This window comes from Elaeis guineensis, chromosome 12 (genome assembly GCF_000442705.2).
Source record: "Elaeis guineensis isolate ETL-2024a chromosome 12, EG11, whole genome shotgun sequence".
NCBI lineage: Eukaryota > Viridiplantae > Streptophyta > Magnoliopsida > Arecales > Arecaceae > Elaeis > Elaeis guineensis.
The window spans coordinates 3,781,548-3,853,636 of NC_026004.2; the positions used below are offsets into that span (position 1 = coordinate 3,781,548).

At 37.4% G+C, this 72,089-nt stretch overlaps 2 protein-coding genes and 1 pseudogene across 4 annotated transcripts; 2 read left to right on the plus strand and 1 right to left on the minus strand.

Annotated features, from left to right (window-relative positions):
* Nucleotides 1-2,066: 2,066 nt before the first annotated feature.
* Nucleotides 2,067-9,420, plus strand: LOC105055569 (cell division cycle protein 48 homolog). Its single transcript, XM_010937415.4, has 9 exons — nucleotides 2,067-2,225; nucleotides 2,338-2,503; nucleotides 3,272-3,500; nucleotides 5,993-6,759; nucleotides 6,844-7,065; nucleotides 7,175-7,246; nucleotides 7,348-7,629; nucleotides 7,767-8,126; nucleotides 8,829-9,420. Exons 1-9 carry the CDS (start codon nucleotides 2,191-2,193, stop codon nucleotides 9,126-9,128), a joined length of 2,433 nt encoding a protein of 810 aa, XP_010935717.1. The 5' UTR covers nucleotides 2,067-2,190; the 3' UTR covers nucleotides 9,129-9,420.
* Nucleotides 9,421-36,390: 26,970 nt separating this feature from the next.
* On the minus strand, nucleotides 36,391-38,575 carry LOC140852793 (uncharacterized; annotated as a pseudogene).
* Nucleotides 38,576-55,994: 17,419 nt separating this feature from the next.
* On the plus strand, nucleotides 55,995-60,378 carry LOC105055570 (probable protein S-acyltransferase 15). 3 transcript variants are annotated; one of them, XR_002165785.2, is made up of 7 exons: nucleotides 55,995-56,444; nucleotides 58,290-58,385; nucleotides 58,490-58,591; nucleotides 58,742-58,810; nucleotides 59,545-59,643; nucleotides 59,725-59,831; nucleotides 59,945-60,378. XR_002165785.2 is itself a non-coding variant. In XM_010937416.4 (7 exons), the coding sequence occupies exons 1-7, from the start codon at nucleotides 56,187-56,189 to the stop codon at nucleotides 60,032-60,034; spliced, it is 810 nt and encodes a 269-aa protein (XP_010935718.1). In that variant the 5' UTR covers nucleotides 56,001-56,186; the 3' UTR covers nucleotides 60,035-60,378. The 3 variants fall into 3 exon arrangements, 2 of the variants coding, with proteins under 2 accessions (XP_010935718.1, XP_010935719.1); XM_010937416.4 differs by having other exon boundaries at nucleotides 56,001-56,444; nucleotides 59,736-59,831; XM_010937417.4 differs by having other exon boundaries at nucleotides 56,006-56,444; nucleotides 58,293-58,385; nucleotides 59,736-59,831.
* The last annotated feature ends 11,711 nt before the right edge of the window (nucleotides 60,379-72,089 follow it).

The window sequence follows — 72,089 nt, forward strand, 5'->3', positions numbered from 1 at the left end:
AAGATTTTATTTGACTTAATCATCGAAGGATTTTAAATCGGATAGTACCTCATCACTTTTGAGATTCTTTTTGAAAAAATTATTATGGATTTCGTTGGCTCCAGCCAATAAGCAGTTCAGATTGATCTACAACCGATCTCACGTATTGTCAGCTGAAGTCTTGCAACAACATGGCTCACCATCCTTAAAAAAAAAAAAAAAAGGTTGCTGAGCTTGAATAGATGTTGGTCCAGGCACTCAAAAACAATAAATGTTGGTTCACATAGCAGTTTTGAACGCAAGCTCCGCTCCATTATCCGTTCACTTTAAAGTTGTTTTTGAGATTGATCTAAAGCTGTACAGTGGAGCTTATTTTGAACTTGAGCCATGCTTGATTGTTCTGTTGATGTGACCAAGCCCATTCCAAAGCTTAACTCGTTCGAGTCAGCTCATTCTATGGCCGAGTTCATACGTTTGTTGTAACCGAGTTCCATGGGATAGGGTTAAAACCATCATTGCTCATGCAATGCGGTTAGAACCAGTAATTTCAATCACAAGCAAAGGCCATGCGATTACCTCCGATGCGCTAAAACTTGCTCGCAATTGTAATGCTTGTTTGTTAAGTTCGTTTGCTCTTGTAATAAGTTTGTATGGTAGTTATCTCATAGTATGAAGTGTATGCGACAACAACAATCCTTCATCTTGTGTGCAACATGTACATATTTATCCAAAGTATCATGCTTCTCAAAAAAACATCACAAGCACAAGACTTGCGTTAATTATAAATGACATTTTTTTATTTGTTACTTTATCTTTATTTATTTATTTATTTTTCTAGATGATTTTTTTTAGATCAAGATTTTTTTTCCACAATGTTACTAATAGTCTACGTGAAAAAAGTTGGTTGGTACGCATTTCTTAATATATACTCTAGGCATTGGATTTTGCATTTTTTCTTTTTTTGGCTTGGATTAATGTCAGATTTATTATTCTTGTGCATGAAAATTGGTGACATCTCATGCATTAGTAATAATAGTTGGTATGGAGAAGAAAAAAAAAATAGAGACTTTATTAACCCACCTAGCCCTCTAACCTCATTAATTTCAAAATTATCAACATCCGATAATGATGATTCTTTACACGATGTCTCCATGGATCATGAGGACTTCACTAGGAGAAATTATTAGATAGATCCATTTTATTGTAAATAAAATTTTTTATAGATTTTGATTGATCTCTTTTTCACCTCACAATTAATTATAACCAATCAAACTTAGCAATTAATAAAGAATCAACTGTTGTATAAATTTTTTATTAGTTTTACCTACAATAGAATGCATTTATCTAATAATTTCTCCGCCTTGCAACAAATAAATGCCGGGTTGCATGGTGCAGTCCAAGGTAGTTATATGCATGACTCGTGGTATGCATATGAAAGTTTGATCCAGCTTCTTTTCTTTTCTTGATATATAAAGGGGCAGTGCTCTTATCAAAAAAAAAAAAAAAAAAAGAAAAAAAGGGCAGTGCGATAGAAGCAAGAACAAAACAGACCTGTACTCTCTTGTACATAACAGACCATACATCAACAACTGGAATGAGCACTAGTTGATCATCTACCATCCATTTATGATAATGATAGAGGCATACGTCAGGCAGGCAATGAAAATTATACATGGATAGGATAGACAGATGCCTACATGTAATACAAGAAGCATAACGGGTTACTGTTGGAGACGATGAACGTTTAGAAATATTACCAAATAGTTGGCATCAACTTGTCATGCTCATGCTAAACTAGCTGTTGAGTCATAGCTTGGTCAAGCCCTTTTGCATCAGCCCATTGAAAATTATTAGAAGAATAACAACATAAGTTGCAAGTTATCACCCAAATTCACAATGGCCTATCGACTTGTTGATTTGGAGGAGGTATGCTAACATCATGCGGCTATTATAGCATGGCAAAACAAAATCCACCGTAGGGGGCTCACCTGGGGAAGAGGAGAGGTCACGGAGATCTCATGATTGCACACTCATCCAACGGCCCAGATTCTTTCTTCGAGAGGAAGCAGAGTCCAATTCCAGTCTAGTCCTGGAAGAGAAGTATCCCAGATTCCAGATAGGAGTCGGCCTTCGGCTCCTATAAATACCCCAGAGAGCTCATCACTTCCCTTTATCACATTATCCCTCTGTACTTTTCAATCGTGAAAAAAAATGGCGAATCAGGGCGAGGCATCTTCTTCCGATCCGTAAGATCTTTGATTTCCTTTTTTTTTTTTTTTTGGTCCCTTTCGGCATGGATCTGAGGCTAGGTTTTGATTCATAAGTTCTAATGGATATTTTTTTTGGAATTAATTGCAGCAAGGGCACGAAGAGGGATTTCAGTACTGCGATTCTTGAGAGGAAAAAGGCGCCGAATCGATTGATCGTGGACGAGGCTGTCAATGACGACAATTCGGTGGTCTCGTTGCACCCGGAGACGATGGAGAAGCTGCAGCTTTTCCGTGGCGATACGATCCTGCTGAAGGTAACGGTGCCATCCTTTGTGGTTAATAGTGTTTTTAAAATCATGTTAAGGTGGGGTTTTTTGGGTACTGGAAAGATAGGGTTTCGTAACGGGAATTGGCGTGATGGAATTACGTAGGGCTTGAGCTTTAGCGTATTATTACTGGGAGTAAGATCTTTGTGGGTAGAAGTTCGAATCTGTGGGAAGGATTTTCGAAAGGTTTTTTTCTTGAAAAAATATTAACTTCTTATTGATGCCTTTGTAGTAGTTGAGCTGTTGATCTGCCAATATAATGCCTTCATCATTAGTGAATAAGTTTTATCAAATCCTTGTTTTGGGATAGCCCAAGGAAGATTGGTTTTCTTACGGATCTTGAGTTTTGAGTTATAAGATAACTTTTTAGAAAGTTCACGTCTTTTCTTTTATATCTTCTGGGAATTAGGGTTCTGTTCTTGAATCTTTATCGTCGATTAATTTTCCTGTAGTGAAAACTTCCAGCATCTGTGGTATGAGACGTGTTGTGGTTCTTTGTTTTGATGTATTTGTTTCTGATTTTTGCTTTTGTGGCACAACTGTCTAAATTTTACTTGTTAATTGACTAATTATCTCCCGGAATTAGGATTTTGTTCGTGTATCTTTATTGTCGATTAATTTCCCAATATTCAAAAGTTACCGTATCTGTGGTATGAGACGTTGGGGTTCCTTTTTTTTTTTTTTGATGTGTTTAGTGCTGATTTTTGCTTTGGTGGTACAACTGTCTAAATTTTACTTGTTAACTGAATAATTTAGGGCAAGAAAAGGAGAGATACCATCTGTATTGCACTTGCTGATGATACTTGTGAAGAGCCTAAGATAAGGATGAACAAGGTTGTCAGATCAAACCTGAGGGTGAGGCTCGGTGATGTTGTTTCTGTGCATCAGTGCCAGGATGTGAAGTATGGGAAGCGTGTCCATATACTTCCCATAGATGATACCATTGAAGGTGTTACGGGAAACTTGTTTGATGCATATTTGAAGCGTAAGTTTAATTTTCCCTTTCATGTTCATCTATTAAATATTCTTTATTCTTTTCTTTTTCTTTTTTTGTAAATACTTGCTTGATGATTTTGACTTAAGGTTGTTTTTATTTTTGGATTGTTATGAGTTTATTTTATTAGCTCAATGGTATTGGGGATGCTGCTGCATCAATGCATGATGTGCAATTTTCTTTTGACTTATATATGTTGATACTATGATCTGTAAATTTTTATAATGCTGCTATCTAAACATTTATAATACTGCTAATATCTAGTAATTATTTAGCATTTTGAAGGTGCAGTGCCTTTTACTCTTGCAAAGGGGAATCTGTATAGTTACTCTCAATGCTTGTTATAACTTGAATCAAAAGATGCTGCACTTTATGCTATTATGCATGCCTTTCAGAGTGGTGAACATCCTCTCCTACCATAAAATATTTGGTGGATCCGAATAGTTTGATCAGCACTCCATTAGGTGATCACCAACACAGGGAGCTAAGTTGAAGGTGACTTTAGGGGGATGTTGTACCCAATTGTTGATTGTGATGTCTTGCATAAAAAGCTTGCTAAAATGCTATTAAAAGAAGAAATCTTTCCACTACATGGCACATGAAAGCCATTGAACATCAAATATGATATCCTACATACCATTATAACTCGCTGATTGTAGTTCATGTTGCATTAAATTTCTCAAGCTTTATCCTAGCTCATTGATTGCATGGGAGGGAGGAATACTTGGCTATAGTAATATTTGTTGGTGGGAGAGCTAGCATGTCTAGTAAATTTTCTAATACTCATTTGGCTGTTTATGATAGCATTCATTTTAGTGGGATCAACTTCTAAGCTAGGCATATATTTTTATTTTTACAAAGAAAAAATAATCTTGCTACCTAAAAGAATTTGTGAATAAGTTATTTTTTTATTTTCATACAGAGAAGTCACCTTGCTACCTAAATAATTTTCAAATGTAAGTCATAGTGATTATATTCGGTTTTGATATCTATACAAAACTAAGTGAAGATGATTATTAATTTATTGACTTAATGCAGATAGAGAGGTGGAGATTTTTCAGTAGATTAAAATGCTGAGTGAGTGGTGATGACAATCTTTGAGCTTAAACCGATGGTAATAAAGATGCTTAGGTATATTTGTGGTAACAACCAGAAAGAAACTTGAGTTATTAATGAGTTTGAAATAGTGAGTGAAAACTGTTATAAATGGTTCAGGGGGGAGAGGATTTATTCTACCCTGAAGTGAGAGATATGTTGGTGGAGGTAGGATCAAGGACAAATGGACAATCTTTACGGATATGTCTTGTGGTTGAGTTCAGATGTTGAATAAATGATATTCATAAACCTATCCTACAATCAGAGAGATGCTATTATAGGAGTCTTGAGATCCTATACGTCAATTGTAACTTGTCATGATATCACCTGGTGCATCATGACTATTAAATTGTTGTTTTGTAATTTTTGACCTTCTAATTGAGATAAAATTAGAAGTGGTAGGATTAAATCTTTGTTTTGCATTTGATGTTTGCAATTCTTGGCAAAAGGAAAACTTGATGATGCTACTGCGTTTGCATGTGCATGGAAAGCCATGTCTTTCAGAGGAGCTTAGACTAGTGCTTCCCTTTATGTTCTATAATGTCAAATGACTTTTTACTCAACTTTGAATCTAGAAGAAGAGTTGAAGGATATAGATGGTACGTCCTGTTGGTTCCTTTTCCTTGGGAAGCTAGCAGTGATCAAACCTTATATGAGATTGTTTGTTGAGGGATCATCGAGAGTTTAAAATTTCTCTTTCCACTGGAGTTAAAAATTTTCACACTATGTAATATTTCATGGACAAAGCATTATGCTCATTGCCTGTCCGATGAATAACTTTCTCGAGCTTAATTTTGAACTTGTTTCTTTCACTATTGGTACACTCATAGGGATCAAGGGATATGGGAGTTCTTGTGAGAAACCAGTAGAGCGAGTTCGTTTTCTTGTCTGATCAAGGAGAATTGCAGTTTTAGTTAGAATTTAGAACCTTATGCGAGATTAGTTCTTTTCTATGTCCCCCCCTTTACACACACCAGAAAAAGAAACTTCTAAAAATTCTGAAGAAGTTTTCTTGTCAGGAATGTGATGGATGTGGTTTGACTTTGATTTGCAAGGCATTGTTTATCTAAATGAGTGTTATTTAGCTCTTTTTTTTTTTTTTTTTTGATATCTGGACGGAGCATTGGTTGCTACCATCTGCCTTTTATGTGGCTTTAACCAGTCTTGAGTTAATGTGATTCTGCGTTATGTATCTTCCTCTTTTTAAAGGTAACATATAGCATATAAACATATGTGACATTTGTTTGATGGTTCACAGTCCTGCTGGATGGAGTGAGCATTCACTAGTTAATACTCCTTGTTGATGAAGTTATTCCGGTAGCATTCATGGGCTTTTTGTACTTGCCAGAGGTTTTTATTGTGACCTTTTGTTTCCATATATTTTGCAGCATATTTCCTGGAGGCATATCGTCCTGTAAGGAAAGGGGATCTTTTCCTTGTCAGAGGTGGAATGCGAAGCGTTGAATTTAAGGTTATAGAAACCGACCCACCAGAATATTGTGTTGTTGCTCCAGACACGGAGATCTTTTGTGAGGGGGAGCCTGTGAAAAGAGAGGATGAAGAAAGACTTAATGAGGTAGGATATGATGATGTCGGTGGTGTGCGAAAGCAGATGGCTCAGATTCGAGAATTAGTTGAGCTTCCGCTGCGGCACCCTCAACTGTTCAAGTCTATCGGTGTAAAACCACCAAAAGGCATCTTGCTGTATGGACCCCCTGGTTCCGGGAAGACACTCATAGCCAGAGCAGTTGCAAATGAGACTGGTGCATTTTTCTTCTGCATCAATGGCCCTGAAATTATGTCAAAACTAGCTGGGGAAAGCGAAAGCAATCTTAGGAAGGCTTTTGAAGAGGCTGAAAAAAATGCACCATCAATTATTTTCATAGATGAAATTGACTCTATTGCTCCTAAGAGGGAGAAAACTCATGGAGAAGTTGAGAGACGTATTGTCTCTCAACTCTTGACATTGATGGATGGCTTGAAAACTCGTTCACATGTAATTGTCATAGGTGCTACAAATCGGCCCAACAGTGTTGACCCAGCTCTCAGAAGATTTGGGAGGTTTGATAGGGAAATTGACATTGGTGTGCCAGATGAAATTGGACGTCTGGAAGTTCTTCGTATTCATACAAAGAACATGAAGCTTGCTGAAGATGTAATACCATTGATTATTCCTTGATGTTTCAGAGCCCCACACTTTCATTTCTAGAGTAGTGTTTGATGTTATTTGTATTTGCAGGTTGATTTGGAAAGAATTGCCAAAGACACACATGGGTATGTTGGGGCTGATCTAGCAGCTCTCTGCACAGAAGCTGCTCTTCAGTGCATACGGGAGAAAATGGACATCATTGACCTAGAGGATGAAACCATAGATGCTGAGATACTGAACTCTATGGCTGTTACAAATGAACATTTCAAAACTGCTCTTGGAACCAGTAATCCCTCTGCACTCCGTGAAACAGTAAGTGTCTTGCCTTTCCATTTTTTTGGCAGCATCTGCAATAAGTCAGTACTAGTGTATTTGAAATGCAATCTTTTGCCTAATTAAACTTCAAATTTTTGATGAACAGGTTGTTGAAGTGCCCAATGTCAGCTGGGATGATATTGGTGGTCTTGAGAATGTCAAGAGGGAACTACAAGAGGTATATTGAGAAAATGGTCTTCGTATGGTTCTAGCAATTCTGCTATAGTTCCTCACTGATGTTTCATTTTTCCCTTCTTTTTCTTTCTTCCTTTTAAACAGACTGTCCAATACCCGGTTGAGCATCCCGAGAAGTTTGAAAAATTTGGAATGTCACCTTCAAAAGGAGTCCTGTTCTATGGGCCTCCTGGTTGTGGGAAAACTTTGTTAGCAAAGGCAATTGCTAATGAATGCCAGGCAAACTTTATCAGTGTCAAGGGTCCTGAACTTTTGACCATGTGGTTTGGTGAGAGTGAAGCAAATGTTCGAGAAATCTTTGACAAGGCTCGCCAATCTGCTCCATGCGTCCTCTTCTTTGATGAGCTCGACTCCATTGCGACTCAGGTTTGCTTTGATATGTATATATATATATCAATTAATTGGTTTCAGACCTTTTTTGTTCTTTTTTTGTTTTTTAATTATATATATATATATATATATATATATATATATTTTATTTATTTATTTTTGGGGTATTGCAGAGAGGGAGCAGTGTTGGAGATGCAGGAGGTGCTGCTGATAGGGTTCTGAATCAGCTCTTGACAGAGATGGACGGCATGACAGCCAAGAAAACTGTTTTTATCATAGGGGCGACCAACAGGCCTGACATCATAGATCCAGCATTGCTTAGGCCAGGCCGTCTTGACCAGTTAATTTATATTCCCCTGCCAGATGAGGCCTCTCGTTATCAGATATTTAAAGCTTGCCTAAGGAAGTCCCCTGTTGCAAAAGATGTGGACCTTTGGGCTCTTGCTAAGTACACTCAAGGCTTTAGTGGAGCAGATATTACAGAGATTTGCCAACGTGCTTGCAAGTATGCAATCAGAGAAAACATTGAGAAGGTATGTCTCAGTCTTGGTTGTACTTAGAGCACCATTCATATGTGCTTTGCAAGGACTACTGCACATTATTGAGCTCAATTAAAGTTGCATTTTTCTGTTTTCTGTTTTCCTTTTAGGTTATTGTGCATGATGCATCTGATACTAAGTGTTCTGACTATGTTATGTTGACTTAAAAGCAAGGTTCGCCGTCTCGATACCGGACCCCATACCAGTAAAAATCTACTGTAATATCGATACATGGTTCAGTACGGTATGGTTGTATCAGTATGCTCGGAGACGACGTACCGGTATGAGATTAGTATGGTATGGTATGCCCTATACCGGCGGCATGGGGCGGTACAGTATTCCATGTTTAAAAGCATGTCTTGTCCCATTAATTTTCTACCTATGTTGTCATTCATTTCCTCCTACGCCAAGGCCCATGAAATCCTGCAATTAGTTTACACCATGCCAATCTAATTCTCCCTTTTTTATCCTAGTATTTCTTTCAAACTATTCAAATTTTTCTCATGAGGAATATAACATTCCCTGACCTTCTAAATTTTCAAGCTAATAACTTGGTTTACTGACTTGTTTGTCATATATGCAAGGACGTTATGCATGTTTTTAGTTTGTAGATTAGTTGTTCGAACCATCATCTGATGCATAAAACTTGGAAGCTATCAATGGGGAGCTCACATATTTATTTTTTGAATGCTGCAGGATATCGAGAGGGAGAGGAGGAGGAGCGAAAATCCAGAGGCTATGGAGGAAGATGATGCTGATGAAGTTGCAGAGATCAAAGCTGTTCACTTTGAAGAGTCAATGAAGTTTGCCCGGAGGAGCGTCAGTGATGCTGATATCCGGAAATACCAGGCTTTTGCACAAACCTTGCAGCAATCAAGGGGCTTTGGAAGTGAATTCCGCTTTGCAACTCAGTCAGGCAGTGGAGCTGGGACTACTGGATCTGATCCATTTGCTTCGTCAGGTGCTGGAGCCGATGATGATGACCTATACAGTTGAATCAGGAATACGTCTTCATGTACTATGCTAGTATGTATGTTTTTGTCACGTGGATAAATTGTTAAGCTACTTGTTAGATTATTATATGTAGGATGGCTTTTAGGGCAATGGATGTGGGACTTAATGGCCCAATTTACAACTAAGAGTTTTCAGAAATACTACGGTTTAAGATGCGGACCTTTGGGGCCTCCAAAGTCAATGTCTGAGTTTCAGATTTTAGTCTCTTAAAATGTTTTTGTTGTTTGGCATGTATGTATGAAGTCAAAACTATGGCACTGTACGTTCTTCTGTAGTTTTATGCCTTGTTTGATGCTTCTCTGCTTTAAATGCACGCTGTAAAATGCGCACAGATTTTGGCAACCGTCTGATATTAGAAGTGATATGGTGAACTTGTGGTGGAAGGTGCGTGCTGTTCATCCGTTTTTGAAATTCTGGAGAATTTCTCGAATTCTGGGTTTGATTTACCTCGTTTTTCATGCTGTTTGCTTAACTGAGGAGAAATGAGGACTTGGGACAGGTTGACTGAATGCTTTATCAGCTTTTATGGTTAACTTATATAATATAGTGTATTAAGGTGCAACCATGAAGAGAAGAGGTGACAACCCAAAATTTGTCCGGTGTGAGTGGGATGAGAGCTTTTACAGAATTATTTCATCAACCCGATTGGAGGGAGGAGGAGACGTTGATTCTAGAAAGCTAAGGTCAGTCTATTTTGATTTAATGAACATGTACACCTCTTTATCTCTCACTCATGGATGTCTTTACGTTGGTGAAATTCGCTCTACATGGCTCAAGTTGTAATCAACACAAAACTAAACCAGCCTTCCATGTCAAGCCTTGTTCTCCATGACTGCATAAAATAATATGCAAGGCATGTCTTAGTAGCATTTAGAACAGGAGCAATAATATCAGAGTCATCGCCATCCTTCCCCACACCTAATAATATTAAACATCGAGTTATTTAGGGATGGCATCATAACGAGCTATCTCTTTTTTTAAGTGTCACTAAGGTACATTTCAAAAAGTTTATAACCACCAAAAATTGTCTAATTATGAGCCACACAACTACCTCCAACCAAGTGGAAAATATCCTTCAAGGCGTCAATGAAAATGTATTAGAACTCCAAATGAAAGAAATAGAACTGGAATTCCTGTTCCATCACATGGGAGGGAGGCCGGCCGGCCTGAACTCGAGGCAATAATATCTGTTATTCCAATGCCACTGAGAAACAATTCTAATACAATACTAGCAGTAATGTAGAATTCCATTGGCCCTGGGAATATGTAGCCAACTTGTATTTCGGATTCAACAAAGTCCATCTTTCAACAAGGTGCTGTAATGGTGCTGTAATATTCTTCTTGCTGAATTTATGTAACGTTGACTATGATAGACAAATATCTGTCTAGCCTTGAAATATATAGAAAAACCCATAAATGACTAAATAATACTACCATGTGTACCGCCAACCGCAAGAAAACCAACACCGCAATCCGCTAAGACCAAATTAGTATGAATGACATCAGCTAATAAGACTTCCTATTGGGGTCAACAGTACCGACAGAGTGCTGCATTCATGGATCAAATTTGTCCCAGTGCGGAACATAGGTAAACATGCGGTCATCTTCTCTGGACTGGTGTGCAGAGCACAACTGTCACATACTTTGAACGGAAGCGTTGGGTTGTACCCGAGGGCGACAACCGACCTTGGACCCCCTCTGTTCTCGATATAGAGGTGGCATGCGGAGGCACTGGGAGACTGATTGAATCATCTTGGCTGGCTGGGAAACTCAGCAAGGTATTCTGCAGGTGAGGAGGGAGGCTTGGTGGTTCCCGTGCTTCATCATCACATGGTAAGAAGGGATTGTTGTAGCTCGATTCAGGCGAACTTGGAACTTCAAATCCCACAACACTAACTCCATCCTGCATCAACAAAGTTCTTCTCAGAGCATGGATAAGGCTGAGTAATACCTGCAAGCATCACCCTTGGAATCAACTTGCTTACTTGATCTTCTCCATTTGCGCGATCCATGATATCAAGTCAAATAAGCTATCAATCAGTCAGCTACCAGGATTGCAGTAAGCCTGAAGAAAAGAAAATAGCCTCTTACTTTTATCCAGTCCAATTATATGGCACAAGGAACAATCAAATGCAAAAAGTGCAAACGTAGTGCAGGAACTTGGCATACATAATCTATATTTAGAAAACTTTATTGGTGGTTCAGGAGCAAAGGTTTTGGTTTCTTATTTTCTAGCGCCTGCCCTACCAAAGAATAGCTGTACATTGCTCACCATGCTTGTTATGTCAGTAGAACATCTAACTCGTCCTCTGCTATTGTGCAAAGATAATGCCTGAGCAGATCTTGCAGGAGTTAGAATTGGTGTTCAAGCAGAATCAAGTACAAGCCTTCATGTCCAACTATGTTGCATTTTACTTCCAAAAGGCCAGGGAGACACTAGTTGATGACACTTTTAAAGTTTTGAGTGATCCTAATCTCATAAAGACAAGCAGAAAGCTTTACATACCCCTAGGTAGATAGGCATGCCTTCTGACATTGTCCTATATTGTGTGACATGATGCTCAACAATGCAATTAATTGAAGATATCAAAATCTGAGTCATTTGTAAAGCAGTCTTACGGCTCATATTGCCAAGGAATTTCAATCACAGTTTCTTGATTTCAGTGCAAACCCCACATGGCAATTATCCTGGAAGGGCTGACCTACGGACCTAGTAGCATAATTATTTTGAAGCTTAAAATCAAGGATTTTATGCATCGTGGGTCCATGACAAATTGGTTTGTACCAGCCTTACCGTGCCATATCAGATTTTTAAGAACTACTCTGTGCATTCCTCAATATCACATCCATGGTAGTTAATGCCACCTTTGTTGTGCCAGTATCAAGTATCATACTATGTGTCAGTAGGGTCTGGTATGTAATCATCATTTTGTCTTTAGGCTTTAGAATTCATCCAACAGTTTGGATGGGCCCTGGAGCATTTTGGTATTCTCTCTTGTTGATCCTCGGCAAGAAATATCTGAAGTTAATTCCTATCCACCAGAAAACTCAGTTCTGTTTCCTAGATCAGATATAGTCCTTCAGGGGTGTAGCACTTCAGAGTTCAGACTGCCATCGTCTTCCTCACTAATGGTGCGTTGGCTACCAGCAACTGGGTGTAATGATCCCTTGTTGCAGGGGGTGGCCCTTTTCTAATTGCTGTAAGTTGACCAAAATCTTGCAAGTCAAACTGCATTGACGGCCCTTTCACAGTATCTTGTCTTGTGGCTATATTGACCGTAAGACAAACTACTGCAAGTGGAAAAGGCTTTAGAGACATCTTTATGAGGGGTTTAAATCTCAGCAAGGATAGTGGCTGGTGCACACAATTAATACTGCTTTAATAGTACAACCACATACCGTTATAGTTCTCATTTACAGGCAAACAAAAATGAGATTTTATTTGCAAAAACAAAGCCACTGAACCAAACACTGGAAATGTAGTTGCAAATGCATCAACTGGAACCACATGTATTAATCCTGACTATATGCGCTTCCCAACTACAGGCATCCGAACACTACCTATTTAGGCAGCCCATAGGTAAGAGGAGAGAATCTGCACGAAAATGAGGTCATCCATTCTCATCTGCAGCAACCCATCTTACACAGTTGATTAATCTTTATTCTGATCATTAATAAGAACTTTTATTTGAGATCAGTAAGATTTGATTTCAAGCACAACATCTGCCCATCATACCATGCTCCAAGAGATTTATATGCTTATTGGATGGGACAATGCCCAAACTATCTCATGCTTCATTTTTCATATTCTAGATCCATTGGTCACAGAAAAATGCCAACATTTTCTACAAGAAATCTTTCAGGTTGGTGATACATCCCGTAAAGAACATCCACCAAAAACAGTCTTAAGAGCATTCTTGGTTCTATAAGATATATGATAGGATCGGTCTTGCCTTCAGCAAGTTATGGTGCTCTCTTTCTCAATATGAAGCAAAAGATAACCTTAGGCTACATTGTGTTTGGGGTTAAAGATAAATAAAGCACCCTTAATCCCCTTACTCTACTTTAACCTGCCAAACACTATCCAGCAACAGATTTAATTCAGAAGACAAAATGGGAATCTAAAAAGTAGGCTGAACTGCTTTTTCCATTTAACCTGGAGTAAACCATTCACCAGGTCCATCCTACACTGTGGAATTATTTACTCTGAATTAAAGTAGATTGAAAGTTGACCCATTTACTTTCATTTAACTTATACTCTGCAATGAAAAAGGACCTAGGTAAGGTCAGAAGATGAAATTTTAAGCCCTGAAAAGATTGAAGGAAGAGATGATGGGGATCTGATAGGGGGAAAAAATGAAGGTGTGTGAGTCATTTATTGTGTAAAAGGCAGGGGTTTCTCAAAGCACAATGATTGATGAAGGGAAAACAGTTGCAAATACCTTGGCAGAATTCAGATCTGACATGGCCTTTAACGATCTGATATTGCTAGCAAGACCAATTCTTGCTATCTTCTGCACCTATGCCACCCAAAGAAAGATATTCTGATTTCTTTTTGACATGGCACTTGAGAATTTAGCAAACAAAACATCTTTTTTTTTTTTAAAGTTTTTTTTTTTTTTAACACTAAGTGCATAAACCCTGATAAGGAAATATATCAATATAGTCATAGCAAGAATTCCAAAGAACGTCAGGGGCTATTTTTTGTTTATGGGTTTTATGAAAAGCAATAGAGTTGGCAATGGTGAAGGTAGGACTGGGTTCAAACAGGTCAACCCCCAGTATTAAGCCATGTTGGACTTGACTCAAGCATAATCCAATCAGCTTGCAAGTCGGTCAAGTATGGCTCAAGTCTGCTGGCAGTCAACTCCTTTGACATGAACCCAATGCATTACAGGCAAACCAAAGTAAAGCCTAGAAAAATCACAGAATGGAGAAAAAAAAGGAAGAATGTATCATGGCTTGGTGAGGCAAGGCAAGGCTGGACATGACAAAATGGTAATAAACAGCTCAACAACTATAGCACACCGAAAATGGTCACAAGTTGTAGGGTGACGGCAGGCCTTGTTGAAGAAGGTGGGTGGTAGGTGACAAGATGATCAGAAGGCAGGACGGTTGAAGTGGTTTTCAAGCTAATTCAGATTAAAAGAGGGAGAGGAGGAGGAGGATGAGTGGCGACACAGGAAAAAACAGAGAAGAGGGCAAAAGGAGGGAGACAAGAAGAGGAGAAAAAATGGAGTGAAAAGAGGATGATAAGAAAGGAAAATATGGGAATGTCAGATAGGATGTTGGTGGTAGGCAATGGATAGGAGGATTACGATTCAATCAAGGGTTTTTCATTATTTAATGATTGAATGGTTCCTATCCCATGTAACAAGCTTGAGAGAGTTGATTAAGACATCATAATCCCAGTTTGCACACCCATATTTCTTCATGAAGCGACAACCAAACGTATGAACAAAAACTCTACACAGGTTGTAAGCAACAGCCTACAATGTCAACATCATTGTTTGCAACTCCATCAATGCTGCCTTTGTTACAATGGACATCCATGGTAGCTGGAGTTTTGACATCAACAGGAGAGATGATGATGAGAGAAAGGAAGGGGTACAAGATGGTGACACCAGCAGTATGCTCATGGGAAGGAGATTGTGGAAGCCAGCTTGTAGCGGGCATGGAGAAGAGGGGGTGAGGGCATGTCTTGCTCTAACAAAGATGATAAGCCTCTGAAACTAACAGAAGCTTTGTGTCTTCCACTCCTTTCAAAAGGTTCTTTGAAATTGCCAAATATACTAGCAATTAACAAAGTGCTCTTTATACAATGCATTATAAACACTCCATAATTTTTTTTTTTCCAAACCTAGGGAGTGCATTTATTTTGAAGGAGGATTTTGGTATCATAACCAATCAGCTATCAGGTCATGACTCATCAACCCAACTCGACTCACTAGCAGGCCAATCTTGGTTTCCCGTAGCCAACCCATAGAACCAAGCAATCAGACTAGATGGGTTGCATCAAGAGGGTAGGCTCAGGTTGAAATTGCCAACCATATAAATATAAAGGATGTCACAACTTTTCATCAAACTCGTCTCCCTAGTCTAATGAACCAATTTTAAAAAAGGTTTTGCCAAAGAAGAATGTTTTCCTACAAATTGTTATATTATATTTTATGTAACCACAATTTCATTAGAACATAAAATTTGAATCTCTAAGGTCATTTACAATGCATATTTTGAAAATGAAAATTTATTTTCTTCCATTCTTTTGGTGGAGTAATCTGTGATTTTCTTTTTGTTTCTTGATGCTACTGCAATGATTTGCTGTTATAAGTTTATGAGTTGACTTTCCATCAAAAAAAAAAAGCTTATGAGTTTATTCTTTTATCTTCAACAAGTCTAAGAAAACATATTATTCCCGTGGTATTAATTATGGAACAGAAATCACTTATCATGTCTTATATGCATGGCTTCCATGTTTCTACCTTCAGTGAAGTAAAATATATTGCATTCCTCCATTGACTGCCAGGAAAGTATCATTGTGTGAAAATGTGAAAATCCCACCTTGAAATCGATTGCTAGCTTACATTCCTTAACCACAAGATGTAGTTTAGCAACATGGATTTCTTCTATGAAAAATATTATTAAAAGAAGAACGTAAAATAATTAAGTAAAACTTTCTTCAGGGTTGATAAGAGAAGATGATGGCAACAAAAATGACCACAAATTCTTCACTAAAATAGCTCCATCATTATTTCACCCTCTGAAAAACAAATCTCTCTGGGTAACAGCCAAACAAAGGACCAAATAAGCCTCAAGACAACCTATATTCGAAATTCGTTTGCAAATATTCTTTCAGTTCTTTCTTCCAAAAAAATACCACCAAATTATATGTGACAGCATTGCCAATCCTCTAAGAATGTGGAAATAAGAAAGCAAAGATCATAATAACAAAAAAAGGCATCCTATCAAGTGTCAATGAAGAAGTGTGACAAGGAGAAATCCTGCTACGCAACTCTCAAGAAGATAACCAGAAGAACTAATGATCATCAGCCTTATCCATGCTGCAGCTAAAACACTTCTCGACATTATTTTTCCTCGTAGCATGATTAAGTCATTAAATTACCACCATAAATTGCCGTTTCAACAAAGGCTGGAAGGCGGACTTGGTCCCTAACCAGCCATTTTGAATGGCTGTAATAACCCAGATTTAAAAAAAAAAAAAAAAGGGACGGAAGGAGACTCCCGAAGGGAGTCTTCTTCTCCGATGAATCCCGATCGGAGAAGAGTTCTAGGACTCCAAGGATTCCCTATAAATTCCCTTCTCCCCTCCCTCCAAAGGATCCCAGAGCCCGGCCTCCTCTCTTCTTCCTCCCCCTTTCTTTCTCGTTTTATCGATTTTTTTAAACCCGTGCTCACCGAAAATTGGAAACGGAGACACTGCCGGAGCTCGAGGTAAGCCCCTCCCCTTCTTCCTCTCCCTCTTCCCTTTCTCCCCTGGCCCAAGGCCTCGCCGCCGGCCACCGACTTTGCCGAAAATCAGTCACAAAAGAAATCTCCTGTTTTCTAAATTTTTCCTTGATTTTGCCGGTCGAACCTTGCCACTTGCCGTCCATTGCTCCACCGCCACCTCCACCTGCTGCCGGACCTCCAACGAAGCCGCCGCCTTCGCCGGAGTCGAGCCACTGAACCCTCTCTGGTCCTTCCCCTGTTTCGGCCCAAGGGAGGCCGCGGGAAGAAGAAGAAAAGAAGAAGAAGAAGAAAAGAAAAGAAAAGAAAAAGAAAAATGGAAAAGAAAAAGAAAAGGAAAAAGAGAACAAAAAAATAAAAAGAAGAAGAAGAAGAGAGAGAATTTTCCTCTCCCTCCTTTCTCTCTCTTTCCTCTCTCCTCTCTCTACCTTCTCTCTCCAGTTTCTCTATCTAGATTCTCTCCCTATTTTCTCTCTCTAGACTTTTTCTCTTTTTATGGATTTTGTCTCTCTAGAGTCTTTCTCATTCTTTGATTCATCACAGACCGTAGAATAAACTTGAGATGAAAATAAGATGATCCAAGGTTGCTCCGAAATTCATGCAGTAGATCTGATTTCAGTCCGATCTTATTCGAAATTGTAACACTTGATTCATATTAAGTCATCCTGATAGGACCTCTGATGATCTCGATCATGATTGCCTCATCTGAAGGATATGAAGATTCTCTCTACTTTCTCTCTCTAGAATTTTCTCTCTCTTCATGGATTTTCTCTCTCTAAAAGTCTTATGGATCAATGAAGGATCCTGATACATAGACAAGTTCTAATTTTGGTTAATCCTAAGAGAAGTCCTCGATTTGTGTATTAGGATCAATTATCGATAATTTCTCTATATGTGATTTTTATATTGTTCAGGATTATGAAGAGATGATTGTCTGCATATGATATCGAGTGGAATATTTTGTTAGAGAAATTCATAAATCAAAGAAGAACATTGATTTCTGTACTTGGATCAGTCACCGGTAAAGGTAAGAATCCCTGTACATATCACCATTATAAATATGCTATTTTACTGTGGGTCTTGCATTATTGGTTTTGCATCGTCGGATTTGAGATCGATGAATTTATTATATCTGAGATATTGTTATTTGATTTTGAGCATGAGTATGTTATGTTAATATATATGGAATAGAGATTGATGGCATGATTATATGGATATGACATATCTGAATTGATCATAATGCAAGACAGAATTGATTTGATGAAATCAACACATAATGATTAAATAAAAAGAAAGAGATATATAGTATGGACTAGCCTTGTCATGTGGAACAGCCCGCCAGGAGCTTATGCCTGGGACAGCCCCCACTGGCTTACAGGTGGATCAGCCGGTCAGGAGCTCATGCTTGGGACAGTCCGCCAGGAGCTTATGCCTGGGACAGCCTCTCACGGACTTTCGTACGTGGGACAGCCGGCCAGGAGCTCATTCTGGGACAGTCTTGAAAGACTTTTTAAGTGGATTCGATCTGGATGATGACTGAGGTATAAACTTGGATAGTCCAGAGCTGGAAAGAAACTGTTAAGAATCATGTGATTATGAAAGAAGAAATGAAAGATAAGACATGAAATAATTGTTGAATAAAAATGTTTCATCTGTTAACATATGATGATGCATCTATTTTAACAAGACAGAAAATTTATGGATATTTGCATTATTCTGGACATTGAACATCGGATTTATGTTTTATTGTTTATCTTTATTTTTAGATTATATTATTATATCAATGTGATATGGAACTTCTTACTGGACTGTAAAGCTCACACCTCTTCATCTTTCTTTTTCTTCTCAGAGTTACAGGATGCCTATGATTAGCTATGGCTTGGATTTACGGATGAGCAGAAGGATAAATAGAGTGTCATAGTATCTGATCAGAGAACTAAAAAAATTTAATTTGTAATTATGCAAGATTTTACGAATTATTGTTAAAATTAATTGTTATGGATGTTAAGGTTGTAATGATTTAATTTGACCTTGCATATTCTTTAGGGCTTGCTCTAAGGAGTGTGCGGCCATCACGTATCCGACCAGGGTGTTGGGTTCGGGGTGTGATAGAATGGTATCAGAGTCTAGGATATGATCATTAGGGATTATGATATACGTGATAGGATATGATGGAACAATATCAAAGCTTAGGTTTAAGATCACTAAGATTATGAAGAGATATTAAAACTTTATGTAAGATCAGTAGGATGTAACAGAGTGGCATCTGAGCTTAGAGGTTAGGTTACGTTTATTTGGAGACAATGATACAAGTGATTAGGATATGACAGAACAGTACTAGAGCCCAAGTTTAAGGTCACTAGGGATTGTCATATAAATGATATCAAAACTTGAGATTATAATCGATAGAGTATGATAGATAATATCAGAGTTTAAGGTTATAATCATTAAGGATGTAATAGAATGATATTATAGTTCAGGTTATGATCATTAAAAAATATAATTTAAGTGATATTTAAGCTTAAGATTATAATTATTTGAAATTATGACTTTAGTGATATTTAAACCTAGGTTACGATCATAAGGAACATGATTGATATAAAAGAAAGGAATCAATATTTGGATTTTGAATCAATAAATACTATGATGAAACTTTATGTATAAGTGGTATATGATGTCTATAATAAAATTGGCGAGTTATATCTTAAATTTCAATTAGTAAGGTTGACCTAAGTATGAAAGAGTTGATCTTGGAATGAAGTGGGAGGTATTGATAAGTTATGTTGAGTATACTAGATGATTTTGGAATATAAAACTTATATGATTGAAGATCATGATTTTTTTTAATTTCAATGATAATTGTCTGAACATTATGAATTTTGAACTTATCAAAGAAAGTTAATTAGGGTATGGTCTAAGAAGAAATTACATCATATGAGAGAGAAATATTTTTGAACACTGAACCTATAAGAGATCATATATGAAACTCAATCTTAGATAAAAAAATATACTTGAATTTTATTATGAGAATGTGAGATACACATCTTGGTGAAATCTTTGGTTACTCAAAATATCATATTCTGAATATGATTCCGTGATCTTTCAAGTTGCATTGAATTTCAAGTCAATAGTTTATTTTTCTAAGTGGATCAAAAGTATTTTGATATTGTTGTTAAATTTAAAAAAAAAAATTATTTTGTCAGAGTATGATATACAAGTTATGATGAATCCTTAATAATTCGTATTACTATCTTTGGATTAGATTTTTTTTTTTAATTTTTCTTGTGATTGTTGAAGATGCTGAAGTGTATTAATTATTCAAGTCAAAGTTTGGATTGAACCAAGACATTTTGTTAATGTTAAATTTTAAATGACTTATACAAGGGACAAGATTTTGTATGGATTTATTGATTAATATTAAGAGTTGTGATGAAGGGAACTCTATAAGAAATAATCAAGTTGATTCTACTTAAGGATGTTGGCTTGAGTTCTTCTAGTTTGTCAAGTTAGAATTAATTCTTTTAAAAAAGAAAGATTGATTTAGAAATCATCTAAATGATTGTAAGGTAAATCTAAGGTTAACTCCAATTAATTCTAGACATGTTAGATTCTTGAAGAGTGATGAAACTTATGCAATGATTTTAAATATAGAAAGTGGATCAAGATTTAATTTTTATATGCTATACCCAAAGGTAGTAAAGATAAAGAAACTTAAAATTTTGCCGTAAGTCTTATATAAAATTTGAAGGTTGGATCTATCCTGGATTGATCTAACATATAAGGATATTTTTTTTTATCTTTGATAGACTTATATAATTTGATAAATTAAGATCAGAGTGCGCAGCAAAAGCGTGGTGGATTAAATTGATTAGAAATCTTTTAAATCAAAAGATATTATGATAAAATATATTAGTTGTAAATAAGAAAGAATTTTATTGATAATGAAAGGATGCTATAAATTTTGATCTAATCTGATCATAGTCGGATAATTTTTGTCAGTAGGTTGCTTCATTGTAGATAATACCAAAAAATTTTAGATGTCTCAAGTTTATTAACAGCTTGATAGTTTTGATATTAGTTCAAACTTAGAATGTCCTGACATAGATCTCATATTTTTTTTTAAAATTTAATATTGTTACTTGGGCTGATATAGAAGATTGAGATTTTCTTAAGATGAGAGTTTACATATAAAATTTGTTAGAAGGTCAAGAGAAGAAAGAAATCAATGATTGTGAAGAGTGCCCGATGTTTGACCTTTATTTATTTTTTTTATCAAGAGTAGTTTGAGATAATTATGAATTTCGAGTGAAATGTATTAGACAAATAATGATGGTATATTAATACAAGTCTAAAATATTACAGTTCTTCAAAAAGTTGAGAAATCAATAAGAGGAGATGAATTTAAAATTTTAAATAATTTTTATTATAATAAGATCATGAGAAATAAATAATATATATGACATTATCGTAAGATTGAGAATGACATGAAGAATGTATACTTTGAAATAGGTATCTCGAACAACATAACTTAATTTCGAAGACGAAATTTTTTTGAGGGGAGAATGTAATAACCCAGATTTAAAAAAAAAAAAGGGACGGAAGGAGACTCCCGAAGGGAGTCTTCTTCTCCGATGAATCCTGATCGGAGAAGAGTTCTAGGACTCCAAGGATTCCCTAAAAATCCCCTTCTCTCCTCTCTCCAAAAAATCCCAGAGCCCGGCCTCCTCTCTTCTTCCTCCCCCTTTCTTTCTCGTTTTATCGATTTTCTTAGACCCATGCTCACCGAAAATTGAAAACGAAGACACTGTCGGAGCTCGAGGTAAGCCCCTCCCCTTCTTCCTCTTCCTCTTCCCTTTCTCCCCTGACCCAAGACCTCGCCGCCGGCCACCGACTTTGCCAAAAATCAGTCACAAAAAAAATTCCCTGTTTTCTGAATTTTTCCTTGATTTTGCCGGTCGAACCTTGCCGTCGGCCGTCCATTGCTCCACCGCCACCTCCACCTGCTGCCGGACCTCCGACGAAGACGCCGCCTTCGCCGGAGTCGAGCCACCGAACCCTCTCTGGTCCTTCCCCTGTTTCGGCCCAAGGGAGGCCGCGGGAAGAAGAAGAAAAGAAGAAGAAGAAGAAAAGAAAAGAAAAGAAAAAGAAAAATGGAAAAGAAAAAGAAAAAGAAAAAGAAAAGGAAAAAAAAAAGAAGACAAAAAAATAAGAAGAAGAAGAAGAAGAGAGAGAATTTTCCTCTCCCTCCTTTCTTTCTCTTTTCTCTCTCCTCTCTCTACCTTCTCTCTCCAGTTTCTCTCTCTAGATTCTCTTCCTATTTTCTCTCTCTAGACTTTTTCTCTTTTTATCGATTTTGTCTCTCTAGAGTCTTTCTCATTCTTTGATTTCATCACAGACCGTAGAATAAACTTGAGATGAAAATAAGATGATCCGAGATTGCTTCGATATTCGTGCAGTAGATCTGATTCCAGTCCGATCTTATTCAAAATTGTAACACTTGATTCATATTAAGTCATCCTGATAGGACCTCTGATGATCTCGATCATGATTGCCTCATCTGAAGGATATGAAGATTCTCTCTACTTTCTCTCTCTAAAATTTTCTCTCTCTTCATGGATTTTCTCTCTCTAGAAGTCTTATGGATCAATGAAAGATCCTGATACATAGACAAGTCCTAATTTTGGTTAATCCTAAGAGAAGTCCTCGATTTGTGTATTAGGATCAATTATCGGTAATTTCTCTATATGTGATTTTTATATTATTCAGGGTTATGAAGAGATGATTGTCTGCATATGATATCGAGTGAAATATTTTGTTAGAGAAATTCATAAATCAAAGAAGAACATTGATTTCTGTGCTTGGATCAGTCACCGGTAAAGGTAAGAATCCATGTACATGATCACCATTATAAATATGCTATTTTACTGTTGGTCTTGCATTATTGGTTTTGCATCGTCAGATTTGAGATCGATGAATTTATTATATCTGAGATATTGTTATTTGATTTTGAGCATGAGTATGTTATGTTAATATATATGTAACAGAGATTGATGGTATGATTATATGATATGACATATCTGAATTGATCATAATGCAAGACAGAATTGATTTGATGAAATCAACACATAATGATTAAATGAAAAGAAAGAGATATATAGTATGGACTAGCCTTGTCATGTGGAACAGTCCGTCAGGAGCTTATGCCTGGGACAGCCCCCACTGGCTTACAGGTGGATCAGCCGGTCAGGAGCTTATGCCTGGGACAGCCTCTCACGGACTTTCGTACGTGGGACAGCCGGCCAGGAGCTCATCCTGAGACAGTCTTGAAAGACTTTTTAAATGGATTCGATCCGGAAGATGACTGAGGTATAAACTTGGGTAGTCCAGAGCCGGAAAGAAACTGTTAAGAATCATGCGATTATGAAAGGAGAAATGAAAGATAAGACATGAAATAATTGTTGAATAAAAGTGTTTCATCTGTTAACATATGATGATGCATCTATTTTAACAAGACAGAAAATTTATGGATATTTACATTATTCTGAATATTGAACATCGAATTTATGTTTTATTATTTATCTTTATTTTTGGATTATATTATTATATCAATGTGATATGAAAATTCTTACTGGGCTGTAAAGCTCACACCTCTTCATCTTTCTTTTTCTTCTTAGAGTTACAGGATGCCTATGATTGGCTATGGCTTGGATTTACGGGTGAGCAGAAGGATAAATAAAGTGTCATAGTATCTGATCAGAGAATTGAAGAAATTTAATTTGTAATTATGCAAGGTTTTATGAATTATTGTTGAAATTAATTGTTATGGATGTTAAGGTTGTAATGATTTAATTTGGCCTTGCATATTTTTTAGGGCTTGCTCTAAGGAGTGTGCGGCCATCACGTATCCGATCCGGATGTTGGGTTCGGGGTGTGACAATGGCAATAAAGGACATTGAGATTCGGAGTAGACTTAACCACTTTTCCAAACATATAACATTTCTAAAACCGCCTACCATTTTTTTAGTGTTAAAGCAGCCAAATAGGCAATAAAATGGTTAAGCAGAAAGAAAACATTTCCAACCTACAAATAAAACTTTCAGCAGGAATCATTATATACACACAGATGGAAAACTATTGATTTTGGTGCATTGACTAGTTAAAATGTTTTTAGTCCATAATATCCAACTATGTTGCTGTAGTTGGACCAGATTTTCTGGTTTTGCTAAACACGTCAAGAACAGTTAGGTCTAGCATGGCACTTTATATAATTCTATTTTCAGGTTAGGAACAGAATTAATCAAGGAATGTTCCTATGCTTGTCCTACTACACTTGACAACAAAGTTTGTTATCTCAATACTAGACTCTGTACCAGTACCATCCTATTTTAATACTGGTATACCAAATACGAAGGCTCATTTGGTATATACCGAATGTCGGTACGCCCCCTATATCATATATTGGTTTGATACCGGTACAGTATGGTCGGTATACATTGATACCAATCAGTACGATAAACTTTGCTCGACAGTCATACAAATAATAGCATTTTATAGTTCAAAGGCAGAAAACAGCAAATATGCACTCAGTTTTAAAAAGAGATAAAACAGGCTCTAAGCAGTGAACACTCAGCATTGGTGGCGGAAAATTTAAACATTGAAAAAATGATTGGGGTACCAGATGCTACTCACCTCCAAATATGTTCATGTGTTAGTAAATGAATAGGACTTGGATGATAATTTACACCGACCAAATCAGAGAACTTCTTGATGATTTTATCAAGATATGTTGTTTATATCATTAATTTATTCTATCATTCGCGATTCACATCGTAGTTCTAAATCTCAATGTGATTGGGGGCATCCCGACTATCCTATCTTTTTCCTGGGAGAAAAGGGTAGGACTCCAAAATACACCCATGCAGGAAAGAAGAAGAAATGGAAAAGAAAGAAATGAAGAAAAGAAGCAGAAAAGAAAAAAAGGAAAGGAAGGAAAGAGCAAGAAAAAAGAAAGAAAAGAAGGGAGAAGAAAAAGAATAAACAGAAGGCAGGAAAGAAGGAAGCGGGAAAGAGGGAAGAAGAAGAAAAACTAAAGAAAGAAAGAAAAAAAGGAAGAAAAAAGAAGGGAAGGAAATAAGGATGAAGGGAAAGAAAGAAGTCAAAGACGGAAAGGAAGGAAAGAAGAAGTGTAGAGAGAGGTGAGGGTATAGTGTGGTGACCTTTTTTGGGGAGAAACCGAGACATCTTGAGGGTGTCTCAGATTTAAAACCAAAAACCTTAGTTTAAGTTACAAATGTCTTAGTTTAAGTTTGCTTTCAAACTAGTAATCTTTCGAAAGTATGATAGTAAATACATATAAAACATGAAATATGTAAAGTAGCGTCACTCATATCAATCAATGACAATAAGTCTCACAATTATAAAAGTTTCTGCTTTCTAGTTGGGTACTGATTATGAAACGATTTTGCTAATATTTCTCACTGTTCTATTTTTTAACTAGAAAAACAAGTGGTCTAGGACTTTGAATGACTTTGGATCAAGCTGGTTGACCCATTATGATTGACGGACGATCAAAATAACTTTCATGAAGGTGTACAGAGGCATACTAATTTTTCAAACCTCTAATCCTTGATATCCAGACTCCAACACTATTCATCAAGTCATGTTAGTCATACCACTCAAAATTCTTATGTGGATAAACCCTCCACTTATATGAAACCACAGCAAGAATGTTTTCTTGAAAGTTCCAAATTGAGAAAACCACTAGCAGTTCATCATCACCTATCACTTATGCCTTTATCGCCCCGGCTAGCCTCTCTTTCCTCCAACCGCACCTCCCACGATTTGCGCACTAGCTAGCCACTGTAACAATAATGGAACGGTCGGAAAGGGGGGCAGCGATGAACAAAAAGAGAAAGTCTGAGCAGCAAAGGAGAGAAAGGGAGGGGAACGGATTGGTTGAAGAGGATGAAGAAAACAATAGCCACCCGAAGAAAGAAGTATGAATGTAGTAGAAAACGAAAGAAGCAAGACATACTTCAGCGTAGAAAGAGGGGCTAGAGATGATCAAAATCCAAGATTTTGGTTACCAAGATTGGAAAGAATAACGGTAACAATCAATGAAGGATGGAAGAAAGAAAGATGCCCTAAATTGAAAAAAAAAATAATAAATCGAAGCTCCATTTATAATATCACCACCTACATTGTCGGCAAGAAAATGATTCTTTGAGAAGATTTCTCGACCATCAACAATCAGACAACTCATCCTCGTTTTCTTATGATTTTTTTTTACGTATTATATACATAAACAAACAACTCACTGTAACACCACTTCTGAGAGGAGAAAAACATATGATAAGGAAAAAATTAATCAAGATGCAATCAAGAACAATACCGACGACAACAAAGAAAAAGAAAGAGAAGAAAAAATTAATCAAACCAGATAAAAAGGGAAGAGGAGGGAAAGCAAGAAACATTAGAGGAGATGGGAGAAATACCAGAGGAGAAACTGGAGAGAAGGTCTTGGATTGAATCCTTTGAGAGACTCCGACGGAGAAATCCTTCCCAAGGCCCCGCTTTTCCCTTAAATATAACAGAAAAAAGAATCTAAAGAGGGAAGAGAGATTTGCGGTGGATTCGATTTGGAGGTGAGGAATTTTGTTTCTACTTTGGGCATCCAAACAGATCGCAGTCCGAAAAGGAGCTTGAGACAGCTCGCAGGGGAGCCACGCCGCTGTCCTTTGGTACACAAAGTAAGATGATGAAAATAACCTCATCGTGTTTTACTAAAAGTCATGGGCCTTTCTACCGTACTTCAAGGATATTTTAGTCTTTTACCTACAGCATATTCTCCACCGTCGTATTTAACGTGGATGGCTTAAATTTCTCCATTTTAGATTCTCAATTATGTCCGTAGCCGATGCATTAGATATTTCAAACTTCAGGATTATTTCAGCATTGAAATGGATAGCAGTCCAGTAATTAACTCAAACTCCGAAGCTTTTTTTCCAACACTCTCCCTTTTCTTCAATGTGGAGCCTTGATGCTTATGGGTAGCGACGGCGGTGGCAAGAGCCTGTCTAGTAGAAGATGAGGTGGCTGGGTCATCGTCGAAGGTGGAGGAGGAAGAGAGTATTGGCTCGTTGTTGTTGCAAGAAAGAGGCCGCGAGGAGGAGAGGGTGGTTGGCAAAGGAGGATGAGGTAAGGCTAGACTGTTGTCTAGGATAGAGGAGGAGGGAGGGCTAGGTCGTCGTTGAGGGTTGAGGAAGAGGAGGAGGTGGTGAGGGTTAATTAGGTCATTGGCACTACGAAAGGGGAAGACGCCAAGGAAGAGGAGGAGGCCCCGAGCGAGCTCCTCATGGGTGACCATATATATCGAATGCTTCAAGATGCTTTTACTTATGAGTACTCCGATCTCTTCCTCTGCTAATCAAGAAGTATGCATAGGTGAGGGTGGCACCGGTGACTACATCGATCAATGGATGCAAACTTTAAGAAGGAGGAAGATATGAAGTGGGAGAGGAGGAATTTGGGAAGAGAGAGGTAAGATAAAGATGGTCTCCATAGACTACTATAGATGCCATCAGGGAGTGGTGGATTGATGTGGTGTACCTATGGCTAGAGGGAGTCTACAAGAGGAAGGAGGTGGTGGTAGCAACCAAGATGGGGCTCTGTCAATGGCAAGACAATCATGATGAAAAATGTGCTGCAGTATGTCAGAGACAATATTGCAGCGAAGGTGTCGGACATGCAAAACTCCCTGTTGGTGTACAATGGCTAAGAGAGGAGGGATGGTATGACAAATAATGAAATATTTTTAAAAAATAATAAAAAAAAGATCGATAATTTGTAACCAACTTGCTACTAACCTGTTAAAGCAAAATATATTAAATATCCTAATATATTAAACGGTTGAGATTCCTCCCAAATCCCAACTTGTTAAAAGATATTATAGAAAAATACCATAGCAAAATCCAATAATCATCGGACCTGACATAAGTTGGATCGTAATCATACATGGAATAAAGAAATCAAATTAGAAATAAACAAGTTTACCTGTTTGATCCCAAAAAAAAAAAAAAAAAGAAAACCTGTTCATAATCATTCAGATCAACATGATCATCATTCGATATGAAAGTAACTTATTTTCAACTGAGTCCCTTCTGCATGAATATAGTTACATGTTAAGGTTATGTTTATAGATATTATGTGAGGAGATTAAAGAGCCATCGGGTCAATGAATCAGCATTTGTTAATATATTAATCATGTTTGTATCAAGTTATTTTGTTATCTTTTGACTACAATATGTCAAAACTTGAAGGCTAATCGTGTCATTTTTGATCTAACACGGTTATTGGAAAAATTATATGGATTGATGGTAATTACATGCATGTTTTTAACTAGGATTCCTGAGCCTTAGTTTGAACTAACAATTTCTGTATTAATTATTCTCAACCTAAAATAAAGATGATCAAACTCGATCCACTACACTAAACAATGGTAAAATAATATAGAATTTTAGTTCTTACCATTAGCATAAGACATTTCTTCTGTTTTGATTTCTGTTATATTCTTATGATCTAACAATATCTGATTACTACAAACTTTGCATTTCGCTTATAAAGGAAGAGGAATTTGATGGTCCTTTGGATGCAAAAATGTTGTTTTGCATGGGTGGCTCATCTTCACTAAAGCTTTCATCTCAATGAAGATATAGGTCAATATCTCAGTTTATATTGATAGCAGCCACTCAGCAATACGGCACAATCTAGTTTTTGGCCCATGTCATTTGGATTGATATAAATTTATGTATCTTGATATCTCAGTCATACCATATTTAAAACATCCTTTACCAAGCTGGTAATGTCTTTAACAGTTGTATCACATGGTTTGGATTCAATCTTGCATTCAATTGGGATTTGGAGTATTAGGGGTATTTTGGGAAATACAACCTGTGGGAATCTATGGTGCAAACTATTATTCTCGGACCTTTCTATGAAAAAATTGTTAAGATTTTAATTTAAGCTTCTAGTATTAAGTTAATCTTCTATCCTTGAAGTAAATGCCGACAAATTAATGACCCATGCAAGTCAGCATTTGTTAAGGTAATTGCTCTCATTTTTTCACTAATGTTATGCATTTTTAATGATAATAACATTGCAGATACATATGCCATTGTTGTCATCTATCGTAACACTAAATTTGCTCATTGTTATTTTCCAAAATCTATCCATCTTAATCACCAAGTTTCCCATGTCTTGCATTTGTTGCCATTCTCCTCATCCTAAAGTAAGAACGATAGATTAATTTGGAGTTGGGTGATATTAGAAAATATAACTTGTCGAGATTGCTCAATCCCTTTATAATAATTTAACCTTCAATTAAATTAATTGGAACCATCATTATATAAATAAGAGTAATACTGCAAGGCTTTCGTTATATGTAAAGAATAATCTATTCACCACGTAGCAAGAGGGGATTTGTGCGCTTCATAGAATGTGTTGTTCAATAGAGGGCTGGTTGATCATAGAGTTGCCAAATTAACAGGGGTTTTGAATGCACATAACGGGCACTTCAAAGTATTTTTCAATAAACAAAATTGATGCATTACAGATAGATATATATATATTTTTTTGTTTTAATAGAATAATATATATACTATATTGGTTCACAATAATATAGGCCGAGGTCATCCCAAGCATTTCAAAATTGGCTTTGGCAGTTTGAAGAAGCGTGGCCAGGCTGCATCCTTTCTTCAATCATGGTATCCGCTTCCAGATCGGTGACGAAATGCAAACCTCCTTCTGAAAGGCTGGACGTTGGATTCACTTCGGAGTCGGAAGCTTCCATTTCGGAGATTCTTAACACTGGCGACTTCCGAGAACTTTTCAGAATGGTGCTGAACGCAAATGGAGAAGCAAATTTTCGGCCTCTCAACGCTCTGATCGGATCGTCAAAACTCCAGAACAAGCCAGATGAAACAGAATGGAATTAGTAGGAGTCTAACAACTCCTTCTCGGTTAGAAACTGTTAAAAGATTTTTTAGCCACCAAAGAATATTATCATACTTCGCTAATTTCAACCAGAAAATAATACAAAAGCCGTCCATCGGCTAGTCTTTAACAACTGCATTCTCACTGCAGAAAATCTCAAGAAAGGGAAGTCAATTACACCAGAGGTTGGTTCTCAAACGTGGTATTCTTCATCGGTTAAAGAACTTCACACTCTGAGGTCAATAGTGTTGCTGACTGGATGCCTCCTATGTGGACTGATATGAGAGATGTTAATCCTCGACCTTTTTGGAAGACTCTTATCATTTTTTTGGATGCGTTCATTCCGCTTTACCAAAAAATAGAAGAAGAAGAAGAACTTCTACAAGAAGTGCTGCTGAAACTTCTGCCGGAGTAAAAGCGTAAAATCTCATGCCTTAACACTCCTGTACTTTCCACCCCATTTCCGTTCGACCGATCACATCATCCCCTATATGGCCTCCACCGGCGAAGACCTTTGAAAAGCTCGCTGTCTGGGCCATTTTGCTGGAGTCCACTTACCCTTCGTACAGACACCTCCAATGTAAACATTATATCGATCTTTAATTGATTTGCATCAATTAAAGAAACCGGGCTGTGCAACGACGATGGTACCTCCGAAAGAGAGTCTCAGACAAACGGATAACAGGGTTGTAGCAGTCTACGAAGCTCAGAGCATCGAAGCTGTTTGACAAGACGGGGCCATGCAAAATATATACCATCGCACTTGCCTTTGCGGGGCTGCCGGACTTGGGGCATACGCTTCCATCGATCATCTCCACAACATCATGAGATGTGTAGCTGGCTCGGCTAAATGCGTGCGTTGCTTGTGACATGTTGGCTCGGTTTGCACCCCCTCACACTAACTTTTTTTTTTCTTTACTTAATTCTGAGACGCTGTATCTCGAATACCAATGTAAATTTTGGACCATATCATGAATAAAATCATGAGGACTCGTTTCACTCAAAATAAAAGAAAAAAGAAAGATCCATCAAAAAAAAAAAAGACTTTGTGAAGTTTCAATTTTCTCCCTTTTTTTTTTTTTTTGCCTTCCTTCCGGTCTTCCATCTGGGCCTTGCTAAGACTATGAGTCACCGAACCCTTTAACAGTGTAGTGATAATATCCGTTTAGGAACACATGTTTGGAAGTTTATCTAACCAATCAAAGAATAATGCTAGCATTTAAAGTTAAGACAATATTCTATCTTATTGGATATAATCTAGACTATCCACTATCTGCGATAGTGCCGATAGTTAGACTCGACTGGTACGATAACTTTCTTTAGCCTCTAAGATGGAAACCATTATAAATGTCTGTTATCTTTTTGAGTGTCATGAAAAAGAATGGGATGGAAGGTTTCAAATTTTAATAGCAGTGCTACTTCATTATAACAATTTCTCGCAAATTACCTTTTCATTTGGAAAAAAAAAAAAAAAAAAACAGAATATACCATCTTTTTGGAGGTCAGATAAATGAAGAAAAAAAAAAGAATAAGGTGAAGAATATGGGTTAAAAACTATTATTTATATTTAGTATTGCAACTGAGGATCGATTTAACTAGGCTATTGAGCTGTCTGATGTGCCGGAGAATTCGACGAGGTGGCTTAGGAACCTAGGAAGCTAGCTAGAGATCTCGAAGCAAATGATGGCAGCTGGATCTTCACTCAAACAAATCAATCCTTAAACACCAAAAAGATAAGAGAAGTCCCCAAGTTGAAGATTTTTCAATGGAAGATCCTTTGATGCCTTAGTCAGATTACTGTCAGAAAAATAGGGGAGGTTCTGGGTGGAAGGTAAAGAGAGTGATAGAGAAAGTGAGTAAGAAAGATAGAGCTAAGAGAATTCGGAGGAGTTCCATCGTAGAGAAACTTTACTCAGCCTAGAATTACTAGAGATTTAGTTCAACTAGACTCAACTTGGATTTACTTTGAGGATCCCCATGGAGTGATTTATATAGGCGAGGGTCAGAGTCCATCCTGATGGAACTGTGTGATGTGAGGATGGCCATTGCAAGTAATTGTGTGCATGTCTGGAAGATATCGAGAGATGATTCTTCTGCGTATCTCATGGATATAGATGTTGTTCCACCATTGTGAACCAGTTGTAACTAAATGATAGGAGATTTGTGCATCTTTATGTGCTTCCAGAGTAGCAATATAGTGGAAACTGATTGGTTGAGGTAAGAAGTTTGTGGTGGATTCGTGGTCAGTTATGTCACATCGGTTGAGATTGGTTCCCGAATCCAAAGTGCATAATTTAGAATAGGCTATTTGAATTCAAAATAATACTTTTAGAACAACCATTAATTTTTCTCTATAATATATATAATAATATAACAAGTAGACTTAGGATGGATTTGCTTTGTTGCAAAAGATCTTAAAAAATTAAAAAACTTAGGAAAAAAATTAGAGAACAAGACATAAATCCTCAGCTATACTTTCAACTTAAAAATAGCTATCCACTTGAGTTTCAAGCAAAAGTAGATATCCGTTTGAAACATAAGTTAAAAGTAACTACTCATTTTGACTGAAACGATCCTTAATTATACCCTTATATCTTTTAAAATACTGTAGTATTATATTATCATAGTATAGTATTTCTTTACAATAATACATTATCACTTTATTGTATTATATTAGTATAGTATTCTTTTACAATAAGATAATATTATATTATATTAGTGTAATATTCTTTTATAATAATACAGTATTGCTTTATTGTATTATATTAGTGTAGTATTTCTTTACAATAAAGATACAATATTATTACATTATAGTATTTATTTATTATAGTATTACTTTACAACAAGGTAGTGTTGCTTTATAATAGTGCAGTATAATTTTATAATATTATAATATTATTTTATAATAGTATAGTATTGCTTTATAACTATAAGGGTAATTGAGTCATTTCATCTCTATTTGGATAGTTATTTTTAAGTTATATTTTAAATAAGTAGCTACTTTTACTTAAAACTCAAATAGATAGCTATTTTTAAATTTAAAGTCAAGTGGATAATTTTTTCTAGTTTACCTAAAAAATCTAGTTTTCTAGCTATTACATAGGTTACCGACATAACGGACTATAGAAATAGTATTTTTAGATTTGATTAGATTTTCTTTTATTCCTACAAAGTCTTTTCTTTCCTTAGCATCGTTAGACGGTGATGGGAATGATAGAAGGGGAATCAGGGGAGGAAAAAAAGATAAGAACATGCTGATGGGAGAACTAGGCCGTGAAATTCCTATGGCACTAATGGCATGACTTGCCTGGATGCCACAGAAAAGTTAATGGCAGGATCGGGACCCATAATGCCTATGTTGGCACTAGAAGTATGGGTGGCAATCGAGTCGGGTTAGGTATAATAGGTTGGGTCAGATACGGATCGACTCAAAAGACTTTGAATCCAGACTTAACCTATTTATTTAAACAGGTCAGATTTTAAAATTTAAATCTAACCTATTTAATAAACAGATTACCCTACTTGACTTGTTTACTATCCGTTTATAATTTATTAAAAAAAATAAAATCCAATCTAGACCCATTTAAAAGAAAAATAAAAACCTGCTGTCCGAAAGGGCTCTGCCCTACCGCATCTCCACCCAACTGCCCACCTCCAACTCCATCTGATAGCTGGACTATCGACCGCCTCCAACACCGCCTGACTATCGCACTATTGACCACCTCCAACTCTGCCTGACCGAAAGCCCTCATCTCCAGCTCTGCCCGCGGCCTGACTGGAATCCTAGATTCATCCATAGAGCCCCCAATGCTATCGAATGATCGAGCTTGCCTAACTCTTAACACTGCCGAAATCCTAAGCCTAGATCCCTCTTCCCCCCGGCGCCGCTGCCAAAACCCTAACCCTAGATCTCTCCCCCCAGCGCTAGCTGCTGGTGGCGACCGACCCTGACCTCACTGCCCTCCTATCTGACAAGCTTCTCCTCCACATCATCGATACCTTCCCAAACCCCCTCCATAGCCCCACCTCCCTTGTCTGCAAGTGATGGTTTCGCCTTCTCAGTCATCTCCGTCGCTCCCTCACCCTTCTCGACTGGTCCTTCCTCCATCGCCACCTCCCCGTTCAGTTCTCTACCTCCTTCACCTCCTCTTCCTCTGCCGCTACTGTCGGTGTCCTCTTCACGCGTGGCCTGATGTCCGTGCCCTACATGGAGCCCTCCATCGATGATCCCTTGGAGGGGATAAGAAAACCCTAGCCAGTAGTCATGTTGGATTTGAGTCATTTGATGCGGATTACGGAGAGGAGAGGGAAGGGGTTGGGTGCGGGGTGAAATTGAAATTTGGAATGGGAATAAGCACTGAGCCTAGTTGCCCACTGGCTCAATTTATTTGAATGGCCCATACACTAGATAAATTGGCCTAATCCAAAACTTAAACGGGTTAAATAGGTCAAACATATTAGATATATGAAAACTAAATCCAATCTAAATAATAAATAGGTTAAACGGGTTGACCTGTTTACAATCTGAAACTGTTTAGTCCAAATCCAAATCTGTTTATAATAGGTTGAATATGGCTCAGATTGGTGGGTCAGATCAAATATTGCCACTCCTAACTAGAAGTGATGGTCGCTATTTTCCGGTTTAATTACCTGATTTTATTTGAAATAATATGATAAATATCATTCCTGCCCTAACAATAATAATAATATTCGATAAAAAAAATGCATAGACTACTATTTGTTTTTTTTTAATGCATTTGTTGATATTTGTATATTAGCCGATTGAATTGCCCATTTAGTTGCATGTTAATACCACTATTGTTCTTGAATCTTGTGTATTAATAAGTTTCTTCATTAAATAAATGTGTCATGCATGTGACTGAGAAAGGAGGAAAGAACGGGGAATGGCAAAGCAATGCGAGAGAGAACATGGGCAGATGGAGGGCTGCAGATGGCTTGGGGCATACCATAAAGACATGATCGGAAGATGTTAAAAGAAAAAAAAAAAAAAAAAAAAAAAAAGAAAGAAAGTAAAGAAAACACCTGATTAAAAGGCTGTCAGAAACAAGGCTGATGTATTTGCATAAGGTATTGCAGTATATGCAGCACTAGATGAATAGTCTTTTTCAGTGGAGTCCAATGAAGTTGCATAGACACTAGAAGCCAATGTGCCTACCTAAAACAACAAAGCAATTTTTTTTTAAAAGTTTTGATGCGATAGCAGAAGAGAGAGAGAGAGAGAAAAGAAGGAAAAAAAAAAAAAGGAGGGGAGAGAAGAGGACAAGGAAGAGAACACAAAATATTTCGTATTCTCCACAAAACAAGTTATTATCTCAGTAACATAGAAATGAGTTTATATAGATAATTCAAAACTTTAATAAGAGCCTGCATAAAAAAAAAAAATAATAAAATTCTGCACAAAAATCTGGATGAACTTAAATGTGCAGTTTTTCCTCTTTTTTTATCAAATAAAACAAGATTACTTGGCAATGATTTGAAAACAAAAGATATTACAGTTATAAGGTGTGGAATATAACTTTCACAGACCTTTACATGCAACATATGCACAGCCTTAGGTTCTCTTATTGAGTGTCTAGTAAAATATCACATGGTTTGGCAGTCCAGTAGCCCCCACGAGGGCCTGCGCTTTCACATGCAAGGCATGTAAACGAAAGTCAAGTTAAACTATGTAGCTGCTTTGTACTAACTAGCACAACAAAACAGCACAAGGAAATAAAACAAGGGAGAGGCACTAAAGATGGTGGCCTCAAGCAAAAGAGGCACAGGATTGGTTGGAGATCTGTAAAAGATCATCATATTTTGCATGTTCTCAATTAGGACCATTATTTCAGCTGAGTCCTGAGACTCAAAAGTCGGCCGGGGTGTTTCTTTATAATCATGAGTATTAAATGAACTAATTGGAGATTTAGATTTGCATAGTAGAGTATGGCAATGGCATCCTTCAAAGTACAAACTGTCATGCCGTTGAAAGATTCAAGGCCTGACTTCATGCCAGAGTGATGAAGAAACAAATTTGAAGAGATGTAAACATATATCGAAACATGGCCCTTTCAAATCTAATCCAATGTTTAGTAAAATAAATAGCAGCCTGGCATGAACAGTGGTAAAAAAAAAAAACCTTCTAATTGGTTATCCTTTTAAGGTCTCTTTTATGGCTGTGAAAGTCTGTAGGAAATGTCCTAACAGCTAACATTGGTGCTATGTGATCCCCAAATTTTCCCCCTTCTCCTCTCCTCCCCATCGCCTCCCAACCCAAACAAAAGAAAAAGCATTAAATCCACTAGATATAAGTTATGTCTATCAAACATGCTTTCAAATCATCACGCACAATAAGTAGGGAGACATTCTAGGAAGAGCTCATCACATAAACATGTCAGCAACACCAGGGCGATATTATGAACCTATAAAGACCAACAAGTTGAGAATTTAAAGTGTGCAGTAGAAAGAAAATCAAAGATAACAAGGGAGTGGACTTGCAGGCAGGTAAGATTTCTTTTAATGACTGACAAGTAAAACGCTTCAGTGACAGCAAATGTCAATTTGCATCAAAAGGACCGGATCTTAAAGCTACTTGCAGTGCCTTAAATGTGGATATCACTTTGCAGAACCAAGTGTAATTTTATGAAGTGCTAAAATTATCTCTGAGATTCTTCAGTTCACGCATTGGCAATGGAAAAAAGGTTGGTACCTGTCAACATATATGAAGACCAAACTACATGCATGCAGTCTGGTGCCATTTCAGAGAAAGAGAGAGAGAGAGAGAGGATACACTTAGAACAGTTATTTGTATACGTGCGTGCTCAAGTAACAATGCTCATGCAACTGCTGTTTCTAAATACATGGTATGGTACCTTAAGGTGAGGCCGATCGATTTGTCCACAAAATATGCTGAAGGGGCGAAGTATATATACATAGAGTATATACTCTTTCAATGGATATAGTCTAGTAATGGTACATAGGGAGAGAGAAGGGTGGAATTCACTTTCCAGACACTTCTCTGCAAGATGTCCTGAGGCCACGGTCGACCTTACATACGATTACTAGCAAAATGTACCTCGTGCTAGGTCCACTTGCATGAGTCGTGGGTGAGTGTTAATGGCTAAACCGCCCTTGCTGTCGACACTTAATTGGTTCCTTCCATCCAAGGGCATTTCCATCTCTCGTAGTCCTTTCTTCCATTGATAAGTTCTCTCAGAATGCTAAAATTTACGAAATTTGTCAAAAAGAAAAGAACTTACCCAGACGTTATCTGACTCTATTTCAGACAAAAAAAACACAGTAGATAAATAGTACATCTAAAAAAGAGTTACCAGAAACAATTGATATATACTCGAAACCTATCTGTGATTATCCACACACAAACAATAGTAGAAGCATCATTAATTTGTGTCACATTCTATTGCATTCTTTAACTTAAACCAATGGATTCCAAACTTGCAGATAGTTTATATTGGTACACATATTACAGATAGAAGTACTTTGTTGTTGTTTGATCACACTAAGTTCTTGAAAGCCTTTTCAACTTTTCCATGGCTAGCTTGTGTTTCAGATTATGTTATCTCTCATTTCAGGTAATAAAAATCTGCATGCGACATAATCTTACAGCAATCTTTTCCTTAGATATGCCTTTCTCGAGAAAAATCTTTTCTTTAGCTATGAATTGCTACAAAAAAAGTTTCTGAAGGGATCTCAAAACAATTCATCCAAGAAAAGCCATAATATCTTTTACTAGTCACTACATTCATTGATAGACTCAAAAGCCCATGGATGAACAAACTTACTCTTTTGATGCAAAAGATGGGAGCACTCTTTTTTAAGAAAATACAGTGGGTAGCATATAAACTCCTAACTACTGGAGGCTCAACAATTGAAGAATGCATGCTCAGAAGTATGATTATCAACGATTTATCTTGTGAAATCTTCATCGAAAGAAATTAGTGTCTTTGATCCGCAAAGCAAGCAAGAAAGTGGAGTATTTTTGATCTACGATTAAAACAAGCAAAGCAAGAAAGGGCATAAAATCTTGATTAGCCACTAAAATTCAAACATTCACCACAGATTGAGGGAGGGAGGGAGAGGGGAAGTTGGGGTGCGCGCGCGCGCACACACAGAGAAATAAGGAGGAGGAGGAAAGAAAAAAAAAAGGCTACAAGAAATGTGATGTAGGTTCTCATTCTCTTAATAAGGAAAAAAAGGCCCCAGTCGCTTACCCCTCCTCTTTTTATCCAAAAGAAATGCATGGTGGGAAAAAGTAGAGGAACCTATTGCTCCTTTTATTGTCTTTGTTCTTTTTTTGAAAAAATTCTCCTTTTATTGTCTTCCTTTGATTCATTGGGATCTTGTACGTACCAAAGCCAAAGCGCCCAATAATCCATTAATATTTAATCAATTCAATCGTCGTGAAAGAGGATCATTATGCATCAAAAAGAACTAAAATTTCCTTGGCGCTGAATGCTATTATTATTAGCTAGCATTGCACACTACCAACAAAAAAAAAGAAGTGTTGCATAAGCGGTGTGTCATCTTGTTTCTTTTCATATATTTCGAAAATTCAAGCTTTCAGAAAAGTTGAAACTTCCCTGTGGTGATATGGAGCATTATTACCTTCAATGGAAGCTTACGGGAGCCTGGCCTTGCTGGAATCACAATCCCTTGATGATACCCTTTGATCTCCCAGCAACTAATATCCAAAAGGGCACAGAACAAGAACAAACAGCAAGCCATTGACCTCAAGAATGAAAACCTTTCAACCAAACAAACACACACAAATTGAAACATCAGCATGAGATTATATATAGGCAAGGCACATAACTTCGATCCAGGTTAATTCACTTGCGAATCAAAATGATAAAATCATTGTTGAGCAAGTCCTTTGAATATCTACCACAAAAACAAAAAGTATATGACAAGTATGAGCTCATGGGATCAACAATCTACTTTGCTTACAGCATGAGCATGCCAAGCTTCAAATACTCATAATTACTATTCGGTGAATAAGGCTATTCTCAAACATATTTGAAGGATAGAGGAGAAAAACCATAAGGAACGACTCTCAAAAAATATATAAGAAGACGAGTATAGAGAAATCTAACCTCCCTTAAGAGAGAAAGAGAGAGAGAGAGAGATCTAACCTCAATGGATTAGTATTCCATGAATAAGGTTATTCTCAAACATTAACAAGTATATAAGAAGATGGATATAGAGAAATCTAACCTCAATGGAGTGGATAAAAAATGGCAGCGTAGGGGCAGCATATTCCAGTATAGTCGCTTATTGCTGATGCAGCATCATCAAGATTCTCATTTGGGATCGTGTCGCGAACTTGCAATCGCCCAGGGCTATGTGAATCTTGATGATGCTACACCCGCAAACACCGACTGTTCCGATGTATCCCATGCAGTACTGGTGGATCCAAAACGACAGTAAAAAAGGAAAATTAAAATCCATGTACCACTGAAAATAAGGATCTGAAGTAAGTTGGAAGCGGGAGTCAAAAAAAAAAAAAGAAAAAAAAAAAGGCCAGACACATCTCTAGATTTGGATCCAAAAGAACAAACAACAGTAACAACGAGATCCACTCCATGCACAGTTCCCCACCCCAATGAACACAAGTCTTGGGTCATAACGAGCCAATAGGTGGGTTCCACTAGAGGAATCCAACGCCTCCCCAGTTCTATCATGAGACCGGCGACTACCCAAACCCCATTCAGACCGAAGGAATCGACAGATGAAAAGAGGTCCAAATCCTCTGATATTATTTCCTTCCCTCACCTCTTAGATGGAAGAAGGACTAAGATGACATACGCTTTGGTAACAATAAGTAGGATCACAAAGGAAGAAAACGGAAAAAGAGAAGGATAACAAAGGCATAGGAGAAGAAGGCTGCAGGATTCTGGCCGAGAACCGGCTGAAACCCTACTTCCTGCCCAAGATCTGACACGTTCCACCTAAAAAGCCGTGGTTCTCCAAGGATGGGCGGAGTAAGGAACCCGAGTGGCCGGAGAGAAAGAAAGAGACTGGTGAGGGGGACTGATGGAGAGAGGAGGGGAACCTTGAAGGGGTATATATAAATTGATCTAACGCTGTGGGTTGTGATATTTCAACCCTCATCTATGGACGGTTACACGCTTCCTGTTTCCTCATAAGCAACAACCGTATTGCTCAAAAGGAAAATTAAAACTTGTACGCAAAAAAAGAAAAAAAAATTTGTTTCTTCTTTCCCCTCAAAAAACAACTAATTCTTTTCTATAATAAATTTATTAAATCATAGAATAGAAGAATATTCAATTTTTCAACAATTAGTTTAAAATAAAAGAAAGGAAATCTTCCAACCATCCTAGTTCATGGTCAATCAAATGAATATCTTTTCATTAAAAATTATGTTATTTTGAGAAGACAAATAATATAATCCAGGTTACTGGAACTCAATATTGTGACTGTACCAATGATACTGGTTGGCGCTGTTTGCTTTGGACAAATATTAATATAAATTAATAATTTTCAAAAAAGATTCTGATGTTATGGCTGTGTCCTAGTAATTACCAATAATTGTTGCAGCGACAATTTACAGCTATATACATACATACGCACCAATATATACATTATCATCTCTAAAATTCACTGCTATAGATATGCTTAAGAACTATTGATACAGAAAATAATAATGAACATTGACGCTTGGCGGTGTGAAATAGTGACAAATCGTTGTTAGTCAACAATGGCGATCATGCTAGGAAAGCTAGGGTACAATATTGCTTCAATTGTGTAGCAAGGTTATTGAAGAAGTTTAGGTGAAGATATCAATGTGCGTGGAATTAGGTTCTGGAGCCTTTCATTTCGTATTTCTAATTGGAATGCGCCAGGAGAGTGACAATTAATGTAATTCCCGGTGCTTTGCTGTTTCTTGGTGTAGCGCTGCAGAGAGAAAAAGAAAGAGAACAAAACACTTTGACCCATTCCTATCTCCTCACAATCGTTCGCCCAAAAGAATCTCTGATATCTAATGCCAGGATGATCGTGTTACAATGGGATTCAGATTTTTTCCCCCCCTCTATCAAAATGAGACCAACCGACCATCTCAATTTTTGTTGTGATCTTGAACTTCAAAGGACTAAGGACCAACTTGTCATTTTATTAAGCTCTTTGGAAAAAGATAATGCATGATTACTTGAGACTTGGGATAGCAAAGCACCAATGACATTGCTACACAAACTAATTGTAGGAAAGACTGTCCATGTTGACTTGAAGCTGAACAAGCACAGAGTGCAGAATTGATTCTTTGACATCATATCTGACACATCTGTTATGGATTACAATTAAAAAAAAAAAAAAATCAATTCTGGCACTTCACAATGCCATGAACATTAAGTAATAGGCCTGCTTTTCCCAAAGATATACTTGTTATTGTTTGCAACTGGTCATTCATCCAGCTCTTGGTTAATTAGCAATCTTGCTCAAATGCCATGAACTGACATGCAAGCAAATATTTGTCAAACTATGCTTCAAACTTTGAACTTGTCCTTAATTTACTTGCAATCTCTTTGAAGATCTTGCCGCAATTTTTGATTTCTATAGACAGAAAAGAAATTTCCTACAGGGAAATTCAGTTGTGCATGCGGCTCTCAATTTAATGGGTGAGAAGATGTCATTGTCCTTACTTTCTGTTAACTTAGAAGCTAGATGGCCCAACTATAATGGAGGAGCTTAATGATTATCTCCTTCAAATAGGACGTTGCTTTATCAGCTGATGTGTTGGCAAACATTATGAGACTCACCATCAGCAGCCACACCAACAGGAGTCATGTAACTTTATCCATGGATATATGTGGAACCCATAACCAAAGTATATTATAATGCCACACCTAACCGATCAAATGGGTTTCAATACATGTATTGCATTAAGTTGAATCCTATCTTCAAGTAGACATACTGTTGGACTTTTCCTCAATGATATGTAACACTTCAGTGAAAATTCAAATTCTTCTCTCCTTGATAATTTGTTATCCTCGTCTAGCTCGAGTTGGATAAGCCTCCATTATTCAATTTACAGGATAGCGGTCTCTTGAAACCCACAGTCCACTCGGTGACTGCACAGCACCTGCAGGACTATATAATATGCATGGTATTGGTGATTTGTAAACTAGCCATTCCTCAGAAGTTCTAAATAAAAACAACAAGATTCATGTATGGTTATGGGTATCTCAGAAGAGCAACAAGTTTGTTGATCAAATACCAAATAGCAGATCCAGTAGTGCAGGGTGATTAGCAAATAGAATGCAAGATTTCAGTCCACATGAGAAGCCAGTATATATCTTTGAAGGAACAAAAGTACAGTCTCTATGTGCGACAAAGTCTAATTTACATGCTTGCACCTTCTCTCACAACTAAGAACCCCTAAATAAACAAACTTTATAACATGTGGCTAAGTTGCTTGGGATTAACATTACTCCTCTAAATAATGTTTAGGAGAGAATCTGTGGTACGTGAGCAATAACTTGAAAACCTAGAAAGGTAGTGATGCAGTGGTGAGGTCTAATCACGCACCTTGAATTGAGATAAAATGCAAAATATAGTACAAGGAAGTTTAATCAAAAAAGATAGTACAAGGAAAGCATTCAAGTCTCCCTTACCTCAATACTATCCATAAAAAGTAAAAAAGAGATCTAGGTTTGAATCATGAGCCTCTTCATCTGATGTAGATTTTTTAAAAAAAAAAAAAAAAAAAAAAAACTCATGACATGTTACTTATGACTTTCCACTGAGGCACAAATTTCCATGCCAAAAAATTAATTAAATAGAAAAACCACATGGTGGTCCATTGTGATAATGTTCAATCTTATAATAAACCAATCCTGGTAGCTCTTTGCATTGTTGTCTATTATGATGATGTTCGATCTTATGGTAGACCAATTTTAAAAGCTCTTTGCTTTATCATCAATCAATCTATTATAGATCCACTTAGCTTCTTCCTTGTATTTTTCTATAGAAGATTGATGTCTTTCTCTGTATATTCGTGAATCTATTGAAATAAAAGGATAGGATGATCCATTCGATCGAATTAATTAGGTCCAGTTCTCGAACTTCAAAGCTTCTAGTAGATAACCTATACATCTGTTGGGTGTGGCAACCAAGCTATTTGATCACTGGTACTATTGTCGTCATCTTGCGCTCGTTAGCAAACAAGGAGGATTTTTTTTTTATTGATCTTAATTTGTTTGTAAGGCACATGCCATGAGCATCATTGGCTTAACTATCATCTCAACCATAAGATTGGACAAATGATATGGAAGGCCTACACATGATGCATACACACAATCGACACAATCATATAATGGTCGAAAGAAACTCAATTGATTTGATGGTTAATTCACCAAATCATCATGAGACCTGTGTAAAGTTTATGCTCATTATTATGGATGTGACAAACATGAAGGATGGTTTGAGTAGGTGCAGAAAGTGAATCCATTCGATGGAGTTTAACGAGTGGGAAATAAAATTAAAGATCTCTTTTCTAGATTCTTTTGCTATGCAGAAGCATGGTTAGGTAAGGGAACTTTTGGAAGCACAGCCCTGAGCAATATTTGTTCATAGACTTAGAAGGCTTGGTTGATATAGGGCCACCATCAAAAAACACATATCTTGGCTGCCTTGACCTGGTGGATATTAGAAGTCCAAATTTATGTTTTCAACTTTGGCTGTGCTGGCACATTTTTTGGGAAAAGAAAGGTGGATGTGTGCATAATTAAACTGATTTCTATGTAGATGATTCTTTCTCGCAGAATACTCAATTGCTCATCTGCTCCCATGCTTGCTGGCTGAATAAAAATATTGATGCAATTTTGAATATCACCAATATTTAATCCATATTTAGTCCATATATATAAGTTGATAATTTAATCTCTTCTTAGTTTTTGTTCATAACGAAATAGACGTAGAAAGAGTACAGTGGGGGTTATATGTTCCACGTGAAAGAAGAATTTATCTTCTTTTTGTGTGAATCCACTATTGGCTCGTACAATCATTGCTTTGAAATTGATGTCGGTGAAAAAATTTGAAATGCATGGAGATCTATATAGAGCACCATCCAATGATCACCGTCACAAAAAAATATCGATTATTTTTTCATGCAAAAGATACAGTGAGAACCTCTAACATCAGTATGAATTTTGGCATATAAATGCCTTCCAGGCTTATCGATGGATTGCCTAGAACAACATTCACCATTCATTCTTCTTCGGTTATGATTGGTGCTCTATTAGATCATTAGATAAGTGTACGATCCAATACCAATCACTAAACATATAAAGAACTACCAAAGCCACTAATTCAAGATTTTAGGTGCCATCTCCCAGTGCCATATATATATACCAACAGCGCCGGATGCTGGTACTGAGACAGGATGGTACAGGTGGTAAGCAGCGCAGTGTGGCATGTCGCCACCCACTTAACGGATTGTTTGGGTTCACCAAGCTACGCGTGATTCTTTTCTTCTGGTGGGGCGCTGGGTGGCCTCGTCATTATTTTGATCAGGGCCATATCGCAATCCTTTTTTTATCATCTACAAGACCGTGCCGTTATCATGGGCAACAACCTAGTACCATTAATTACTTCTGATGCACTGGCGTCCATAATGGCACTGTTCTCGATGTCTAGGTTGCCTTTGCTTTTTAAGGGGAAAAATTCCTCTCTCTTTTTGATAAACAAAAAAAGAAGAAAAGAGAAACATCCTTTGGAGATCCATGGTGCCCATCCGGCTCATGTTTGCCTTTTAACAATTATCAAAAAAAAAAAAAAAAAAAATCCTTTGGAGACCAATGGTGCCCATCCGACTCATTTTTTTTTTTTTTCAATTATTTGATTATCGGTGTGACGCAACCTTAGTCTGATAGAATTGGAATAGCTTTAATTATTGATCGGAGATTGGGTATTTATATACGATTGTATGTACGGATCCTACTGGTTGTCTCCGCCCCTTGTTTCGTGAATCCACCTGGAAAACCATTAGCCATCTCTCTCTCTCTCTTTCTGGATTTTTTTATTTCCAAATACTTTTTTAAGTTTTTAAAGAATAACACGAGTCAGTAGTTCACACTGTCGTTTTCCTCTCCTCAATTAAAAAAAAAAAAAAGGATTTTTGTAAGAATAATAACAATCAGTAACTATATACACACACACACACACATTGTTCTCAGTATAATATTGTTATATTATATTCATAAAAGCTTGTAGGTTCTCACTATTTCTCCCCTTTGTGATGGTCCAGGCCAACTCACAAACAACTTAGAAAAACTTAAATATAACACTGCTTTATAAAGAATTCTTGATTCTTCTGATGTAATCTATGGTATCGGAACTGTGATAATACTAAAATGCTGAGCTCCAAAATAGTCGTTGATCTAGTAATCTATTTGGTCCTCGCTCGCATTGTATGTGGAGGGGGCATGCATGTGCACACACATCCATGCACATGGAAGTGCGCCTGCCATGATGCACATTCTTAATTTTTGATACTAAAGGTCACCTGCACATGTCTTATCTTCTACTAGCATGTGATTATGTGCTAAAATTATGCTTAGTAGGGTTTGCTAGAATTATAGATTGTTTGTTTGGATCTCAAAGTACCCACATAGATTATTTTAGAGACCAGTGAAGTCCGTTTCTGTGTGCTTGCTTCCATGAAGCAAGTGTTGGAGATGAATTTAAAGTGATGTCCAATGTTACTAACCACTAAGATCTGTGCAACTTTAAGCAGTTTATTGTGTTCGCCTGATTATTAATTTAACAGAACAATAGAATAGCCAGTTAGTTATTGTTAATTCATTTTAGAAATTAATTGCCTTCAAAGTAGGAGGGTGGCTTTTCCTTCTCATTTAGCTTAAGACGGGAGCCTGCATGCGATGCAGGTTAGAGGAAGCAGGATGCTGGTATTAGTCATTTTGATTTTTTTACTTAAAAAATGATTTCATTTTTATAATACTATAATTTATGTAATTTGACTATTAAAATTTCATTCTTTGGTATTGATGTATTTTTTCTTTTTTTTTCTTCCTTTTCTTTGGGGAGGAGAGATTAAAACCAGAAAGGACGTGCATATGCTGGGGGATGGGAATACCGTGGATTTAGAGCTAAAGTAGAGATTGATTAGGGAGTTGCTAAGATATAATCACGGAGATAAAATAAAGATGAATAGAGTCCACATTTTTCTCTTCTCTAGTCATTTGATGAGAATGACTAAACAACCATAAAAGATGCTAAGAGGTAAAACTAATGCTTGGCAATGGAATTGATCATGATAGTCTGTGTTATGCAAAAATAGTACTTTCGATCATTTATTTAACTAAAGGGAGAAGAGAAGGTTGGGATATTATTTCTTAAGCATGGAATTAACCCATGTTCTTGGAAAATTACTCATTCATAGACTCTTCATATATCCTTTCCTTCTTATTCCATCTGATTTTCTTTAGGTACGGTGGTCATATAAGATGTAGATATGAGTAAGATAATAGTACTATCATTGGTCACATGAGATTCTTTTAAGAAGGATATCCATTGATACAACACAAAAGGATACACTTGCTTGAATGTCTTAATGCCATAAAAAACTTATGATAGCTTGCAAGATTATAGTGGCCAATTGTTGTTGCCTTACACAGACGAATAAAAGAGAAGTTAGATGGTTGATAACATCAATTTTAATGTTTTTGTGATTAGAAACCACTGAAAAAGGTGGATTTCTTGTCCGGATAAAACTTGGGATCACATATAATCGGCTAATTTTCTTACACATTCATCTCCTCTTTCATTTCATCTATAAAGGTTAATAAACTCATCTGATGGAATGCAACAATCCCACCTCTCATTATTTTTCCAAGGATAGAGTACCTTAGTGTCCAAATTAACTCTTCATAAATTATTGAGGATATTATAAACATGCAACTTAAGTACTTCACCTATTTTTCATTAATTGAAAAAAGATAATTCACACTTAAGAAACTTTTTTCATTTTTTTGATGTTGAAGCCATTTGAGTGATGTCATCACCTTTCTGGTTAAGTCTTAATTAGTTATCATTATGATTATTCTTAAAGACAAATTTGCACCACTCCCACTCATGTAAGGATCGATGTTAAATTATGTTAATGTGCTTGTGGTTATAAGTGCAAAATTAAAATAATTTATAGAACTCCTTTGGTACAAAATTACTTATACAACTTTTCCATAACATTTTGGTGGGTATATATTGAAAATAGATTTGGATAGACCCATCGGTGAAAAAAGTTGAGTGGATTTTATCTACAATAATTATGGAGTTAGTGACAAAATTAAAGTAGTTAACATAAGAAGTTAAAATATAATTTTTAAGTGCGACGAAGGCTTACGTACAAGAGTAATTAGGATGTTAATACGAGCTATTATTGAGAATTTCTGTTAATTGTAGTTCTTGCTAAGCAAAATTTTTCACAGGAAAACTATCTACATAAGTAACATATAATGATAAATTATAGAAACATCCCCTCAACTTTAGTCTAATTTCATTTATACCCCTTCGATTTTAAAAAATATCAAACTAATGCTACAGTTTACTTACCAATAAATGGTGTCGGTTTTCTATTTCAGTGGATAAAAATGTCTTTACTTATATAGGAGAGATCATCGATGAGAAATAGATAGAGATTGTAAGAGCCACTATGGAGGGGGAGGATAGGGTCACTGAGGTTGGCATGAAGGGAGAGAGTGGCATTAAAGGCTTTATAGATGTGATTGGAGAAGCAAGAGGAGGAGGAGAAGGGGTAGGAAAAAGGTGAGAGGGAAGGAGGGGTCATCAATAAGGGCGAGGTGGAGAGAGAGGACTAATGGACAAGCTTGGAGGAGGAGAAAGATGAGAAGTGGTGAGAAGAAAAGAAGAAAGAGAGAATGAAGGGTTGCCAGCAAGGAAGGATGAAGATGTAGAGATCCACCACGGATAAGGCTATAAATGGGTCGGGTTGACCAGTGACTGACCCATCCTGATCCATTTAGATCCGATTCAATCCATTTTAAAGGACTCATGAGGTTGGGTCAAGTTTTAAAATTAGATCCATTCAATTTTTTTGGGTCAGATCTGAGTTTACTAAATTTGTAAACTATAAAGCAAATAAAATGAGATTAGAATTCCGAATGCTCTTGTAGCATTATTATTTGTTATACAGTTTTGCTCAATTTGACTGAGATTCTAAAAAATTATATTTATGCTTAGATTATTGATCTCTATCAATTGATAGTGTATTTTGTATTTATCTTGTACATGCTATTAAGCTGAACGCCATCAAACTATTTGTTTGTTATGATTTATTTATTTAGATTACTGAACAAATATTATACCAAAAGTGAAAAGAATATTTCAGTTATCAAGAAAAAATAGATGTTGCAGAGAACTGAATATGATCTTTGAGTTGGTTTCTATATTTATTTATTTTTTTAATTATAGCTATATTTTAGTTAGTTCTTGATAGTAATATATCAAAGTCATTATAATATTTGATGGCATCTGTTTTTTTTTTTGATACAAATAGGCTATCATTCTAATATGAGTGCAGCCTAGAGAATTAGAATACAAAACATCATGCAAGGCCTGAGGGTGGTCATCACCTTCACATTAGATCCAATCTCCAGTGTGCTCAGTAACAGAAGAGGCAGTCCAATTCGCAGCACTGTTTGCCTCCTAGAATACATGTCAGACAGACAATGCAGTGGCGTGATGATGGGACCTCCAGATATCATGAAGCAGTGGATATGTTTTCAGATGCTTTGTCTCATTCCGAATCCAGTCGATGACCGTGCCGAGTCACTCTCAATGAAGATCCTCTAAGCTTACAGCTTACGTCTCGCGCAGATGATGCCCGTCCAAGCGACGTGGAGCTCCACCCCTAAAATAGATGAGTTAAAGATATGAGATCCTCTAGTAGCCAAAAGTCTGATATCCAGATCCTGAATAACATAGCCCACACCATCTCTTCCATCCCTGACGCTACCATCAAAGTTGACCTTGACAAACCCTAAGGGTGAGGGTTCTCAGGAAATGAAAACAGTCTTTCGAGCTACTGCAGGCGCAGCAAGGGAGTCCCAGAAATCTCTGGTGTCAAAGAACATGATGGCAGTATCAAAGCGGCAGTACTCCTCAGCTAAGCAACGAGCTCTCTCCACCACTCACTGTGCAGGCACAATCTCGGCTTCAAAAATCAAGCCGTTCCTAGATGGCCAGATTTGATAGACGGTGTAAACCATCCTAGTACCCCAGGATGACCCTTTGATCATACTCTGACAGACCGCATCCAGAAAGGATAAAAGCCATGTGCCACTATTAGCCTCCCAGGTCTGGCCCCCCACCATCCCCTAAATCAGACATGCCCTCAGAAAATCGAGCAAGACATGCTTAGTCGACTCATCTTCCAGTCCGTAGATTAGGTAGGTGGCAAGAAACTCCATGCCTTTGTTTATAAGAAGTGTCTGAGTAGGTAGTCGATCCCAGACAATCTTTCAGAGAAAAAATTTGACCCTGGGGTGGACAGACGCACGCCAGATCCAAATAGCCTCGATCCTCCTCTCAAGAACTGGCTTGTTTATCGTAGTGAGATCCCTAGCAGGGACCTTAGGAAAGCAAGATCGGCTCTACACCCTCAAGTCATGGATTCGATAGATAAGAAGTGGAATAGCAAGAATCCTGTCTGCCAGCAAGCCTCCAAAAAGATGGATGACATCCTGAGTTCTCCAACACTTGCCATCAGCCATAATCAAGTCACAGATCCGCATATGGTCATCCACCTCCATGCCGACATAGATCGGCCATCGTGATAAAGGCAGATTGGAAATCCACACATCCCAGCTCACATCAACTGAAGTTTCATCATTAATCTGCCATTTAACCTGAGCCATCACCTTAGGCGCATGGATATAGATCTCCTTCCAGATAAAGAAGCAGCCACAACCACTCCGAATCTCAAACCCGGGGCTCCAAACCCCATACCAAGCCCTCATCACCCTATGCTACAAGCAATCAGGCTGGGTGAGGAATCTCACAGCATATCTGACAATCACAATCTCCCTCCTAATCAACAGGGACTGAATCTCAAGACTCCCATCATGAAAGACTGACAGACCACCTCCCAAGAGAGCAGATGGAGCCCCTGACTGTCCTACCTTGAACCCCATAAAAAATTTCAAAACTACTACTCTAGGCCGTGGAGACAAGCATAAGGCATAACAGTGTTTACTAGAAGGTAGATCAGGATGGAGCTCAGGATTGATCACACAAGGATAGTCCTCTCCATCATGGAGAGGGTGTTGGCTTTCCAGCCCTCGAGATGATCACAAACCCGCTGCTCCATACGTCCATGGGCCTACAATCAGCCCTCCAAAATCTTCATCCCGTGATGGGGACCCCCAGATAAGTTAGGATCCCAGCCTGCTCAGAAATCTCTAGTCTATCCCTGATCTTCTGCTTCACTTGGACCTTCATCTTGGGGCTGAAGGTGATGGTAGACTTTTACAAATTCACTTGCTGACCAGATGTCCAGCAGTAGATCTCCACGATAGTCATGAAGTATCCCGTATTTTGGATTGAAGTCCGACCAATGAGCAAATAATCATCTGCAAAGAAAAGGTGCAAGACCGACTAAATCCCTGGGGTAGGCCAGTAGGGTTCCAGCTCTGCCCCCTGAACCATCGCTTGAAGAGCACGAGACAAAGAATCAACGCATAAAATAAATAGATAAGGGGAAAGAAGGCATCTTTGACGAAGGCCGTCCGTCGAGTGAAAAAAATTTGTCGGGATGCTATTGATCAGAATGGCAAAGCTCGAAGCCTCCACACAATCCATGATCCAGTCCACCCATTTATCTTGGAAGTCAAACTTATGGAGCGTCCGGCATAGGAACCCTAGTCGTCTTCGCTCCGTCATGCATTCGTCCACCACTGTTAGCTCACCGGCCAAGCTTAGAATGCTTCAAATCATCGCATCCTCCCAGAGCTCCATCGGGAGACGTAGTAGTCGGACCCAAACCAAGGTGGAGTAGATTGCACCTCGATTGGGTAGAATCGCAGCCACCATGGCTCCACCACCAGTGCCTGGCCAGCGACCACCCAAGGCCGGCCAAGCACCGCATCCCTCTCCCCGACCTCCGTGAATCGAAACATTAGGTACCCCTCCTCCAGAAAGTAGCCCGTCACCTCCCCCTTAAGGTCTGCATGCAATCGGAATTCCCGGACCACTGCCTCCACTACCACTTTCCACCCTAGACTCCTTGCCACCACTGCTGTGGCAGCCCACCCCTTCGTGTCCACCCTAACCTCCTTCGGGAGCTCCGCCACTTTCGAAAAGCACCAAACGAGCTCCTCCACCTCCTCTAGCATCGATTCTGGTGAGACCCAAATGGTGCATATTGAAGAAAATACTTCAAAATTCAATTCATAATAAGCTAAGAACAAGATCCAAGATGACGAACAGAATCCAACGAGCTTAAGAATAGCCCAAATGAAGTTCGAATGGAGGAAATACGTGCAAGAAAAGCTCGAAAGTAGTTGGTATGATCCACAGGCCATCGGAGGGGCCCACAGGTTGGTGTGGGCCAGCAGCAGAGCGAGAGCATGTGAGTGCACACGGGCAGGCCCAACAGATGTGCGGGCACAGCCCAGTGCCCTTCACACGGTCCATGCATGAGGCGTGGACCGACGTTCATTTCCAGGGGTGTTTCGCGCAGTCCACATGGATCGAAGTGGTTTCTTGGGATGTTTCTCGTGGTCCATAAAAAATTTTGTATTTCGACAACATGATCCGATGGTTTTGGATGATTCTCGATCTTGATCTAACAGCTGAGGAAGCTGGTGATGATCTGGAAAGCTTGATCGGGTGCAATCAAGCGGCTGAAAAGGCTTGCGGCATGGATCGGATGGTTCAGACGCTTCTGGAGTCCGATCTAGAGTCTAATTTTGATACAGTCTAGGTTTTGGGGCTATAAACAGCCCTATAGATGAAACAGAGAGTGGAACTAAGGTAGCGACAATCAATAGAGAATCCTGTTCGACAATAGCAGCATGAGGAGCACCGGCAGAGAGCAGAGGTACAGGGATACCTTGGGCAGACTGTTAGATAATAGTCGGTTCAGGAGTTCAAGGGGTCTCCCAGAGAGAGCTTTTGTGAGAGAGTGCTTCTTATTGAGAGAGAGATTGGTATACGTGAGTTAAGGGTATGATCTCCTCTTATATATTTTTTTTTCTCATAGTGAAGCTTGCATGCCCCGTAAAGACAAGCTTTTTGACTGATCTACGTATTTGATTATATTCTTATTTTATTTTTTCTTTCTTCCTGCTGCAACGAGTGGTACCGAATCCTGCACAATAAGTGATATTAGAGCTAGATAGTACCAGAGCATAGGTTGCGACAGTGGTAATCAAGATTGAAGATAGAAAAGATAGGTTCAATTAAGGTGGAGTTCAACAGATTCGATGGAAAGAGCAATTTCTTCTTGTGGTAAGTGAGGATGAAGGACGTGTTCATCCAGTAAGGATTGATTGATGCTCTCTTGTGCGAGAAGAGGCCGACTATTATGAAGGTGCAAGATTGGAGGCAGTTCTAGATGCAGGTGGTGAGTACGATCCGCTTGTACTTAACGGATGATGTGGTGATCCATGTACTTGGCGAGACTTCTCCGATAGTGATGTGATCGAAGCTCGAGGAGTTGTACATGAAAAAATTTTTCACTAACACTCTCTTCCTCTGTAGGTAGTTCTACCAACTGCATATGACTAAGGGATAGAGCGTGCAGGAGCAGATCAGGGCAAGAAAGATCCTTAGCCACTTTCAAAAGATCCTTACTGACCTCCTCATTATTGGTAAGAAAGTTGAGGAGAAGATCAGAGCGTTGATCTTGCTAGCATCATTTTTTTCTTCGTATGAGTTCTTAGTGCCTGCTCGTCTAGTGGAGAAGAGTACCATCAAGATGGACGAGGTCTCCGTGATGATTCTTCAGAATGAGGTTCTTAGGAGGGAGAACCCAGCTTCAAGCTCAGGCGGCGGCAGCTCAACTTTGACAGTTTTTGGAGGAGCAGGTGACAGCATACGAAGCGGCAGGAGATCATGAGATGGGTGGTCTAAGTCCAGGATGAGGGACTTGAGCAAGATCAGATGTTACTAGTGCGACGAGTTGGGACATCTAGTCAGAAATTATCCACAACAAAAAGATCAGACGAGGACTACTATAGCGACGATCAGTAGTGAGTCAGAGGATGATGTCTTGGTGATATCTGATATGGTATCTACTTCTTTCCAACAGTAAATTTTAGATTCTGCATGCACCTATCATGTATGTTGCAAATAAGAGCTATTTGACTTTCTGGAGAGTAGTGAGAGCATTGTTCACTTGCCAGATGGATCAAGCTGTGCGATCAAGGACATCAAAACAGTCAGTTAGAAGACATATGATGGTGCAGTGAGGAGATTGAAGAAGATCCGATATATATCTGATTTCAGATGGAATCTTATCTCACTGAATAGACTGGATTCAAACAGCTATAGGATGGTAGCTGGTGATGGAATCCTGAAGATTTTGCACAGTGATAGGATGATATTGGAGGGGAAGAAGAGAACGAGAAGACATTACTACCTGATGAAAAGCTTAGTACAAGATGGAGCTTTAGGAGCCAGAGGGAGCCTAGAATGAGGTGGAGCTCCAAGTGGAGGTGGATCGAGCACGAGATGTGAGACTCGGAAGGATGACAGACGATATCGCAAGATGAGATTTCTATTACCGCAGGAGGCTACGTCGAGCAGATCTTAGATCAAGAAGAGCACAGCATACGATGGAGATGGGATCGAGTAGTCTGGTTCGACTCTTATATTTGTCCATCCATGATCAGTGGGCGTTTATCCCAAGGCATGGCGATGAGAAGATCTAGAAGCTCTCAAAGTTAGGTGGAGATTGAATATCAAGTCGAGATGGAGATTGTTGAGAAAAATATCTCGAGATTCGTCCATAATAAGTCCAAAATAATGTCTAAGACAATGAATGGAGTCCAACAAGCCTAAAAATATTTCAAACGGAGTTCAGATGGAGGAGATATGTGCGAGAGAAGCCCAGGAGTAGTTGGTATGATCCACAGGCCGTCGGAGGGACCCATGGGCCAACGCAAGTCGATGGCGAAGTGAGATCGCGTGGGCTGGACACAGGCGCACGCGGGCTAGCCTAGCGCCTTTCACGTTGCGTGGACCGACGTCCATTTCTAGGGGCATTTCGTGTGGTCTACATGGACCAAAGTGGTTTCTAGGGACGTTTCTCGCGGTCCATGGGAAATTTTGTAGACTGATAGTGCGATCCGATGGTTCTGGGTGATTTTTGATCTTGATCTAATAGCTGAAGAAGCTGATGGTGATCTGAGAAGATTGATCGAGTGCGATTAAGCGGTTGAGGAGGCTTGCAGCATGGATCGAACAGTTCAAATGCTTCTGGAGTCCGATCTGGAGTCTGATTCTGATACAGTCTGGGTTTTGGGGCTATAAATAGCCCTATGGACGGAACAGAGAATGGAGGTAGTGAAATCAGCAGAGAACCTTGTTCAGCAGCAATAGCCTGAGGAGCGCCGGCAAAGAGTAGAGATACGGGGGTACCTCGAGAGATTGTCAGACAGCGATCGTTTCAATAGTTCAGGAGATCTCTTGGAGAGAGCTTTTGTGAGGGAATGCTTCTTATTGAGAGAGAAATTGGTGTACAAGGGTTGAGGGTGTGATCTCCTCTTGTAATTTTTTTTTTCTTATAGTAAAGCTTGCATGCCCCGTAGAGGCGAACTTTTTGGCTGATCCACGTATTTGATTATGTTCTTATTTTATTTCTTCTTTCTTCCTGCTACAATAAGTGGTATCGGATCCTATACAACAGTACATTCTTACACCACCCATTTCCACCCCGAATCTGATCGATTCCCCCCATGAGGCTCTTAGGCATTGCCTGGGCCAACTCGCTGTACCCTTCGATGCTGCCGATCGCTGCATTCCGATCGATCGCCAGCGATCACACCCAAAAGGCTCTGTACACGAATCTCAAAGCACCAATGGTCAAACACAACAATCACTGTTCGAAACTCCACTTGATGGCATCCGTTCATTTGTGAAATTTTGTGCTAAAGTTTTCTTAAATAATATTTGAGCTCTAATAGTTAAAAATTATAAATTATTTATAAATTAATAGTCAACATAAAGTAATATTTATTTTTTTTTGTCATAATTTCTCATATATTGAATTATTATATGAACTAGGCTCGATTTGGATTTGGGCCCAAACTGGATCTAAATTTTTTAGATTGGGACTAAGTTAGATATGGACCCAATCTGACCTAAATAATCCAATAGAGCTAAAATTTTTATCATGGATCCGATTTGATCTTCTATTGAGTTGAGTCTGGGTTCAGCATTAGGACCCAATCAAAAAATCGGCTCGGGTCGGGGTCACTCATGATCCAGTCCGATCCAAGCCATTTGCACTCCTAGGCTCCTAGCCACGGAGGAGGGGTCATGGGTATGCCTGGAGAAAGAGGAGAAAGAAAAGTGGGTGAAGAAAAAGGGAATGAAGGGGAAGGAGGGGTTGTCGAAGATGAATGGATGGAGGTGGAGGAGATGGCTCATGGACAGGCTTGGATGAGGAGAAGGGGGATGAAAAAGAGAAGTAGATGAGAAGAAAAGAGAAAAAAGATAGTTGAAGAAGAAGGGTGGAGATGGAGGGAGCCGTCGTCGAGAGAGACGAATTAAGAACGGGTTTGGAGGAGTGGGAAAGAAAAAAAGGGGAAGAGGGGGTCATCAGCGAGGTGGATGGAGATAAAGGGAACCATCGTAGATGGAGAGGGCTTATCAGTAGGCTAGAAAAAAAAGGAGGATAAGTAGGAGAGGAGAAAGGGGAGAAGAAATCGTCAGTGAGGAATAGATGAAGGTAGAGGAAACCAGTGTGGAAGAATAAGATTTATGAATGGACTTGAAGGAGGATGATAAAGATAAGAAAGAGATGAGAAGGAAGAGGAGGAGGAGAACGAGGAGAGAGGATGGATGTCGGTGTCAAAGATGAAGAAAGAGAGCAATTCAAGAGGAAGGAGGACGGATGAGATGGTGGTAAAGATAATTTGATCATTTTATAAATTGATGGTATCATAAGATGATAATATAATATTATTTTATTAATAAAAATATATGATATAATAATTTTAAAAAGATTAATTTGATTTTTTAAAATTAAAATAAAATAAATAAAATTTAATTAAAATTTAGAAGATGTTTTTATAATTTAATTCTGACAAGCAAGTGGTTGCGGGTAAAAGAGTTAACGAATCAAACCATCATCGATCATTGACATGCCCACATCAGTTCAATTTTATGATGTCTATCCTAAGACTTTTCACGTTATAATTTCAAGAGCTGGTCTCGTCGAATTTATAAAAGATAAAAAAATCTTTCCCACGAATCCTGGCAAAATTCCCAAATCCCCCGTTCCGATCCCTGCCCGCCTCGTCTCTCATCTCTTCTACCCAAGATCTCCGATTTCGACCGGAGATGAGGGGAAGGAAGGGCCGATTTCTGTCCGTTCCCGTTCTCGCGGTGATCTCGCTGATCGGATTCGTTTACTACACGACGGTCTTCGTCTTCATCGAGGACTGGTTGGGCCTCAGCACCTCTCTAGGGTTTCTTAATTATCTAATATATAGTTGGGTCGCGTTCATGAGCTTGCTGTCGTTCTTCGTCGCCGTCATCAAAGATCCCGGCGGCGTTCCCACTTCATTTGCTATCGACTCGGAAAATCCCCCCAAAAATGTAAGTCAGTTGCTTTTCTTTTCTTAATATCATTTTGTTTGGTGTTTTCTTTTCTTAATTAAGGTCTTGGTTGTGCTAATTGCTGAGTTGGATCATGTTATGATGATTTGTGTGGTAAAAATTGGATCTTTAGCTGTTTATCTGGATGAGTAGATTGCAAAATTTTATAAAACCTTGAACCCCTGCTGTGGATGGTACAATTTGTGGTTATAGATTCTTTACTATTACAAACGAAAATATTGTTACTTTTGTCGGTGGCATTAGTAGAAAGCTTCGTCAGGGAGCAATTGCAGGCGATACGCAGTTCTTGAATTCTTGGTTGCTGGGAAGATCTGTAACTTACCATTAAGATAGGTGCATAATTAGGCTGAATGGACTCGGTTTAAGAATTTGGTAAACGTCCTGTGGATTGCTGTCAGGTGATTTCCAGGTCGGAGGTTTGTTTTAGGTCTTCTCAAAGCTTAGAACCCTTGTTCCTGACCTTGTAGCAGAAAGTACGCAGGCCTCTTTTGCTTCAGGTTTTCAGATTTTCAACTGTTGTTCTGACTTCCCTACACTGCTGTCTGGGTGTTGATGGGCTAGTCAGTAAAAACCCAAAATAAAATAAAAAAAGGAATAGTTCTTTTTGGTTGTAGGTTAGCTAAACATTTTGTTGTGACATGTCTGGACAAAAGAATATGTCTGATAAAGCACAAGAACACGATTCAACTACAATATCCGATCTTGCAGTGTTGGTTGATCACATCAATATGCGCAACCAAGTTAAACACTTGACAGAACAATATCAAGATTCTATAAATATGTAACTTGAAAACCCAAAGAAGCCCTGTGGAGTGGAAACTGTGGTCTAGGCATTCTATTCTAATGGAATTTTGAGGAAGGGGAACTTGCATTATTATTTTTAAGAAAGATTCTAAAGCAGTATCAGATCTAAAATTAGATCTGAGTAAACCCCTGCATAATTGAAATTACTTTGAGCATACTTACCTAAATTCGGTGTTCATGACTTGTCAAACTTATAGCATTCTTTGAGCATACATACTGCCTTTCATGAATTCCTTATCTGGTATCAGGTTTCATTTCAACAGTTTTAAAACAATGCAGTCATAATTTAGTCATTTTTTCTGCTGTCGACTATCCACTCGAATAACAACTTTTCAAATATACGAATCTCTGTGGATATATTTTCATAGATGGTTTATTAACCTTTCTCTGTATCAAAACTATGTAGCCTAAGAAGTTCTTCTTATCTTAATCCTATTGCGTTCTAGGTTACATTTATACAGATCTAGTTTTCCGGATGGTAACCATGAAGCTACACCTTTCTTTGGAGTAACTGAGTGTCATTGCAGGGAGTTTTGAAAGTTCCCTTAGGTTTTCTTCAAGCAAGCTTGCAATGGGTGTATAAAGAGGAAAAGGCCTACTTGAAACTCCAGTTCCCTAGTGAATTATGGCAGTCCACCTTGCCACACTTTTTTTCTCTCATTGATATTTTCTGCTAGTGGGAGGCATTGGCAAGCCTTCACTAAGGAAGAAGAAACCTGTATGCATGACAAGCAAGATTTTTGCCAATGTTATGTTTCCAACCATATTCTTTCCAAGTTGGGTGCCTTTTGTATCTTTCAACTGCTGTATCGAAGTGAAGGCAATAGTTTGCTAAGTTAGTAAAACAAGAACTGGTTACTTCCATAGACTATCTAATCTACTAGGTTTCTGAAACCAGGTTATTTTACTTAGGCATATCTATTTGCATCAAATAGAAAAATTCATTGAGCACTACAAAGGTCCATTCAATCTAGATGTATCTAATGATATGTAAGATCCTAACTTTCAGATGGCTTCCAGCAGGGTGTAACCTCAAGATATTGTGATAAGTGCTCCACTTACAAGCCTCCTCGATCACACCATTGTCGAGTCTGCAAAAGGTGCGTGTTAAAAATGGTAGGTATCATCCATAAATATTTGATGTTTAATAGTAACGTTTGGCTTGTCTTCTTGTCTATTGAATCATCAAACAAAATGTAATTATGTGCTGTTGGTTGCAGGATCATCATTGTGTCTGGATAAGTAATTGCGTGGGCTATGGGAACTATAAGCCTTTCATCATCTTTGTCTTACATGCAGCTGTAGGATCCATCTATTCTATGGTTTGTGCATGCTTTGACCTGCCATGACTTAACTAACTTTGGGACATGAGCATGTCTTGGATACTTGAATCCTTAATGACAATATACTATCTTCAGTATTTCACTGAACTGTGACAGTAATGTATGGCATGCTACATTAAAATGTTTCAGGTGATATTTGTAAGTAGCATCCTTCAAAAGGATCATGATTTCAGCAGAACTTCTCACAAACTTTTTTGTGTAAGTATGTTTTGTTCATGGTTGTGATAATTAATTAGCTGGACAACTACCTCTGTACATTGCATTTGGTATGTTGATTAGTCTGTAATTTGCTCTCTCAATTTTCTGAATGGTCTAGATTCATCTTGATGTGCTGGATTTGTATGTAGAATACAACATGATAGAATGCCCTTTAACCATGGAATATATTTTGCATATTTGGGAAAATTATGTTGCAAACATCCAGAATTGTTCTTGGACCATATTTTTGTGTTATAGTGCATGATAGTCCAAGTTTGGAGAATGACCATTATTCTATACCTTTTAATGGACAGTTTTGCAGTGTGCATCAACTTTAGAGTACTCTGTACTTCCTTTTTTGTAGCATATTGTTGAAGATTTTATTTTTTCACAATAAAATACTTTCATTAGCTTTTATTTTATACTGTTGAATATGAAGCAAACTAGATCTGTCTCCTCCAGTTTTACACTAACGTGTTTCATTTGACTGCCCATTAATTGATACTGCCTCGTGTTATGCTATGAAAATCCAATTGTTTTACTCAAATTAGTGGTTTTAAGAAATCACAAGAAAACAAATAAGGCAAAGCAAGGGCAATTCAAAATCAAATGGGTTTTAGTTATGCATAATGAGTTTTAAATTGTGGGCTATAGTCAATCTTATCTTTTTCGTTCTTTTCATTTGAGAAATACTCAGCCGACTAGGATACTGCTAATGAGAATATACACTACAGGTTTTATGCGGTCTTGTGATGATTGGCTTAAGCTTAACTATAGGTACTCTGCTGGGTTGGCACATATATCTCCTGACACACAACATGACAACCATAGAGGTGGGTATATATTCTGGACTTGAATTTGTGTAGCCAAGCTCTCTTGTATTATTCTGGTTATGATATATGTCTGACTACCAGCTTTCTACCAGTATCGAGAGGCTGTTCGAGCAATGTGGCTAGCTAGGAAAAGTGGTCAAAAGTATCACCATCGTTTTGACCTTGGTGTATATAAAAATCTTAGCCAGGTATGACAGCTCTCTGTCTTGTCCTACCATATGTTCATGCATTTCAATTTGCATTGTAATGTTCTTTTTGTATACAATTTCTGTGGCATAATTTAATCTCCTCCTGTCGACAGATTCTAGGTCCAAATATGTTGAAATGGCTCTGCCCCATAGCATTAGGCCATCTCAAAGATGGGACGGAGTTTCCAATTTCAAATGACTGAACCCAATCTGCATCTACTTTAAAGTCTGGGAATTTCAAATTGGTGGCTAGATCCATATTTATGCACAATTCATCCTGGTCAGCCTTGTTGAAGACGTTTATCAGGCTTGCTGAATGTGTTTTTTTTTGGGGTGTGTTGAGAGAGAGAGAGAGAGAACAAAATCCAACGACAGTCTGTTTGAAGCACCCAGGGATGATCCCTCATAACTGGAACATTGTATCATAATTCCTATACAAGTTCTTATCTTTGAGCTCAAAATCACCTTTAGCCTTGAGCTCATAACATCGTATGGTGATTTGTTGATCTATAGATATGTTGATTAATAGATATCTTTTCACACTGGTTATTGGTTTGGCAGTTGATTGATAATTACATGTCTATTATTGCTATGTGATAAATTACTTTTGATTTTGATGGTGTAATCAAGGTTTCAATCACTGCCAATTTGTGCATAATGACTCCATCTGAAATTGTTATTAACCATCATAACTAAAATAACAGCCGTTAATTGCCCACTTCAGGTACATGATGCATTTTGTTGGGAATCAAAGTGATAGGTGGTCAGACTATCTTTGACAATGTTGGGGGATATTTGAATGCTTAAGTTGTCAGATATCCAGGTACATCAATATTTTACATATGTTTTCCTGCTTCCAGTTTTCAGTCTGCGTGTCCAGATTTTCGTTTCCTCGTAGTGTCAGATGCCTACCAAATTTTATTAAGGTCTGTCATGGATGTTGATAAGAGTGGTCATGATTTTATTCCAATTTTTTGTATTTTGTTTAAAATTTATTATTTAATTTTTTAAATCCACTTGAAATCCTGCAATTTAATATGTTGATCTGCTAATTCTTTGCCATACAAATTGCACCTGACATATTATTGAAAATAAATAAATAAAAATAGGAATGTATGAAGAAGGGGGAAAGCGAAAGGAAAAGAAAGAAAGAAATAAAGATGACAAGAAGTGCCTTTGGAGGATCCAAACCCACCAGACACCTAGCACATGTGCATCATACGTACATATGACAAACATGATAGTCAATGGCACCGGACTCTCTCTCTTGTCATGACAAATGATTCAAAATGTTTATGATGTGCAAATGAAAGATTTATCAGGCTCATGATTGCTAACTTGCTGATTTCACAGTCCACTGATCTATTACATTTGGTAATAAATCTGCAAATTGCACCTGATGTGGAATGATGGCTGACTCTTTGGATCCTCTGACGCCATGATTCTTCCCATTCTCCAATGCTCCTGACCGACATGGGCATTGGGCTGGACCAGATCGTCGCCATGATTTTTCTCATTCTCCAACGCTCCTGACCGACGTGGGCATTGAGCTGTGCCTGACACGACCTGGCCCAGCCCTGGCCCATCGAGCCACGGTCCAAATGGGTCGAGCCAAGCACGGCCCGTTTATCCTGGATCCTGATCTGGCACGACCTTAGATTCAAAGTCTAACGGACCGTGCCCAGATCTAAGGTCATGTTAGGCATGGTCCGTTTATTGCCGTAACGTGTCAGACTTGATCCGTAATGATTAAATTTTTTTTTTCTATTTTTTTGAATTATAATGGTTATTTTTGGGAAAATAATTATTTTGATCCTCCCAATAACCATAAAATGATTAATTTGAGAGATATTTTGAAAAAATAAAAATATTAAATTTCTATAAATATGCTCCTGTCACATCCCGAACCCAACATCCGGATCAGATACGTGATGGCCGCACACTCCTTAGAGCAAGCCCTAAAGAATATGCAAGACCAAATTAAATCATTACAATCTTATCAACCATAATATTTAATTTCAATAATAATTTATAAAATTTACATAATTACAATTAACATTCTTTCAATCCTCTGATCAGATATCAACGGTACCTATCTATGCATCCGCTCACTCACAAATCCATACCATAGCCAACCATGGACATCTTGTGACTCTGAGAAGAAAAGAAAGGTGAGGGGTGTGAGTTTTACAACCCAGTAAGAATTCTCATATCACATCAATATAATAATATAATCTAAAAATAAAGATAAGCAATAACACATAAAAGCCGATGTTCACTGTTCAGAATACTGCAAACATTTATAGATTATCTGTTTTATCAAAAGAGATACATTATCATATGTTAATGAGTGAAACAATTTTATTCAACGATTGTTTCATGTCTTATCTTTCTATTTCCTTCTATTATCACATCATCTTTAATCCTTTTCTTTTTAACTTTGGCTTTGGACTATCAGGATCATGTGACGATCTTTTATTCAGATCGATTTTTGTGATCTTCCTCGGATCGAAATATTCATGATCTTTCTCGGATCAAAGTGGCCATGATCTTTCTCGGATCAAATCATTCATGATCTTTCTCGGATCAGATTCTTCCACACATAAGCCTGTGGAGGCTGTCCCAGGCATAAGCTCCTGGCAGGCTATTCCACATGACAAGGCCAGTCCAAACTATATTTCTCTTTCTTTTCATTTTCATGAAATTATAATATTTGACTTTATTAATCAATTCAAATTTTGCAGTGTAATAAATATGTAATACCCATATAATCATGCCATCAATCGCTGATACATATGTATTGATATAACATACTCATGCTCAAAATCACATAAATAAATAACAGTGTCTCAGATATAACAAATTCATCGATCTCAAATCCAACGATGCAAAATCAATGAGATAAAATCAATGATAAAATAACATATATAATGATGATCATATACAGGGATTCTTACCTTTATCGGTGACTAATCCAAGCATAAAAATCAATATTCTTCTTTGATTTATGAATTTCTTTAACAAAATATTTCACTCGATATTATTTGCAGACAATCATCTCTTCATAACCCTGATCAAATATAAAAATCATATATGGAGAAAATTATCGATAATTGATCATAATAACACAAATCTAGGATCTTTCTCAGGATTAACCAAAATTAGGATTTATCTAAGTATCTGGATCCTCCACTGATCCATAAGACTTCTAGAGAGAGAAAATTCATGAAGAGAGAGAAAATTCTAGAGAGAGAAAGTAGAGAGAGAATCTTCGTATCCTTCAGATGAGGCAATCATGGTCGAGATCATCCGAGGTCCTATCAGAGTGATTTAATATGAATCAAATGTTATAAATTTCGAATGGGATCGGACTGAGATCAGATCTACTGCATGAATTTCGAAGTAATCTCAGATTATCTTATTTTCATCTCAAGTTTATTCTAGGGTCTGTGATGCAGTTAGAGAGAGAAAGAGAAAGATCCTAGAAAGACAAAATCCATAAAGAGAAAAAAAAGGGTCTAGAGAGAGAATCTAGAGAGAGAAAATATAGAGAGAAGGTAGAGAGAGGAGAGAGAAAAGAGAGAGAAAGGAGGGAGAGGAGAGAGGAAAGAGAGAGCTCTCTTTCTCTTTCTCATTATTATTTTTTTTTCTTTTTCTTTTTCTTTTCTTCTTTCTTTTTCTTTTCTTTTCTTTCTTCCTTCTCTCGTTTTCATCTTTCTTCCTCTTCCTTGGTCGAGTAGGGGAGGACCCGAGGGAGGAGCTTGATAGCTGGAGCTCTGACGAGGGGCGGTGGCATCTGGTTGACGGTGACAGGGCAAGAGAAGGCCGGCGGCGAGGTTCGACCGACGGAGGAAAATTTGGAAAAACAGAGACCCCACCCTTTTCTTTTTGTTTTTTGGTCATTGGCCCGTTGCCGGCGGCCAAGACCCATAGGGAAGGAAGGCTGGGAGGTGAGGGTCCATCCTTGTGGTGAGATGCCACAACTGGTGGTGCCGGTGATCAAAAAAAGAAAGGAAAGGACCCGGCCAAAACAGAGCAAAATAGAGGTTCCATTTTTCATGGATTTTTTGACGAGTTCGACGGCCGGCGAGGGTGCACCGCACCGTGGAAGGGAGGGAAAGGAAGAGGGGAAAGAGAAGACGGATTTACCTCATGCTTCAGCAGCATCACCGGCTCTAATTTTCGATGAGCATGGGAAGAGGTTGCCGCTGCTTCTACGGAGAAAAGGAGAGGAATCGGGCTCGAAGATCACCGGTGGAGGGTCTTGAGAGAGGGAGAGGCTTATTTATAGAGGTCCCTAGGGCTCCGGTGGTCCTAGGACTCCCTTTCCATCCGAGATTCATCGAAGAAGAAGACTCCCATCGGGAGTCTTTTTCCCATTCCCTCCCTTTTTTTTTTGTATGGGCCGTCAAGGGTTTACAGGCCCAAGAACCTGGGCTGTTACAATCTCCCCCCTTAAAAAATTTCATCCTCAAAATTAAGTTGTATTATTTGAGGTATATATTTTAAAATATCCATTCTTCATGTCATTCTCATGCTTCCGATAATGTCTTACATTTTATTATTTATTTTTCATAATCTTGTTATAACAAAAATTATTTGAAATCTCAAACTCATCCCTTCTTATTGATTTCTCAACTTTTTTTTTGAAGAATAGTAATATTTTAGACTTGTATTAACGTACCACAGTTATTTGTTCCAATACATTTTACTCAAAATTCATAATTATCTCAGACTGTCTATGATAGAAAAATAAATAAAGGCCAAACATCGGATACTCTTCACAATCATCGATTTCTTTCTTCTTTTGACCTTCCAACAAATTTTATATGTAAACTCTAATCTTAAGAAAACCTCAATCTTCTATATCAGTTCGAGTAACAATATTAAATTTGAAAAAAAATATGAGATCTACGTCAAGACATTCTAAGTTTGAACTAATATCAAAACTATCAAGCTGTTAATAAACTTGAGATATCTAAAATTTTTTGGCATTATCTACAATGAAACAACCTACTGACAAAAATTATCTGGCTATGATCAGATTAGATCAAAATTTATAGCATCTTTTCATTATCAATAAAATTCTTCCTTATTTGCAACTAATGTATTCCATCATAATATCTTTTGATTTAAAAGATTAATATTTTTAATCAATTTAATCCACCATGCTTTTACTGCGCACTCTGATCTTAATTTATCAAATTATATAAGTCTATCAAAGATAAAAATATCTTTATATGTTAGATCAATCCAGGATAGATCCAACCTTCAAATTTCATATAAGACTTAGGGCAAAATTTTAAGTTTTTTTTTTTTATCTTTACTACCTTTGGGTATAGCATATAAAAATTAAATATTGATCCACTTTCTATGTTTGAAATCGTTGCATAAGTTTCATCACTCTTCAAGAATCCAACATGTCTAGAATCAATTGGAGTTAACCTTAGATTTACCTTACAATCATTTAGATAATTTCTAAATCAATCTTCCTTTTTAAAAGAATTAATTCTAACTTGATAAACTAGAAAAACTCAAGCCAACATCTTTGTAAGTAGAATCAACTTGATAATTTCTTGTAGAGCTCTCTTCATCACAACCCTTAATATTAATCGATAAATCCATACAAAATTTTGTCCCTTGTATAAGTCATTCAAAATTTAACACTAGCAAGATGTCTTAATTCAATTTTAAAAAAAAAATCCAAACTTTGACTTGAATAATTAATACACTTCACTATCTTCAACAATCACAAGAAAAATTAAAAAAAATCTAATCCAAAGATGGTAATATGAATTATTAAAGATTTCATCGTAACCTGTGTATCATACTCTGACAAAATAAATTTTCTTCTTTAAATTAACAACAATATCAAAATACTTTTGATCCACTTAGAAAAGTAAGCTTTTGACTTAAAATTCAATGCAACTTGAAAGATCAAGAAATCATATTCAGAATATGATATTTTGAATAACCAAAGATTTCACCAAAATGTGTATCTCATATTCTGATAATAAAATTCAAGTATATATATATATATATATATATATATATATATATATATATATATATATATATATATATTCATCTAAGATTGAGTTTCATATATGATCCTTTTATAGGTTCAATGCTCAAAAATATTTCTCTCTCATATGATGAAATTTCTTCTTAAACCATATCCTAACTTCCTTCTGATAAATTTAAAATTTGTGATACTCAGATAACTAATATCAAAATCAGAAAAGTTATCATGATTTCCTTCCATATAAGTTTAGCATTCCAAAATCATTGAGTATACTCAACATAACATATCAATACCTCCCGCTTCTTTCCAGAGTCAACTCTTCTTATATTCAGGCCACCCTACTAATTGAAATCCAAGATATAACTCATCAATTCTATTATAGATATCATATGCCACTTATGCATAAATTTCATTTTAATATCTATTGATTCAAAATCTAAATATTGAATCTTCTCTTTTATATCTATTATGTTCCTCATGATCATAACCTAAGTTCAGATATCACTAAAATTACAATTCTGAATAATTATAACCTTAAACTCAAATACCACTTAAATCATATTTTCTAGTGATCATAACCTAAACTCTAATATCATTCTATCATACCTTTAATGATCATAATCTTAAACTCTGATATTATCAATCATACTCTATTGATTATAATCTCAAAGTTTTGATATCACTTATATGACAATTCCTAGTGACCTTAAACCTGAGCTCTAGTACTGTTCTATCATATTCTCTGATATCACTCTGTCACATCCTATTGATCATGCATAAAGTTTTGATATCACTTCATAATTCCTAGTGACTTAAACTTAAGCTCTAATATCATTTTATCAAATCTTAATCACTTATATCATAATCCCCAATGATCATAACCTAAGCTCTGATACCATTTTGTCACGCCCCGAACCTAACATCCAGATCAGATACGTGATGGCCGCACACTCCTTAGAGCAAGTCCTAAAGAATATGCAAGGCTAAATTAAATCATTACAATCTTATCAACCATAATATTTAATTTTAATAATAATTTATAAAATTTATATAATTATAATTAACATTCCTTCAATCCTCTGATCAGGTATCAACAGTACCTATCTATACATCCGCTTACTCACAAATCTATACCATAGCCAACCATGGATATCTTGTAACTCTGAGAAGAAAAGAAAGGTGAGGGGTGTGAGCTTTACAGCCCAGTAAGAATTTTCATATCACACCAATATAATAATATAATCTGAAAATAAAGATAAGCAATAACACATAAAAGTCGATGTTCACTGTCCAGAATACTACAAATATTTATAGATTATCTGTTTTATCAAAAGAGATGCATTATCATATGTTAATGAGTGAAACAATTTTATTCAACGATTGTTTCATATCTTATCTTTCTATTTCCTTCTATTATTACATCATCTTTAATCCTTTTCTTTTTAGCTTTGGCTTTGGACTATCAGGATCATGCGACGATCTTTTATTCGGATCGATTTCTGTGATCTTTCTTAGATCGAAATATTCATGATCTTTCTCGGATCAAAGTGGTCATGATCTTTCTCGGATCAAATCATTCATAATCTTTCTCAGATCAGATTCTTCCACACATAAACCTGTGGGGGCTGTCCCAAGCATACGCTCCTGGCAGGCTATTCCACATGACAAGGCCAGTCCAAACCATATTTCTCTTTCTTTTTATTTTCATGAAATTATAATATTTGACTTCATTAATCAATTCAAATTTTACAGTGTAATAAATATTTTATACCCATATAATCATGCCATCAATCGCTGATACATGTGTATTGATATAATATACTCATGCTCAAAATCACATAAATAAATAACAGTGTCTCAGATATAACAAATTCATCGATCTCAAATCCAACGATGCAAAATCAATGAGATAAAATCAACGATAAAATAACATATATAATGATGATCATGTACAAGGATTCTTATCTTTATCGGTGACTGATTCAAGCACAAAAATTAATATTTTTTTTTGATTTATGAATTTTTTTAATAAAATATTTTACTCGATATTATTTGCAGACAATCATCTCTTCATAATCCTGATCAAATATAAAAATCATATATGAAGAAAATTATCGATAATCGATCCTAATAACACAAATCTTGGACCTCTCTCAGGATTAACCAAAATTAAAATTTGTCTAAGTATCTGGATCCTCCACTGATCCATAAGACTTCTAGAGAGAGAAAATCTATGAAGAGAGAGAAAATTTTAGAGAGAAAGTAGAGAGAGAAAGTGGAGAGAGAATCTTTGTATCCTTCACATGAGGCAATCATGGTCGAGATCATCAGAGGTTCTATCAGGATGACTTAATATGAATCAAATATTATAAATTTCAAATAGGATCGGACTGAGATAAGATCTACTACACGAGTTTTGGAGCAATCTCAGATTATCTTATTTTCATCTCAAGTTTATTCTAGGATCTGTGATGCAGTTAGAGAGAGAAAGAGAAAGATCCTAGAGAGAAAAATTCATAAAGAGAGAAAAAAGGTCTAGAGAGAGAATTTAGAGAGAGAAAATATAGAGAGAAGGTAGAGAGAGGAGAGAGAAAAGAGAGAGAAAGGAGGGAGAGGAGAGAGGAAAGAGAGAGAACTCTCTTTCTCATTATTTTTTTTCTTTTCTTTTTCTTTTTCTTTTCTTCTTTCTTTTTCTTTTCTTTTCTTTCTTCCTTCTCCCGTTTTCATCTTTCTTCCTCTTCCTTGGTCGAGTAGGGGAGGACCTGAGGGAGGAGCTTGGTAGCTCGAGCTCCAACGAGGGGTGGTGGCACCTGGTTGACAGTGACAGGGCAAGAGAAGGCCGGCGGTGAGGTTCGACCGACGGAGGAAAATTTGGAAAAATAGGGACCCCACCCTTTTCTTTTTGTTTTTCGATCATTGGCCCGTTGCCGGCGGCCAAGACCCATAGGGAAAGGAAGGCTGGGAGGTGAGGGTCCCATCCTAGTGGTGAGATGCCGCAACTGATGGTGTCGGTGATCAAAAAAAGGAAGGAAAAGACCCGGCCAAAATAGAGCAAAACAGAGGTTCCGTTTTTCATGGATTTTTTGATGAGTTCGACGGCCGACGAGGGTGCATCGCACCGTGGAAGAGAGAGAAAGAAAGAGGAAAAAGAGAAGACGGGTTTACCTTATGCTTCAGCAGCGTCACCGGCTCTAATTTTCGATGAGCATGGAAGAGGTTGCCGCGGCTTCTACGGAGAAAAGGAGAGGAATCGGGCTCAAAGATCACCGATGGAGGGTCTTGAGAGAGGGAGAGGCTTATTTATAGAGGTCCCTAGGGCTCCGGTGATCCTAGGACTCCCTTTCCATCTGGGATTCATCGGAGAAGAAAACTTCCATCGGGAGTTTTTTTCCCGTTCCCCCCCTTTTTTTTTTTGAATGGGCCGTCAAGGGTTTACAAGCCCAAGAACCTGGGCTGTTACAGCCCCTCTTCTATTTTCACTACATCAAATCAACTCTTCTCTCCTTCTCTACTACTACTCCTTCTCTTCTAGTAATATTTAGTAAGTGTTCAATTAGCAATTGGCAATTAGCAAATGTTCAAGTGCTATACAAGAGAAAGATTAGTCTATCTATTGGAGCCTTGGAGATCTTTGTTGAAGTCCTGAGGAGGAGTGAGGAGCACAAAAAGAAGCTCACAGGTCTCCGCCTATGGCCTATCTTTATTCAGTTTCTTTGTTTGATAATTTTTTTTATTTGCATAACTCATATTAGATATGGCATCTTATGATGAGAGTCATTTTGGCATTCTCTCAATTTTAGAGAGAGAAGAAACTACTATTCCTCCTCCCCCTAAAATCAATACTGATGGTCAAGACTCTATCTCTTCTTTCTGTAAGAAGACTAGTACCGTATGAAATGACTTTGAAAGAGTTATGGTAGATGGAGTTTTAAAAGTAAAAAATAAAAAATATTTTAAATTATATAATTATGCTAGTAGTAGGAGAACTGACCATTTAAAGAGACATCAAAAGATGTGCATGTCATATTAGATGTGAATTTATTACATCCCACTCTAAATTGAAATTTATTGCATATTAGATGTGCATGTCATATTTTAAATCTCTCTGTTCAATCTGATATAGGTATAGTTTAAAATGTTAATAAAAAAATTAAAAATATAATTTTTTTATTCAAACTTCAAGAGCAAGACTTCGAGAATTTAAGCAAATATGTATAGATCATAATAAATATTTTAAAAAATTTAAATTTGATGTAATTACTCGTTGGAACTTGACATAGATGATAATATATGATGCATATCTATATAAAAATTTATTAAGTACATATATTAATGATCATGGATTAGATTTTACATTGATTGAAATTGATTAAAATAAAAATAAAATTCTGAAAGAATTTTTAGTTAGTTTTTATAATACCACTGAAATTTTTTTTGATGTTTATTATCCAAACTCTAATTCATTTTTCAATAAGCATATCTTATTAGTCAAAAATTTGCACAATATAGATATGATGATATTAGAGAGCCTATTATTTATGAAATGGAATCTAAATGAAATGAGTATTGAAACAGGATATATCCTATGCATAATTTAGCTAACATATTTGATCCATGTGTTAAATTAAGTGGTGTTTTGATTTTACTTGATATATATTGTGAAAACATGAATCTAGATCCTAAACTCGCTAAAGCTGAAGTAAACTAACTTCTTTATGATATTTATACTTTATATGATGATAAGATTCATGGATCTAGTGCTTCTCGTTCATAAACCTTCACCTTTTCTTCTAGTACTTCTCATTCATCATTTATTTTCTCATTCATGGCATATAGGAGACATACACATGCTTTTTTAAATTCATTTTCATCTTTATCTTTAAGTAGTAAACTTAAATTTTATTTACGAAATAATCTTCAATCTGTACATGATGAAAATCAAATAGAAAATCTTGATATGTTAGCATGGTGAAAAAGTATCAAAAATTAATATCCTATAATATCCGCCATTGCACATGATATCTTAGATGTGTCGATGTTTACAGTAGCATCGAAATCTGCTTTTAGTACAGATCGACGAGTTTTGGATGAAAAAAAGAATAGGATGATCGGTGAAACAATTGAGATGCTGCTCTATTTCAAAGATTAGTTGGATGCCGAGGTGAAACTTCAAGATAAATGTGGACATAATATAAATTTCAATGACGACGATGAGACAAATACTACTGACGATGCATGACGATCAGTAAGATTTTTAATTATTAATTTTTTATATTTATAATTTTTTAGTTTTATCTTTTAATTATTGAGGTGAGTCACCTCAATTTCTTCTTTTTTCTTCATTGTATTTGGAGGTTAGACCTAGCCCCCTCCCTCCCTCCCTTATACTATTTTGATTGATATTAATAAACTGATAGAGGTCCACGCCAAACCCTCCACCATTACAAGATAATTTTTTATTTTTATAAAAAAATCTCACATCTATTTTTATAAAAAAAATTTCAAAAAAAATCCCCATGCAGGCTGGGTCGTGCTAGCCTAGGCCCTTATGGGCTGTGCTGGGCCTAGGCCGGGGGCTGCAAACCCCCAGCCCAGCTTGACCCCTTCTAATGGGCCGTGCTTAGCACGATCCGTTACTGTAGCTAATGGGCCATACCAGACACGGTCTGTTTCGTGCCGGGCTGGGCTGTATAATGGGCGGCCCGGGCCCATGTGATGCTTCCCATTCCATAGCACGCATGTCCAATCGATTTAAAGGGCGAGATGAAGGAAGAGATGGATACAGTATTATTATCTCTCTGTGCTGGTCCTTGCCTTCTGCTTCATTTGAGACTCTCTCACCTATGAGTATTTGCAGCCCAAAGAAACCCCCTCCATTTCCTTCGGGGATGATATCAACAAACTTACTCCCCAACAGAAAAAAAATAAAGATATAACTAAGGTTCTCAACTTCGATTCTACTAACACTCAGATCGTCACCATCTATGATCATGCCCTATCAGCACCCTCATCAAGAGCCTCATCATCCTTGACGCCACCATCTTCGATGTTGCTTTTCTATCTAGGTCACTTCATTGCTATTAGTACCAACATCAACTACATAGATCTTGCCACTAGCATCCACTATGGCATCATCATCACCAGACCATCTTCAGATCGGCCACACATCGACTAGATCAGACCATTCCCTAGATAGGTTAGATGCTGGTTAAATTTGACCATTTTCAGATCAG

Coding starts and splice junctions, on each gene's coding strand:
- LOC105055570 (XM_010937416.4), top strand. CDS start 56,187: ATGAGGGGAAGGAAGGGCCGATTTCTGTCCGTTCCCGTTCTCGCGGTG. Junction 58,386..58,489: donor AAAGGTGCGTGTTAAAAATG/GTAGGTATCATC, acceptor TGTTGGTTGCAG/GATCATCATTGTGTCTGGAT. Junction 58,592..58,741: donor TAGGATCCATCTATTCTATG/GTTTGTGCATGC, acceptor AAAATGTTTCAG/GTGATATTTGTAAGTAGCAT.
- LOC105055569 (XM_010937415.4), top strand. CDS start 2,191: ATGGCGAATCAGGGCGAGGCATCTTCTTCCGATCC. Junction 2,504..3,271: donor GCGATACGATCCTGCTGAAG/GTAACGGTGCCA, acceptor TGAATAATTTAG/GGCAAGAAAAGGAGAGATAC. Junction 6,760..6,843: donor ACATGAAGCTTGCTGAAGAT/GTAATACCATTG, acceptor TTGTATTTGCAG/GTTGATTTGGAAAGAATTGC.